Source organism: Pelodiscus sinensis, chromosome 19 (assembly GCF_052426305.1).
Source record: "Pelodiscus sinensis isolate ZL-2025 chromosome 19, ASM5242630v1, whole genome shotgun sequence".
NCBI lineage: Eukaryota > Metazoa > Chordata > Testudines > Trionychidae > Pelodiscus > Pelodiscus sinensis.
In genome coordinates, this window is record NC_143070.1 from 290,242 (window position 1) to 355,588 (window position 65,347).

Here is a 65,347-nt window from a genome sequence, read left to right on the forward strand (position 1 = left end):
ATCCTGAGAGGAGGGGAGAGTGTATGGACCGGAGAGGTGGGAAACACGGAACTGGATCCTGAGAGGAGGGGAGAGTGTATGGACCGGAGAGCCGGGGAACATGATTTCAATGAGGGGAGGGAGATAATATACAGACAAGGGAGGTATATGGTGCACTGGAAAACGAGCTGGATCTTGGGGGTGGGAGGAGACTGTATAGACTGGTGAGCTGGGAAATGTGGATCTGGATTTCAAGGGAGGGGGAGTATATATACAGACAGCTCTGGAAACACGGATCTGGGTCTAGGGCGACATACGAAGCTGGATCCCAAGGGGAATGCAAGACTGGAGCACTGGGAGCATGGAGCCGGATCCCAGGAGAGGGGGACACATGCAGGCATGGAACAGAGCAGCATAGCGGGTTGGTCCCCGGTTCTGGGACTCTCTGGCCCCGGCTCTGTCTCCTCCGGTCCGGATTTTGTCACGCTCTGCTCTGGGTTTCATGTCACTTCCTTTCTGGACTAGCTCCACCCCAGAATTTCCATCTCCCTGGTAGGCTCTGGGCCGGGCTGTCTGTCTCTGGTTCAGGTCCCTCCCGTTCAGCTCCGCCTCAGGCTTTGGGACTCCCCACTGGCTCTGCTCTGGGCTTTACTGTCCTCAGCCCCTGGAGCCATTCCCAGGCCGGTAGAACTCCGGGTTTTGTGTCTCCCTGCTGGTTCCTGCTCTGGGATTCCTTCCTGCTGCCCCGTTCCCTCCCGTCCCTCGCCCCAGCCCCAGGATTTCCTTCCTTCTGCCCCCATTCCCTCACCTCTCTTGCTCCAGAGCCAGGATTTCCTTCCTTCTGCCCCCATTCCGTCCCTTCCCTCGCCCCAGCTCCAGGATTTCCTTCCTTCTGCCCCCATTCCGTCCCTTCCCTCGCCCCAGCTCCAGGATTTCCTTCCTTCTGCCCCCATTCCCTCACCTCTCTTGCTCCAGAGCCAGGATTTCCTTCCTTCTGCCCCCATTCCCTCCCTTCCCTCGCCCCAGCTCCAGGATTTCCTTCCTGCCCCCATTCCCTCCCTTCCCTCGCCCCAGCTCCAAGATTTCCTTCCTTCTGCCCCCATTCCCTCACCTCTCTTGCTCCAGAGCCAGGATTTCCTTCCTTCTGCCCCCATTCCGTCCCTTCCCTCGCCCCAGCCCCAGGATTTCCTTCCTTCTGCCCCCATTCCCTCCCTTCCCTCGCCCCAGCTCCAAGATTTCCTTCCTTCTGCCCCCATTCCCTCACCTCTCTTGCTCCAGAGCCAGGATTTCCTTCCTTCTGCCCCCATTCCGTCCCTTCCCTCGCCCCAGCCCCAGGATTTCCTTCCTTCTGCCCCCATTCCCTCCCTTCCCTCATCCCAGCTCCAGGATTTCCTTCCTTCTGCTCCCATTCCCTCACCTCTCTTGCTCCAGAGCCAGGATTTCCTTCCTTCTGCCCCCATTCCCTCCCTTCCCTCGCCCCAGCTCCAGGATTTCCTTCCTTCTGCCCCCATTCCCTCCCTTCCCTCGTCCCAGCTCCAGGATTTCCTTCCTTCTGCCCCCATTCCCTCCCTTCCCTCGTCCCCAGCTCCAGGATTTCCTTCCTTCTGCCCCCATTCCCTCCCTTCCCTCGTCCCAGCTCCAGGATTTCCTTCCTTCTGCCCCCATTCCCTCCCTTCCCTCGCCCCAGCTCCAGGATTTCCTTCCTCCTGGCCCCATTTCCGTCTCTCTCTAGCTCCGGGTTTTCCTGCCAGCCCTCATCCCCTCCTCTCCATGGCTCCAGCTCCGGGCTTTCCTGCCTGCATGGCCCGGGGCTCTGTTCCTAGGCTGGGTTCAGCTCCGAGGCTTCCGCCCCGCCCTCCCAGCCTTGCCCCGGGTTAAGCAGCAGGGAGCCGGGTGCCCAGGTGGGTGTGCACGGGGGCAGCGGCGAGCGGGGTGCAAGGGAGGATGCGGGGGCGGGGTGCAGGGGGTATGTGGGGGGGAGGAAGTGGGGAGCAGGGGGTGAGTGGGGGGAGGAAGTGGGGAGCAGGAGGTGGGGGGAGGAAGTGGGGAGCAGAGGGTGTGTGGGGGGGAGGAAGTGGGGAGCAGGGGGTGTTTGTGGGGGGGAGGAAGTGGGGAGCAGGGGGAGAGGTGAAGTGGGAGGAAGTGGGCACCAGAGGGTGCCGGGGGGGGGGGAGGAGGTGGAGAGTGGAATAAGGGGTACAAGGAATGTGCTGGGGAGCAGGGGGTACAGGGAGGGGTAGGGGTGCAGTGTGAAATATGGGGGTGCAAGGAGGGGGAGGGGTATAGGGAGTGTGTTGGGGCGGGGGGGCAGAGTGTAATATGGGGATGCAGGGAGGGGGTGCAGAGTAATATTAGGATGCAGGGAGGGGGAGGGGTATAGGGAGTGTGGGGGTGCAGACTGTAATATGGGGGTGCAGGGAGGGGACAGTGGCTGTGGAGGGTGAAGTGGGAGGAAGTGGGGAGCAGAGGGGTGCAGGAGGGAGGGGGGACCAGGGCACCCCAGATAATTCCTAGAACTGCCCTCCCTCCCTCCCTCCCTCTCTCTCAGTCCCGGACCTCGCCTGACACCCTTCCCATGACTCCTCTGTGGGCCTGAGACGCCCCCCATGCTGCCCCGCTCCCTGCGGCACCTGCTGGAGGGGGCCCGGCTGGAGCTGGAGGGGGACCAGGGGGTCACTCTGAGCGCCTTCCGGAGCTGGTCCCCTGACCCCCCACAGCCGCAGGTGAGATGGGGCTGAGGGGAGGGGTGTGCTGGGGGTGGTCCGGGGGTGGTTAGCTGAGGCACTGTGGCAGCAGTCAGGGTGTGTGGGACAGGGGGAAGGGGGGGTGAGGTCACGCAGGTGTGGGGGGGTCACACCTGTGTGGGTTTGTGAGTGCTGGGAGGCGCATGTTGGGTTGTCACAGCCTTGGCGTGGAGAGTCCCGGGGAGCTGGGCGCTGGGGCAGCCTCTGGGAAATTCCTGCGCCACCCAGCTGATTAGCCCACAGCTGGGTTTGTGTTTCTACTGGTGGTGCACAGTCACATGTGCCTTGGTGCGCATAACAAAATTATTCCACATGTGGATGGGACACATTACCAGGAACTTGACTGTGTGTGTGTAAGATCAGACCTGTGTTGTAGGTCACACCCTTGCTGAGTGTGACACGCGGGGGTGTGTGGTGGTGTCAGACGGGGGGGCCTTGCTGGGCTGCGTGGTGGGAAGAGTGTGCTGCGGGGTCACACCTTGGCGAGCAGCGGGTTGTCCTGCAGGACCTGTCGCTGGTTGTCACGGTGTGGCTGATTCAGCGTGTGGTTGTGTTGGTTTGGCTAATAGTCGTGCAGCTCGCCAGGGTGCAGGGTGCTCTGGGGGTGTCAGTGTTGGGGGCTATTTGTGATAAGCGGGGGCGGCCAGTGGGGCACTTTCACTTCCTGTCCCACAGCCCCCTTGGTCCCCATCCCGCTCAGAGGAGGCTGCCCAGGGGACGCAATCCGCCCTGCGCTGGGGGATGGGGTGGGGCAGGTTTGGGGAAGTGCCTGGGGGGCAGGGCGGGAGTGGGAGGGGCTGGAGCAGACACAGAAGGCGGAAGCAGCAAGGGAGACTGAAAGAGAGAAACTGAGACAGACAGAGTCCGGGAGGGGGGAGTGTGGGGGGCAGGGCCAGACAGACAGAACCGGGGGGGGGGGGGGGGGGGGCAGGGCCTCACAGACAGACAGAAGGGGCGGAGCTGGGCCAGACAGACAGGGGGAAGGGGGGAAGGGGGGCAGCAGGGCCAGACAGGGAGAAGGGGGGGAAGGGGGGCAGCAGGGCCAGACAGGCAGGCTGGGGGGTGTTGGTGGGGGGGGAGGCTGTCTGTCTGTCTGTCTGCATGCCCTGGCCCTTGTGTGTGAGAGGCTCACTGGGTCACGCTGCCCCCTAACCCTGTCCCTCCTGTCTGTGCCCCCCCACACCCCCGAGCCGCCCTGCCAGGCCCCACAGGCCTGTCCCAGAGGGCTGTGGAGATTGGGGGGTCTTGGCTGGGAGCCCCTCCCCCACGCGGCGCCCCAATGAGCAGGACCCAGTGACCCCCGCGGGGGGCCATGAGGGCGTGCCTGGGGCTGGAGGCTCCGGGGGGCGAGGGGCCGTCCCGCACGCGCTGGTACTGCCTGCCTGTCAGGGTGAGTGGGGGCAGGCGTTTCCGGGGGACGATCGGCTGCGGTGGGGGGGCAGCGATACCGGGGTAACCCCCCTCTCTGCTCCAGCCCCCGGTGACCCTGACGGAGGAGGCTGAGGAGGGGGTGACTTACACGGTGACCGTGCGCCAGCCAGGGGTGAGTGGGGGGCTTGGCTTGGCTCTGGGGGGATGTCCCAGGCTGGCTCTGGTGCTCTCTCCCATAGCTCTGGGGGGAGCCAGGCTGGGACAAGGCGGGGGGCAGGCTGGCTGACTCTGTGCTGGCCCTGGGGTGGGGTGCGGCCAGGCCAGGCTGTGGAGGATTAGGGGGGTGGGCTGGATTGCTGGGGGCCAGGCTGGGTGACTGGGGGGCTGTGGGGCCGGGCCAGGCACTGAGAGGTCTGCAGGGGCCAGGTTAATGGATATTCCCTGCAGGCCCCAGGGGGGGCGCGGTGCCCGTGCTGGTGGCTCAAGACCCGGTTGCTGGGGGGGTCCAGGCTGACAGACTCCCCGCAGGCTCCTGGGGGGGACGCCCTGTGCCGGGTGCTCAAGACCGGGTGCTGGGGGGCAGGTTGCTGGGTGTTGGGGGAAGTCGCTGGGTTCTGGGGGGGTCCGGGCTGACAGACTCTCCCTGCAGGCCCCTGGGGGGGGACGCCCCGTGTCAGGGGCTCACGGCCCGGTCGCTGGGGGGGTCCGGGCTGACAGACTCTCCCTGCAGGCCCCTGGGGGGGACGCCCCGTGTCGGGCGCTCAAGGCCCGGTTGCTGGGGGGGCAGGTCGCTGGGTGGGTCCGGGCTGACAGACTCTCCCTGCAGGCCCCTGGGGGGGGCACCCCGTGTCAGGGGCTCACGGCCCGGTCGCTGGGGGGGTCCGGGCTGACAGACTCTCCCTGCAGGCCCCTGGGGGGGGACGCCCCGTGTCAGGGGCTCACAGCCCGGTCGCTGGGGGGGCAGGTCGCTGGGTGGGTCCGGGCTGACAGACTCTCCCTGTAGGCCCCTGGGGGGGGCGCCCCGTGTCGGGCGCTCAAGGCCCGGTTGCTGGGGGGGCAGGTCGCTGGGGGGGCAGGTCGCTGGGGGGGTCCGGGCTGACAGACTCTCCCTGCAGGCCCCTGGGGGGGACGCCCCGTGTCGGGGGCTCACGGCCCGGTCGCTGGGGGGGCAGGTCTCTGGGTGGGTCCGGGCTGACAGACTCTCCCTGCAGGCCCCTGGGGGGGGCACCCCGTGTCGGGCGCTCACGGCCCAGTCGCTGGGGGGGGCAGGTCGCTGGGGGGGGGCCAGGTCGCTGGGGGGGTCCGGGCTGACAGACTCTCCCTGCAGGCCCCTGGGGGGGACGCTCCGTGTTGGGCGCTCACGGCCCGGTTGCTGGGGGGGCAGGTTGCTGGGTGGGTCCGGGCTGACAGACTCTCCCTGCAGGCCCCTGGGGGGGGCACCCCATGTCGGGCGCTCAAGGCCGGGTTGCTGCCACGGCTGGTTCGGCACCTGCTGGAGGCCCGGGCTCTGGGTGATGCCACCTACGTGCCGGCCTTCCTGGCCACCTGCCGGACCTTCGCCCGCCCACCTGCCCTGCTGCAGCTGCTGCTCCACAGGTGAGGGGCTGCATGCTGGGGGCAGGTTGGGGCCCTGGGAGATGGGGGGAGGGGCATGGCAGGGCTGTGGGTGGGAGGTGCTTGGGGGGGGTTGGGGCCCTGGGTGACAGGGGGTGGGGCATGGCAGGGCTGTGGGTGGGGGGTGTATACGGGGGGGGGTTGGGGCCCTGGGCGACGGGGTGTGTGTGTCAGGGCTGTGGGTGAGGGGGTGTATATGGGGGGTCTATGAGTGAGAGGGGGAGGGGCGCGGCAGGGCTCTGGATGGTGGGTGTATACGGGGGGGCTATGAGTGACAGGGGGAGGGGCGCGGCAGGGCTCCGGGGGGTGTCCGTTGGGGGGGAGGGGCTATGAGTGACGGGGGGGGTGCGGCAGGGCTCCGGGGGTGTCCATTGGTGGGGTTGGGGGCTATGAGTGACGGGGGGGCGTGGCAGGGATCCGGGGGTGTCCGTTGGGGGGGTGGGAGGGGCTATGAGTGACGGGGGGGCGCGGCAGGGCTCCGGGGGTGTCCATTTGTGGGGTAGGGGCTATGAGTGACGGGGGGGGCGTGGCAGGGCTCCGGGGGTGTCCATTGGTGGGGTAGGGGCTATGAGTGACGGGGGGGACGCGGCAGGGCTCCGGGGGTGTCCATTGGTGGGGTAGGGGCTATGAGTGACGGGGGGGGGACGCGGCAGGGCTCCGGGGGTGTCCATTGGTGGGGTAGGGGCTATGAGTGACGGGGGGGTGCGGCAGGGCTCCGGGGGTGTCCATTGGTGGGGTAGGGGCTATGAGTGACGGGGGTGCGGCAGGGCTCCGGGGGTGTCCGTTGGGGGGGGTTGGGGCTATGTGTGACGGGGGGATGCGGCAGGGCTCCGGGGGTGTCCGTTGGTGGGGTAGGGGCTATGAGTGACGGGGGGGTGCGGCAGGGCTCCGGGGTGTGCGTTGGGGGGGTTGGGGCTATGAGTGACGGGGGTGCGGCAGGGCTCCGGGGGTGTCCGTTGGGGGGGTTGGGGCTATGAGTGACGGGGGGGTGCGGCAGGGCTCCGGGGTGTCCGTTGGGGGGGTTGGGGCTATGAGTGACGGGGGTGCGGCAGGGCTCCGGGGGTGTCCGTTGGGGGGGGTTGGGGCTATGTGTGACGGGGGGATGCGGCAGGGCTCCGGGGGTGTCCGTTGGTGGGGTAGGGGCTATGAGTGACGGGGGAGGGGTGCGGCAGGGCTCCGGGGTGTCCGTTGGGGGGGTTGGGGCTATGAGTGACGGGGGGGTGCGGCAGGGCTCCGGGGGTGTCCCTGGCTGCCCCCTGACCTGTCTCTCGCCCTCAGGCTGGAGGAGGTCGGGGCGCTGGAGCCCAACCCTGTCCCTCCAGAGACGTCTGAGCTGCAGAGGTGAGTGACCCTCCCTTCCCCCCGCTCCTCTGGCCGTGCCCCCCATTCACCCTCATTTCCCTCCAGGACCTTCTCCTCCGTGCTGTGCTCCTGGCTGGACGGGTACCCCGAGGACTTTGGGGAGGCCCTGGAGCCCGAGCTGGCCGAGCGGCTGCTCCGGAGCCTGCAGCGAGCGCTGGGAAAGGACTCCGAGGCGGAGAGACGTCTGCTTGCCCTCCGGGGGGCGCTGGGGGGGCCCGGCACTGGAGGTGAGTGGGGGGGAAGCCTGCAGACTGGGCTGGCTGGAGAAGTGGGGGCAGACGGGGAGGGTGTGTCTCCAGGGGCCCCCCCTGGGTCTAACGCTACCCCCCCCCAGGGGAGCCGGAGGAGGAGGATTTGCAGGAGGGGGAAGATGCAACCCCCATGGGGGGCTCTGACCCCCTGGACATCCTGACCTTCCAGGCTGACCACGTGGCCGCTCAGCTGACCCGGGTGGAGGCGGTGAGTGTGTGCAGGGGGCCTGTGTCGGGCTAACGGGGAGGAGGACCCAGTGCCCAAGGCGTGGGGGGGCCAGGAAACCCTTAGTAGTGAGTGGGGAGTCAGGATGGGGCTCTCTGCCCCCCCAGCACAGTTCCCGAGGGTTGGGGTGGGGGTGTTGGGGTGCAGCCCCGATGGTCTGTGCCCCCAGGCGCTGTTCCCGCGGGTGGCGGGTGGGGGGGTTGGGGTGCAGCCCCTGACGGCTCGTGTCCCCAGGCGCTGTTCCCGCGGGTGGGGGGTGGGGGGGTTGGTGTTGGGGTGCAGCCCCTGACGGCTCGTGCCCCCAGGCGCTGTTCCCGCGGGTGAGGGGTGGGGGTGTTGGGGTGCAGCCCCTGACGGCTCGTGTCCCCAGGCGCTGTTCCCGCGGGTGGGGGGTGGGGGGGTTGGGGTGCAGCCCCTGACAGCTCGTGTCCCCAGGCGCTGTTCCCGCGGGTGGGGGGTGGGGGGGTTGGGGTGCAGCCCCTGACGGCTCGTGCCCCCAGGCGCTGTTCCTGCGGGTGAGGGGTGGGGGGGTTGGGGTGCAGCCCCTGACGGCTCGTGCCCCCAGGCGCTGTTCCCGCGGGTGAGGGGTGGGGGGGTTGGGGTGCAGCCCCTGACGGCTCGTGCCCCCAGGCGCTGTTCCTGCGGGTGAGGGGTGGGGGGGTTGGGGTGCAGCCCCTGACGGCTCGTGCCCCCAGGCGCTGTTCCCGCGGGTGAGGGGTGGGGGGGTTGGTGTTGGGGTGCAGCCCCTGACGGCTCGTGCCCCCAGGCGCTGTTCCCGGGGGTGGGGGGTTGGGGTGCAGCCCCTGACGGCTCGTGCCCCCAGGCGCTGTTCCCGGGGGTGGGGGGGTGGGGTGCAGCCCCTGACGGCTCGTGCCCCCAGGCGCTGTTCCCGCGGGTGAGGGGTGGGGGGGTTGGGGTGCAGCCCCTGACGGCTCGTGCCCCCAGGCGCTGTTCCCGGGGGTGGGGGGGTTGGGGTGCAGCCCCTGACGGCTCGTGCCCCCAGGCGCTGTTCCCGCGGGTGAGGGGTGGGGGGTTTGGGGTGCAGCCCCTGACGGCTCGTGTCCCCAGGCGCTGTTCCCGCGGGTGGGGGTGGGGGGGTTGGGGTGCAGCCCCTGACGGCTCGTGCCCCCAGGCGCTGTTCCCGGGGGTGGGGGGTTGGGGTGCAGCCCCTGACGGCTCGTGCCCCCAGGCGCTGTTCCCGCGGGTGGGGGTGGGGGGGTTGGGGTGCAGCCCCTGACGGCTCGTGCCCCCAGGCGCTGTTCCCGGGGGTGGGGGGGTTGGGGTGCAGCCCCTGATGGCTCGTGCCCCCAGGCGCTGTTCCCGGGGGTGGGGGGTGGGGGATTGGGGTGCAGCCCCTGACGGCTCGTGCCCCCAGGCGCTGTTCCTGGGGCTGGGGGGTTGGGGTGCAGCCCCTGACGGCTCGTGCCCCCAGGCGCTGTTCCCGGGGTTGGGGGGTTGGGGTGCAGCCCCTGACGGCTCGTGCCCCCAGGCGCTGTTCCCGGGGCTGGGGGGTTGGGGTGCAGCCCCTGACGGCTCGTGCCCCCAGGCGCTGTTCCCGGGGCTGGGGGGTTGGGGTGCAGCCCCTGACGGCTCGTGCCCCCAGGCGCTGTTCCCGCGGGTGGGGGGGTGGGGGATTGGGGTGCAGCCCCTGACGGCTCGTGCCCCCAGGCGCTGTTCCTGCGGGTGGTGCCCTACCAGTGCCTGGGTTCGCTCTGGTCCCAGCGGGACAAGAAGGGGCGGGAAGGGGCCTGCCCCAGCGTCCGCGCCACCGTGCGCCAGTTCAACCGGCTGGCGGGGGCCGTGATCCGCTCCTGCCTGGCCCGCCCGGGCCTGCGCCCCCAGCAGCGCGCCCGCCTCCTGGAGAAATGGATCCACGTGGCCCAGGTGAGCGCGTCCGCAGCACGGGGCCCCGGCCAGCCACCTCCCGCTGCAGCCCACCCCCCGCGGCTGCCAGGGGTCGGCCCTGGGGTGCCCTGTGATCCCCACCGCTCTGCCCCCAGCCCCCTCTCCTGCCCCACAGCTGCCAGGGGTCGGCCCTGGGGTGCCCTGTGATCCCCACCGCTCTGTCCCCAGCCCCCTCTCCTGCCCCACAGCTGCCAGGGGTCGGCCCTGGGGTGCCCTGTGACCCCCACCGCTCTGCCTCCTGCCCCACAGCTGCCATGGAGCTGGCCCTGGGTGCCCTGTGACCCCCACCGCTCTGCCTCCTGCCCCACAGCTGCCATGGAGCTGGCCCTGGGGGCCCCTGTGACCCCCACCGCTTTGCCTCCTGCCCCACAGCTGCCATGGAGCCGGCCCTGGGGTGCCCTGTGATCCCCACCGCTCTGCCCCCAGCCCCCTCTCCTGCCCCACAGCTGCCAGGGGTCAGCCCTGGGGTGCCCTGTGATCCCCACCGCTCTGTCCCCAGCCCCCTCTCCTGCCCCACAGCTGCCAGGGGTCGGCCCTGGGGTGCCCTGTGATCCCCACCGCTCTGCCCCCAGCCCCCTCTCCTGCCCCACAGCTGCCAGGGGTCGGCCCTGGGGTGCCCTGTGATCCCCACCGCTCTGTCCCCAGCCCCCTCTCCTGCCCCACGGCTGCCAGGGGTCGGCCCTGGGGTGCCCTGTGATCCCCACCGCTCTGCCCCCAGCCCCCTCTCCTGCCCCACAGCTGCCAGGGGTCGGCCCTGGGGTGCCCTGTGATCCCCACCGCTCTGCCCCCAGCCCCCTCTCCTGCCCCACAGCTGCCAGGGGTCGGCCCTGGGGTGCCCTGTGATCCCCACCGCTCTGTCCCCAGCCCCCTCTCCTGCCCCACGGCTGCCAGGGGTCGGCCCTGGGGTGCCCTGTGACCCCCACCGCTCTGTCCCCAGCCCCCTCTCCTGCCCCACAGCTGCCAGGGGTCGGCCCTGGGGTGCCCTGTGATCCCCACCGCTCTGTCCCCAGCCCCCTCTCCTGCCCCACGGCTGCCAGGGGTCGGCCCTGGGGTGCCCTGTGATCCCCACCGCTCTGCCCCCAGCCCCCTCTCCTGCCCCACGGCTGCCAGGGGTCGGCCCTGGGGTGCCCTGTGATCCCCACCGCTCTGTCCCCAGCCCCCTCTCCTGCCCCACGGCTGCCAGGGGTCGGCCCTGGGGTGCCCTGTGATCCCCACCGCTCTGTCCCCAGCCCCCTCTCCTGCCCCACAGCTGCCATGGAGCCAACCCTGGGGGGCCCTGTGATCCCCACCGCTCTGCCCCCAGCCCCCTCTCCTGCCCCACAGCTGCCAGGGGTCGGCCCTGGGGTGCCCTGTGACCCCCACCGCTCTGTCCCCAGCCCCCTCTCCTGCCCCACGGCTGCCATGGAGCCAACCCTGGGGGGCCCTGTGACCCCCACCGCTTTGCCTCCTGCCCCACAGCTGCCATGGAGCTGGCCCTGGGGGCCCTGTGACCCCCACCGCTTTGCCTCCTGCCCCACAGCTGCCATGGAGCTGGCCCTGGGGGCCCCTGTGACCCCCACCGCTCTGCCTCCTGCCCCACAGCTGCCATGGAGCCGGCCCTGGGGGCCCCTGTGACCCCCACCGCTCTGCCTCCTGCCCCACAGCTGCCATGGAGCTGGCCCTGGGGGCCCCTGTGACCCCCACCGCTCTGCCTCCTGCCCCACAGCTGCCATGGAGCTGGCCCTGGGGGCCCCTGTGACCCCCACCGCTCTGCCTCCTGCCCCACAGCTGCCATGGAGCCGGCCCTGGGGGCCCCTGTGACCCCCACCGCTCTGCCTCCTGCCCCACAGCTGCCATGGAGCTGGCCCTGGGGGCCCTGTGACCCCCACCGCTCTGCCTCCTGCCCCACAGCTGCCATGGAGCTGGCCCTGGGGGCCCCTGTGACCCCCACCGCTCTGCCTCCTGCCCCACAGCTGCCATGGAGCCGGCCCTGGGGGGCCCTGTGACCCCCACCGCTCTGCCTCCTGCGCCACAGCTGCCATGGAGCTGGCCCTGGGGGCCCCTGTGACCCCCACCCCTCTGCCTCCTGCCCCACAGCTGCCATGGAGCTGGCCCTGGGGGCCCCTGTGACCCCCACCGCTCTGCCTCCTGCCCCACAGCTGCCATGGAGCTGGCCCTGGGGGCCCCTGTGACCCCCACCGCTCTGCCTCCTGCCCCACAGCTGCCATGGAGCTGGCCCTGGGGGCCCCTGTGACCCCCACCGCTTTGCCTCCTGCCCCACAGCTGCCATGAAGCTGGCCCTGGGGGCCCCTGTGACCCCCACCGCTTTGCCTCCTGCCCCACAGCTGCCATGGAGCCGGCCCTGGGGGCCCCTGTGACCCCCACCGCTTTGCCTCCTGCCCCACAGCTGCCATGGAGCCGGCCCTGGGGGCCCCTGTGACCCCCACCGCTCTGCCTCCTGCCCCACAGCTGCCATGGAGCTGGCCCTGGGGGCCCCTGTGACCCCCACCGCTTTGCCTCCTGCCCCACAGCTGCCTGGGGCGGAGCCCGTGACCCCCTGCCCCCCTCTGCCCCCAGGAATGCCGCGCCCTGAGGAATTTTTCGTCGCTCTGCGCCATCGTCTCTGCCCTGCAGTCCAGCCCGGTGCACCGGCTGCGCCGCACCTGGGACGAGATCGCCAGGTGGGGGCCGGCAGGGTCTGGGGGGGGCAGTGGGGCAGGGGGGTCTGGGGGTCACTCACCGACCTGTCCCCCACGCCAGGGACGTGCAGCAGAGCTACGAGGAGCTGAGTGCCATCTGCTCCGAGCAGGATAACTACAGCCTGTGCCGGCAGCTGCTCTTCCAGGTGAGGGGTTCCCCTCAGCCTGCCCCAGCACCCGACCTCCCCCTGCTCCCAGACCCCTCCCCATGGCCCCCTAAAGTGCCCTTCTCCCATCCTGCTCCCCCCTTCTCCCTCACCCGTGTCTCGCCAGGCCTCCCGCCCCTCCCTGACATCATCCTCCCCTGCCCCCTCCCCAGGAGGGCACCTCCCGACCCTCGGGCGCTGACCCTGCCCCCCGCCGGCAGCCGCGGAGACCTCCGGAGCAGCGCCCAGTGGTGAGGGGAGAGGATGGGGGGTGCAGGATAGGAGGGGCGGAGGTGAAACGTGGGTGCCCTTGTTCAGGGCATATGGGGGGTTGGGTGGGGAATGGCTTGAGTTGGAGGTGTGTCTAGTGGGGGTCTGGAAGGGGGCACAGTGGGGCGCTGGAGCCAGGGTTTGCAGTGTGCTATGTGGGAGGCTGGAGAGGGGGCAGAGCAGGGGGTGGACGGGGCGCAGTGGGGGTGAGGGATATGTGGGGAGTGGGGGAGAGGGCTCGCTGCTCTCTGACCCCCTGTCCCCAGGGCGTGGTTCCCTACCTGGGCACTTTCCTGCGAGACCTGGTGATGCTGGATGCGGCCATGAAGGACGAGCTGGAGGTGAGACCTTTGGGGCCAAGCTTGGGTGGCAGCCAGGGGCCAAGCATGAGGAGGGGATCATGGGGGGGCAGAGAGCACCGGGGAGCTTGGAGGGGGTGATGTGGGGCTGGGATGGAGGCAGTGGGGGGCTGTAGAGGGCCAGGCTCGTGGGGGGCGGCCATGGGGGGCAGAGAGCACCGGGGAGCTTGGAGGGGGTGATGTGGGGCTGGGTTGGAGGCAGTGGGGGGCAGTAGAGGGCCAGGCATGAGGAGGGGATCATGGGGGGCAGAGAGCACCGGGGAGCTTGGAGGGGGTGATGTGGGGCTGGGATGGAGGCAGTGGGGGGCAGTAGAGGGCCAGGCATGAGGAGGGGATCATGGGGGGCAGAGAGCACCGGGGAGCTTGGCGGGGGTGATGTGGGGCTGGGATGGAGGCAGTGGGGGGCAGTAGAGGGCCAGGCATGAGGAGGGGATCATGGGGGGCAGAGAGCACCGGGGAGCTTGGAGGGGGTGATGTGGGGCTGGGATGGAGGCAGTGGGGGGCAGTAGAGGGCCAGGCATGAGGAGGGGATCATGGGGGGCAGAGAGCACCGGGGAGCTTGGAGGGGGTGATGTGGGGCTGGGATGGAGGCAGTGGGGGGCAGTAGAGGGCCAGGCATGAGGAGGGGATCATGGGGGGCAGAGAGCACCGGGGAGCTTGGCGGGGGTGATGTGGGGCTGGGATGGAGGCAGTGGGGGGCTGTAGAGGGCCAGGCTCGTGGGGGGCGGCCATGGGGCTCACGGTATCTCTCGTTTCTCTGGCAGAACGGCTACATCAACTTCGAGAAGCGGCGCAAGGTACCGGCTGTGCTGGGGCCTTGGGCTCCCCTCTGTAGCTCCCTGCGCTCCCCCCCACGCTGGTTACAGCCCCCCCTTCCTGCTCCCTGTGCTCCCTCCCATGCCGGGTACAGCCCCCCCCACTCCCTGCACTCCCTCCTCCGTCTCCTACAGCCCCCTTGCTCCCTCCCCCATGCCGGGTACAGCCCCCCCCACTCCCTGCGCTCCCTCCCCCATGCCGGGTACAGCCCCCCCCACTCCCTGCGCTCCCTCCTCCGTCTCCTACAGCCCCCTTGCTCCCTCCCCCATGCCGGGTACAGCCCCCCCCACTCCCTGCGCTCCCTCCTCCGTCTCCTACAGCCCCCTTGCTCCCTCCCCCATGCCGGGTACAGCCCCCCCCACTCCCTGCGCTCCCTCCCCCATGCCGGGTACAGCCCCCCCCACTCCCTGCGCTCCCTCCTCCGTCTCCTACAGCCCCCTTGCTCCCTCCCCCATGCCGGGTACAGCCCCCCCCACTCCCTGCACTCCCTCCCCCATGCCGGGTACAGCCCCCCCGCTCCCTGCGCTCCCTCCTCCGTCTCCTACAGCCCCCTTGCTCCCTCCCCCATGCCGGGTACAGCCCCCCCCACTCCCTGCACTCCCTCCCCCATGCCGGGTACAGCCCCCCCCACTCCCTGCGCTCCCTCCTCCGTCTCCTACAGCCCCCTTGCTCCGTCCCCCATTCCGGGTACAGCCCCCCCCCCGCTCCCTGCGCTCCCCCGTGGCGCCCCCCCCGCTCTCTGCGCTCCCCCGTGGCGCCCCCCCCGCTCTCTGCGCTCCCCCGTGGCGCCCCCCCGCTCTCTGCGCTCCCCCGTGGCCGCCCCCCCACTCTCTGCGCTCCCCCGTGGCCGCCCCCGCTCTCTGCGCTCCCCCATGGCTCACTGTGCTCCCTCCCTCCTCCCCTGGTACAACCCCCTTCTCTGCCCCAGGAGTTCGAGGTGCTGGCCCAGCTGCGGCTCCTGCAGTCTGTGTGCCGCAATTACCGCATCCCGCCCAGCCCCGGCTTCCCACACTGGCTGCGCACCCTGGCCCCCCTCTCCGAGGCCCAGAGGTAGGGGCTGCAGGAGCTGCTGCAGGGGGCTGTGAGTTCGCTGGAGGAGGGGTCGTGTGGCATGGGGGCTGTGCCAGGGGGCTGTGAGTTCGCTGGAGGAGGGGTCGTGTGGCATGGGGGCTGTGCCAGGGGGCTGTGAGTTTGCTGGAGGAGGGGTCGTGTGGCATGGGGGCTGTGCCAGGGGGCTGTGAGTTCGCTGGAGGAGGGGTCGTGTGGCATGGGGGCTGTGCCAGGGGGCTGTGAGTTTGCTGGAGGAGGGGTCGTGTGGCATGGGGGCTGTGCCAGGGGGCTGAGAGTTCGCTGGAGGAGGGGTCGTGTGGCATGGGGGCTGTGCCAGGGGGCTGTGAGTTCGCTGGAGGAGGGGTCGTGTGGCATGGGGGCTGTGCCAGGGGGCTGTGAGTTCGCTGGAGGAGGGGTCGTGTGGCATGAGGGCTGTGCCAGGGGGCTGTGAGTTTGCTGGAGGAGGGGTCGTGTGGCATGGGGGCTGTGCCAGGGGGCTGTGAGTTTGCTGGAGGAGGGGTCGTGTGGCATGGGGGCTGTGCCAGGGGGCTGTGAGTTCGCTGGAGGAGGGGTCGTGTGGCATGGGGGCTGTGCCAGGGGGCTGAGAGTTTGCTGGAGGAGGGGTCGTGTGGCATGGGGGCTGTGCCAGGGGGCTGTGAGTTCGCTGGAGGAGGGGTTGTGTGGCATGGGGGCTGTGCAGGGAGTGTTGTGAGGGATTGAGTAGGGGCTGTGTGTGCAGTTTTGGGGGGGTGGTTGTAAAATATCTGTGTAGGGTTTTTGGGGGGTTGTGGTGGTGTATAGGAGTGTGCAGGGGGCTGTGTGTGCTGTGTTGTGGACCTTTGAAGGGGGTTGTGATGTGTGTGGATGACGGTGGAAGGTGTGGGGGTGAGTACTGGATGCTCAGGAGCTGTGGTGTGCACAGTGTAAGGTGCAGTGTGAGATGCAGGGGCATAGTGCGCATGCAGTGTGAAGTACAGTGTGGGATGGCGTGCAGTCTGAGGTGCAGGGTGCGCACAGTGTTATGTGCAGAGTGCACACAGTCAGGTGCAGGGTGTGGCGCAGGGGTACAGTGTGCATGCAGTGGGGGTGTGGGGCATGTGCAGTATGAGGTGCGGGAGTGTGGGGTGCGCAGTGTGAGGTGCAGGGATGTGAGGAGTGCACAATGCACAGTCTGAGGGTGCGCACAGTGTGACGTGCGGAGTGCACTCAGTGAGGTGCAGGGTGTGGGGCAGGGGTGCAGTGTGCATGCAGTGGGGATGTGGGGCATGTGCAGTCTGAGGTGCGGGGTTGGGGCGCACACAATGTGAGGTGCAGTGTGCGCAGTGTGAGGTGCGGCATGTGGGATGCATGCACTAAGGTGCGGGGGTGCAAGATACACAAAGTGTGAGGTGCAGGGGTGTGGGGCGCGCATAGTATGAGGTGCGGAAGTGTGGGGCACGCACAATGTGTGGTGCAGTGTGCACAGTGCGGGGTGTGCGCAGTGTGGGGTGCAGTGTGCACAGTGTAAGGCGCAGGGGTGCAGGGTGTACGTACCCTGAACCCCCACACTGCTCATACTGCGCACACTGTGAGGTGTGGGGTGCACGCAGTGTGGGGTGCAGTGTGAGGTGCGGGGATGTGGGGTATGCGTAATGTGAGGTGCAGGGTGTGCATGCAATGTGAGGTGCAGTGTGAGGTGCGGGAGTGTGGGGTGTGCAATCTGAGGTGTGGGGGTGCTGGATGCGCGCAGTGTGAGGTGTGGGGGTGCTGGATGCGCACAGTGTGAGCTGCGGGGTACGTGCAGGGCAAGGTGCGGGGATGTGGGGGATGCTCAGTGCGGGGATGCAGGGTATGCGCAGTACGAGGGACGCGCAGTGTGAGACGCGGGGATGTGGGGTGCGGGGGTGCGGGGGACGCGCACTGCGGGGGTGCAGGGGACGCGCAGTGTGAGGTGCGAGGATGCGTGCAGTGTGAGGTGCGGGGATGCGGGGGATGCACAGTGTGAGGTGCGGGGTGTGCAGGGATGCGGGGTATGTGCAGTGTGAGGTGCGGGGATGCGCAGTGTGAGGTGCGGGGATGCGGGGGATGCGTGCAGTGTGAGACGCGGGGATGTGGGGTATGCGTAATGTGAGGTGCAGGGTGTGCATGCAATGTGAGGTGCAGTGTGAGGTGCAGGGATGCGGGGTATGTGCAGTGTGAGGTGCAGGAGTGTGGGGTGTGCGCAATCTGAGGTGTGGGGGTGCTGGATGCGCACAGTGTGAGGTGTGGGGGTGCTGGATGCGCACAGTGTGAGGTGCGGGGATGCGGGGGATGCGCAGTGTGAGGTGCGGGGTACGCGCAGGGCAAGGTGCGGGGATGTGGGGGATGCGCAGTGCGGGGATGCAGGGTATGCGCAGTACGAGGGAAGCACACTGAGGTGCGGGGGACGTGCAGAGTGAGGTGCGGGGATGTGGGGGACGTGCAGAGTGAGGTGCGGGGATGCGGGGGACACGCAGTGTGAGGTGCGGGGGTGCAGGGGACGCGCAGTGTGAGGTGCAGAGTTGCTGGATGCACACAGTGTGAGGTGCGAGGATGCGGGGGATGCACAATGTGAGGTGCAGGGTGTGCAGGGATGCGGGGTATGTGCAGTGCAAGGTGCGGGGGTGCGCAGTGCGGGGATGCGAGGGATGCGCAGTGCGGGGATGCGAGGGATGCGCAGTGCGGGGATGCGGGGATGTGGGGGATGCGTGCAGTGCGAGGTGTGGGGATGCGCAGTGCGGGGATGGACAGTGTGAGATGCGGGGGATGTGCAGTGCGGGGATGCGCGGTGCGGGGATGTGTGCAGTGTGAGATGCGGGGATGCGTGCAGTGTGAGACGCGGGGATGCGGGGGATGTGCAGTGCGGGGGATGTGCAGTGCGGGGATGCGCGGTGCGGGGATGCGTGCAGTGTGAGACGTGGGGATGCGGGGGATGCGCAGTGTGAGACGTGGGGATGTGGGGGATGCGCGGATGTGGGGGATGCGCAGTGTGAGGTGCAGGGATGCGGGGGATGCGCAGTGTGAGACGCGGGGGATGCGCAGTGCGGGGATGCGGGGGATGCGCAGTGTGAGGTGCAGGGATGCGCAGTGCGGGGATGCGGGGGATGCGCAGTGTGAGGTGCAGGGATGCGCAGTGCGGGGATGTGGGGGATGCGCAGTGCGGGGATGCGTGCAGTGTGAGACGCGGGGATGTGGGGGATGCGTGCAGTGTGAGACGCGGGGATGCAGGGGATGGGCAGTGTGAGACGCGGGGGATGTGCAGTGCGAGGTGCGGGGTTGCATCACTCATCTCCCTCTCCCCACAGTCACAGTCTCTCCTGTGAGATCGAGCCCCCCAGCGAGGCCCCAGCCCCCCAGCGGCCCGTGAAGCCCACCCTGGTCATCACCCACTGCACAGAGTGAGCAGGGGAGGGGCTGTGGGGCATGGGGGGGAGAGTGAACTGGAGGGGCAGGGGGCTGATGTAGCGGCCCCCCCCTCACTGTCACCTCCCCTGCCCCTAGGCTGCTGAGTTCTGTGGGGAGCCCCTTGATCTCCTGGGACAGGCCCAGCTCCTCCTCCGAGCCCCCCACCAGCAGCTGCGACCTGCTGCTGCCCCCCTGCGGCCCCTCACAGCTGCTGTGTCGCCTGGCACAGGTGAGACACCCCCCCGCTGATTGCTGCTTCCTCCCCCTCCCCTCCCGCAATTCCTGCCCCCTCCCTACCCCCTGGGTATCCCCCCCGCCTGACACCCCCCCACCTGCAATTCCTGCCCCCTCCCCTTGGGTCCTCCACCCCCACCCTGCCTGATCCCCCCGAATCCTGTCCCCTCCCCTGCATACCCCTCCACATTGCTATTCTTCCCCCACGTTGTCTGACCCCCCAATCCTGCAACCCCTCCTGGCTCCCCTGCCCCACCCCGCTGCAGCACATGAAGTGGCCGTCTGTCTCGGCGCTGGACACGGCTCCCTCGGCTGGGGGCCTCTCCCCCCCCACTCCTGCCGGGGAGGGCTTGCCCCGGGGGCACCGGCGCTCAGCCTCCTGCGGCTCAGCCTTCCCCACCCCTCCCACGCCGGCGCCTGGGGGCCCCCCCTCCGACTGCCTCATCCTCCGCGCCCGCATGGACTTGCACAACGGGAGCCTCTACAAGAGCATCTTGGTGAGCGCCCGGACGCCTGGGTCTGTCCCAGCTCCGAGAGGGCAGTGGGGGCTAGTGGTTAGAGCCGGGGCTGGGTTCTGTTTGCGCTGGGGGAGGGCAGCGGGGCAGGACTCCTGAGCTCTAGCTGGGTGGCTCCCCCGCTGCATCGAGCGGCGGGGGGGGGGGGGGGGGGGGGCTGGGTAGGTCCCACGGCCACTGAGGGGGGCCTGCGGGATTCTGGGATGGCAGCCGAGATGGGCAGCATTCTCCTGGCTGTGGGCGGGGGCCGTGCTTGTGACATCCCCATGGGATGCTGCCTTCCGTGTGTGCGGGGTTGGGGGCGCGCTGGTGCACGGCGGGAGCTGTGTGTGGTGCAGGGGTGTGCGAGGGGGTTAGGTGGTGTATGCATGGCGCAGCTGGTGCATGGCGGGAGCTGTATGCGGTGCAGGGGTGTGCAAGGGGGTTAGGTGGTGTATGCGTGGTGCAGCTGGTGCATGGCGGGAGCTGTGCGCGGTGCAGGGGTGTGCAAGGGGGTTAGGTGGTGTATGCGTGGTGCAGCCGGTGCATGGCGGGAGCTGTGTGTGGTGCAGGGGTGTGCGAGGGGGTTAGGTGGTGTATGCATGGTGCAGCCGGTGCATGGCGGGAGCTGTGTGTGGTGCAGGGGTGTGCAAGGGGGTTAGGTGGTGTATGCGTGGTGCAGCCGGTGCACGGTGGGAGCTGTGTGCGGTGCAGGGGTGTGCGAGGGGGTTAGGTGGTGTATGCGTGGTGCAGCCGGTGCACGGTGGGAGCTGTGTGCGGTGCAGAGGTGTGCGAGGGGGTTAGGTGGTGTATGCGTGGTGCAGCCGGTGCACGGTGGGAGCTGTGTGCGGTGCAGGGGTGTGCGAGGGGGTTAGGTGGTGTATGCATGGTGCAGCCGGTGCACGGTGGGAGCTGTGTGCGGTGCAGGGGTGTGCGAGGGGGTTAGGTGGTGTATGCATGGTGCAGCCGGTGCACGGTGGGAGCTGTGTGCGGTGCAGGGGTGTGCGAGGGGGTTAGGTGGTGTATGCGTGGTGCAGCCGGTGCACGGCGGGAGCTGTGTGTGGTGCAGGGGTGTGCGAGGGGTCTCTGGTGCACGGTGCAAGCGTGTGTGCGGTGCAGCTGGCACTTGGCAGTTCTGTGCTGGTTAGTTTAGGTGGTGTATGCGTGGTGCAGCCGGTGCACGGCGGGAGCTGTGTGCAGTGCAGGGGTGTTCAAGGGGTCTCTGGTGCACGGTGCGTGTGTGCGGTGCAGCTGGCACTTGGCAGTTCTGTGCTGGTTAGCTTAGGTGGTGTATGCGTGGTGCAGCCGGTGCACGGCGGGAGCTGTGTGTGGTGCAGGGGTGTGCGAGGGGGCTCTGGCACAGGGTGGGAGCTGTGCGCTGTGGGGGCTCTGGCACAGGGTGGGAGCTGTGCGCTGTGGGGGCTCTGGCACAGGGTGGGAGCTGTGCGCTGTGGGGGCTCTGGCACAGGGTGGGAGCTGTGTGCTGTGGGGGCTCTGGCACAGGGTGGGAGCTGTGGGGGGGAGGCTCTGGCGCATGGTGGGAACTGTGCGCTGGGGGGGCCCTGTGGTGCAGCGGGTACACAGTGGCAGCTGTGCGCTGTTTGCTGCAGGTGACCAGCCAGGACAAGACCCCGGCCGTAGTTGCCAAGGTGCTGGAGAAACACGGCCAGGAGCCAAGGGCTGCCCCCCAATTCCAGCTGGTGCAGCTGCTGCCCGAGGGGAAAGGTGAGGGGGACAGAGGCCAGGGGATGAGGGGTCTCCAGTGGCGCCCTGGGGGGGGTTGGCTCCCATGAGTGGGTGAGGGGCTCCATTCACCACCTCCTTTCACCTCCCCCCCCCGCAGAGCTGACCTTCCACGCCACCGACAACGTCTTCTACGCCATGAACAGCTCCAGTCTGGACTTTGTGCTGCGCCCCAAGGGGCCCGGGGAGCCTCCCCCGCCGCCCAGCGCTGCCCCCCGCCGGCCCGAACTCAGCGCCACCTTCCCGAAGATCAAGGCGACGGGTCGCAAGCTGGCCCGGGCCCTCTTCTGAGGGCGGCCCCGCTCCAGGAAAGGGCTGTGGGATGGTCTGCAGGGCCCTGCCCACTGGCCGCAGCCTCGGGCCATGACCTGAGTGCCTGACAGCCCCTCTGCCTACGGCCGCCCAGCAGGGAGAGCTGGGGGCTGGCTGCACAGGCAGTGAGCCCCCAGCAGGACGCGGGGGGAGGCCAAGGGGTTAACCGCCGCTGGGCCCAGGGGGCTGTGGGTGCCCCTGTGGAGAGGGCAGCGTCTCAGGGACTTGTCCCCAAGGGGGGAGGAAGGACTACGGGGTCCCAGCACCAGACCCCGGGCGGGGGGAGTGTCTCAGGGCCCTAGCCCTTTGCTGAAACACTAATGCAATAAAGACACTAAGCAGCTGGTGGTGAGCCGTGCTTCGGGGGCCCAGGGGGTCAGCCCTGCCAGGGAACCCCCAGGCCCAGAGGGGCCACACCCATAGCAGGGCAGAGCACACCCAGGTGGGGGCCACGTGGGATCAGTTTGTGCATCACCTCTTTTATTCTCAACAGTGAAAAACCTTAAATACCCCCCCCCCAGTGCCATCTCAGGCCTTGGGCACCGCCTTGCCCTGGGCGCGCTGATACTCCTGCTGCAGCCGGGCCAGCACCTCCCGCTGCTCCTCCGCCTTCTTCTCGCTCTCCTGGAGCTGCAGCTCGTAGCGCTTGCTGCGGGGGAGGGAGGGAAGGGGGGAGTGAGCCGGGCCCAAAGTGCCCCCCCCCCCCAGCCTGCCAGTGTGGCCCAGAGCTTGCCCCAGGGCAGGAGCCATCCTGGGGTGGAGCTTGGCCAATGGCCCCTAGCAGGGAAGGCCTCTGTGCCTGTGCCACTCCCCCTCCCCCCGGGGGGGGGGCTGGGACCCCTCCCGGGACACCCCCACTCACATCTCCCCAGAAATGTAGTCCAGCCTCTTGCTGACAGTGGCTTTCGCCTCCTCCATGTCCTGCTTCACCAAGACGGGGCCAATCAGCTTGTAGACCGTGTTGGTGGCATCCAGCAGCCCCAGCTCCTGGGGGGGGGGGGGGGGGCAGGGAGCAGATGGAGGGACGGGAGACACCCTTGGTGAGGTGGCTTGCCACAGGGGGAAGGGGAGAGTGAGCTGGGAGTCTGTGAAAAACTGGGGGCGAGCAGTTGTTACTGGGGGCAGGAGGGGAAGGTGGGGGCAGGGGAGGGGGAGCAGGGAGAGGAAGGGGAGTATCGGGGTGAAGGGTTAGCAGGGGAATGGGGAGGCGGGGGTATCGGGTTAGCGGGGGGGGCAGGGGGTACCAGGGGGGCAGGGGGAGAAGGGGGGTTGGGGGTTCGGGGGGGTTGGGGGTACCGGGGGGTAGGGGGGTGCCGGGGGGGCAGGGGGAGAAGGGGGGGCGGGGGGGTGCCGGGGGGGTCTCACCTCCTTGACGATGTTGTTTTCTGTCAGTTGCGCCTCCAGTTTCTGCCGGGCCGACAGGCACTTGCTGAGATCTGGGGGGGGGGGGGGGAGTGAGCTGCTGGGAGTGAGCCCCCCCGCTCCTCCCCCCCCTCACCGGGGCAGGGGGCGGGGCCGAGGCAGGGACGGACCCTGGGGAGCCGCGGGCAGGTCGCGGGGGGGGGGGGCGCGGAAGGGGGAGGGGCGGGCCAGAGGGGGGGGTTACGCGGCGGAGGGGTCCCAGGGGGGGCGGGCCCGAGGGGGGGTTACGCGGCGGGGGGCGGGCGTGGGGGGGTTACGCGGCGGGGGCAGTCCGGGGGGGGGGGGGGCCAGAGGGGGGGTTACGCGGCGGGGCGGGCGCGGGCCCGGGGGGGGGGGTTACGCGGCGGGGGGGGCGGGCGTGGGGGGGTTACGCGGCGGGGGGGCCCGAGGGGGGGTTACGCGGCGGGGGGGGTCTCGGGGGGGGCGGGCCCGAGGGGGGGGGTTACGCGGCGGGGGGCAGGCGCGGGGGGGCGGGCGCGGGCCCGAGGGGGGGGTTACGCGGCGGGGGGGTCTCGGGGGGGTTACGCGGCGGGGGGGGCGGGCGCGGGGGGGGGTCCGGGGGGGGCGGGGCCGGCACCTTTCTGCAGCTGCTGATATTTCTCCAGCTCGCCCTGCAGCCGCTTCTGCACCAGCTCCGCCATCGCGCGCCCCGCCCCGGAAGTGCCGCCGGGCCGCGGGGCCCCATGGGATTTGTAGTCCCGCCCGCACTTCCGCCCCGTGCCGTAAGGGCCGCGACAGAGGCGGGACTTTGGGGCCACTTCCGCCGTTTTCCAATATGGTGGGGCGATGCCCCTACTTCCGCCCGGTGCCAAGATGGCGCCACCGGCTTCTGAAGCCACTTCCGCCCCGCTCAAAGATGGCGGGCCTGGGGGGGGCAGTGACCCCGAGCGTGGTGACGTCCAGTGGCCTCCCCAGGAATTGAAATTGGGGGAGGGGTGTCAGGGCGGAGGAGGGGCAGCATGGCGCCATAGCTCCCCACACGGGGGGGGGGGGTAGGCGCCCCCATGGGGGGGTCCCTGGTGACGTCTCGCATCAGTGAAACCTCCCCCCGGCCCTGCCCCTCAGGGCCCAGGGACGTGGGGCCGGGGGCGCGGGAGGAGCCGTTCCCGGCCCCGCGGGGGGCACACAAGGGGCCCTGGCTCTGTGCTGCGACCGGGGCTGCTCAGCGTCGTCACCAGCCTGTTAGCGACTGGCGCAGCGTGGACGCGTCTCAGCCCACGCCGGGAGCGTGGCAAGGGCTTCGGAGGGCGGGTCAGAATCCAAAGTGACCCGGAGCAATGGCCACAGGCCAAGGGGATGAAGCTGAATACAGCCGCTCCCCGAGTTACAACCGACAAAGCCCCCATGGAGCGGTTGTAAAGGCAGTCCCCGAGTTACGAACGTACCCACGCTTACGAACAGCGCGGTTGCATGTGTGGAAGCAGGCAGTCAAAGGGGAATACCGAGTGGTGGCAGGATAAGCATGTTTAGGCGGGAAACGAAAAAGTAACTGTAATATGCTCGGCTCTCAGTCCAGCACGGTAGCTGCTGTATCTTGCCCAGCAACAAGTTTGGGCATGACTGTATAAAAGAGTTCACCTGGCTGCATCCAGTAGAAATCCCCTAGGCTGTGTCTAGACTGCATCCCTTTTCTGTAAAAGGGATGCAAATTAGACATATCGCAATTGCAAATGAAGCGGGGATTTAAATCCCCCCCCCGCTTCATTTGCATAAACATGGCTGCCGCTTTTTTCCGGCTCGGAGCTTTGCCAGAAAAAAGCACCAGTCTAGACGCAGATATTTCAGAAAATAAAGCCTTTTCCGAAAGATCCCTTATCCCTCATTTTAAGGCACCTAATTTTCTTTTTAAAGAAAAAGGCTTTATTTTCTGAAAGATCCACGTCTAGACTGGCGCTTTTTTCCGGCAAAACTCCAGAAAAAAGCGGCAGCCATTTTTATGCTAATGAAGCGGGGGGGATTTAATCCCTGCTTCATTTGCAATTGCGATATGTCTAATTTGCATCCCTTTTATGGAAAAGGGATGCAGTCTAGACACAGCCCTTGTGATTTCTCCACAGCGCTGTGTAATAAAGTTCGGTTCATCAGGTCTCCAGCCTCCGTCTTGACTTTTCTTCAACACATGTAACTGAATGGGGTCCGAGTTACAAACGGATCAAGTTACGGCCAAGTGTTTGGGCCGTAACTCATTTGTTACTCGGAGAGAGGCTGTAAGGACAAATGCAAAGTGCTGCACTTAGGAAGGAACAATCCATGTCACACACACAAAATGGGAAGTGACTGGCTAGGAAGGAGTCCTGCAGAAAGGGATAGAGGGGTCAGAGTGCACCACAAGCTAAACATGAGTCAACAGTGTGACGCTGTTGCACAATAAGGAAACATGATTCTGGGTGGCAGTAACAGGCGTGTTATAAGCAAAACAGGAGAAGTCATTCTTCCACTTTCTCTGCGCTGATTAGGCCTCAGCTGGAGTGTTGTGTCCAGTTCTGGGCACCGCATTTGAAGAAAGATGTGGAGAAACTGGAGAGGGTCCAGAGAAGAGCAACAAGAATGAGGAAAGGTCCAGAGAACAGGAGCTAGGAGGGTAGGCTGAAAGAATTGGGCTTGTTTCGTCTGGAAAGGAGAAGACTGAGGGGACATGAGAGCCGTTTTCAGGTATCTAAAAGGGTGTCACAGGGAAGAGGGGGGGAAATGGGCCCATTAGCCTCTGAGGACAGCACAAGCAGCAATGGGCTTAAACTGCAGCAAGGGAGGTTTAGGTTGGACATTAGGAAAAGCGTCCTGCCTGTCAGGGTGGTGAAATGCTGGAATAAATTGCCCAGGGGGGTTGTGGAATCCCCATCCCTGGAGCTATCGCAGAGCAGGCTGGACAGACACCGGTCAGGGATTCTAGACAGTGCTGGGCCCGGCCGTGCGGGCAGGGAACTGGACTTACTCTCTCGAGGTCCCTGCCAGTCCCGTTGTGAGCACATCACCAGCGCGGGGCTAGTGACATCACACACAGTGGCAGCACGTTGCCGGCACAGTGCTAGTAACATCAGCACAGCACGCCCAGCATCAGGGCCTTGCCAGCACGGTGTTAGGGACATCACGCCCGGCACCACGGGGTCTCTGACATGGCGATGACATCATCACCTGGGGGCTAATTAGTCCTTCCTTCCTCCCCGCCCCGTCGCTGGCCCCCTGTGCTAATAGTGTTCAGAGCTGCCCTACGCTCATCGCTCTTGCACCAGCCACAGCCTAGAGCAGGGGTGTCCAAACTTTTTTCAAAGAGGGCCAGATTTGATGAAGTGAACATGCGTGAGGGCCGACCATTTTGCCTGACATTCTTTGAACCATTAAAATTAAATGCAAATTAACTATTTTATGCAAAGTTTATTGCAAACGGCATACTTTTCATTTCGTCACATGGATGACAAATCTAAACAGGTGTTAAATCACTCTGCCTTTCATATCTGAAGGCTAGATGAAAAAAAAATCCAGGAAGCTGAAATATATGTCAGGAACATTGTAAAGTACATTACATATTATCAACTTTTAAGTTCAAAAAATATGAACAGGAACATAACACCAATTATACATGTTGTGTCCAAATATATTTATAACTGATTTAGACCAACTGACATTAACTGAGATTTTACAATGTATTCATCTCAATTGAAAAAAAAACTTGCCTACACTAATGTGAAGGGTGAAACTGAGATCTGGACTGCAGCACGTAGGCTAGGTCTGGTACAAAGGCAGAGGTTTTGATGCGCAAAATGTCATGCAGGTGAGAGTCACTTAGTCTTGTCCTCACGCAGTTCTTGTTAAAGTTCATAGCAGAGAATGTCTTCTCACACATATATGTTGAGCCAAACAAGCTCAGCATTTTCTTAGCCAATGTTCGAATGTCTTGAAACCGGCTCTTATCCAGTTGGCGGTAAAAGTTCACAAGAGAGAGCTGTTGGTGACGACTGCGTAACTCGCTGTCACAATGCAGCTCAATGAGCTCGAGATGCCGCTGATCTGGAGCATCATCGGGGTCAACAGAGAATGGAGAGGAGAAAAGGCTGATCTCCTTTTCAATAGCTGCAAAATCCTGAAAGCGCCGTTTAAACTCCCCAGCCAGAGATGCGATGTCTGCTGCATACCTGCTCGTTTGCGCACTGATATTGTCCTGTGGAAAACTGTTCATTATTTCCTGCAACGCTGAAAAATGTATGGTATTGGGCTGTGTTTGTGACAACTGCCTTATGAAAAGTTGCAGCTTTGTCCCAAAGGCTTTGAGGTGTGAATAAAGCTGGTTCACCGCTGCATCTTTCCCCTGAAGACTCGTGTTCAGTACATTCAGATGCTTTAGTATGTCAACTAGAAACCCCAAATCAGCCAGCCAAATAGGATCAGATAGTTCTCGCATTGGTTGTCCCTTTGTTTCCAAGAATTCTCCGATTTCCTTTCTGAGAGAGTAGAAACGCTGCAGTGCAGACCCCCGACTGAGCCATCTTACATCGTTGTGATATAAAACATCTTCGTATTCAGCCTGGATGTCCAGTAGAAACTGTTTAAACTGGCGGTGGCACAGGGCTTTAGAGCGAATAAAATTAATAGTCTTTAGCACCGGTTTCATAACATGATCATATTTGAGATGTTTAGCACAGAGAACTTGTTGATGAATGATACAATGGAGTTTAATAGCTTTGCCTCCTTCTTCGATCACCTTGTTACAGATTAGGGTTGATAATCCACTTCGTTCACAAGCCATGGCAGGTGCCCCATCAGTAATAATCCCAGTAACTTTGTTCCAAGGCAGTTTCATGTCATCTATGGCGGAACTAACAGAAACAAATAAATCTTTTCCTCTTGTTTGGTCCGTAAGGCTCTGGAGGTCAAGTAGCTCTTCAGTCACATTAATTTCATCGTCCACCCCTCTCATAAAAATCAGCAACTGAGCTGTGTCAGATAGGTCCGTGCTTTCATCACAGGCTATTGAAAAGAAGTCAAAATCCACTCCTTTGGATGTCAACTGTCTCTTAATATCTGATGAAATCTCTTCAATTCTCCGTGCTACAGTGTTACAAGCCAGGCAAATGTTGGCAAACTCTTGCTTCTTCTCGGGACAGATATTCTCAACCATTTTCATAACGCATTCTTTGATAAAGTCACCCTCAGCAAAAGATTTGCAATTTTTAGCAATTAACGTTGCCACCTCATAGCTCGCCCTTGTGGCATTTTCATTTGACTCACGGGCTCTTATGAAAACTTGCTGTTGTGACATTAAAACAGCTTCAAGTTGCTTCAACTTTTCACTGCAGTCGTGCCCTGTAAGCTTGTCGTATGTGCTATGTCTCGACTGGTAGTGTCTCTTGACATTAAATTCCTTATAAACAGCCACAGTCTCTTGGCATATCAGACAAACACAGTGATTCTGTATTTCAGTGAAGAAATATTCCACTTTCCACCTGTCCTGGAAGCGGCGGCCCTCACTGTCAACTTTCCTTCTCTTATTTACAGTCGCCATTTTTTTTAAATTGACCAGAAGGGGAAGGGATCATGTGAGCGCAGTGCCAGAGGTTTAATACACTGCCCAAGTAATACACTGCACTAATACACTGCCCAACAAGAATTCTCTTGCCTTTGTGGCTGTTTGTGGTGAAGTGTCTAATGATGAGCTCGGGCGTGTTCGCAGCTCCACGTGCCTGAGCCCGCCAGGAAGCTGACAGTGCGCAGGGCCAGTCACAGATACTGAGATATTTCCTGATCTCAGCAGCTGCGGAGTCCGTCCCTGCACTCTCAGCCCCAAGGCAGAGGGCCCGCAGGGTCGGAGGCGGGCGGAGAGCGCAGGGGAAGCCGGCCTCACGGCGGCCCGGGGGCAGGGCGAACCCGCAGCCAAGCGGGGGAGCGGGGCTGCGGACGTGCCGTACAGGGCAGGCTTTAGGACCGCAGCGGCTGCCATGGACGGCGGCGGCGTGGCTGGAAGCTGCGCGCTGCGCGCACCAGTTCAGAGGAGCGCCGGGGAGCCAGGAGAGGGGGAGGAAGCGGGGGCTGTCCCCGCACTCTCAGCCCCAAAGCCCGCGGGGTCGGAGAGCGCAGGGCACGCCGGCCTCAGGCAGCCCGGGGGCAGGGCGAACCCGCAGCCAAGCGGGGGAGCGGGGCTGCGGACGTGCCGTACAGGGCAGGCTTTAGGACCGCAGCGGCTGCCATGGACGGCGGCGGCGTGGCTGGAAGCTGCGCGCTGCGCGCACCAGTTCAGAGGAGCGCCGGGGAGCCAGGAGAGGGGGAGGAAGCGGGGGCTGTCCCTGCACTCTCAGCCCCAAAGCCCGCGGGGTCGGAGAGCGCAGGGCATGCCGGCCTCAGGCGGCCCGGGGGCAGGGCGAACCCGCAGCCAAGCGGGGGAGCGGGGCTGCGGACGTGCCCTACAGGGCAGGGACTAGGACCACGGCGGCGGTGCGGTCCGAAGCGGCGCGCTGCGCGTGCCGGTTAAAAGGAGCACCGGTGAGCCGGGAGAAGCGGGGGCCGTATTCAATCCGACCGCGGGCCGGACTTTGGACATGCCTGGCCTAGAGCCACGTCACTCATTGTCATTAGACCCTGGGCACTGCTCCTGGGGCACCGTGCAGCACAGAACACCCCCTGGCATGGGCCGGGCTGGGGGCAGCCTCCCGGGTAGGGCTGGGCACGATGCAGCAGCAGGAACTGCCAGTGGCTGTGCTGGAGGAGGCTCCAACGGCCCGTGCCCCACAGTTGGGGGCCAGAGCAGACCAGGACTCCTGGGTTCTGTGCCCAGATTCTGCTAGAACCCGCCTGATGCCGGGGGGTCCCACGCCCCCAAGCACAGCCCCTGGCCAGGGTGGGTCCTGGACGTGGGGGCGTTTTGGTCTGTGCCGCACTGCCCAGGGGGTGGTTAAGGTCTTGTCCGGGGTACTTCCGGGAGAGCAGCTCAGACACAGCTGGCTCTGTGTCCCGACAGGTTCCTCTCCTGCAGCTGCCACACCCTCCCCGATCTGCCAGGTAAGCTGAACCTGTCACAGGGCCTTGGGGCAGGAGGCGTGGCAGGCCAAGGCTTTCCCCGCCCTTCCTCTTCTGCGGGACAAAGCTCTCTGCAGCTGCTGCCCTGTGGGTCTGGTATCCAAATGAGCCCCAGGGTCCTGAGAAGCAGGTGTTACCACCCTAGGGGGTATCCCTGGTACGGGGGTGAGGGTCTCCTGCTGTAACGGAGGGGGGCCTGGTGTGTCCCTGGAATCAGCGGCAAGTGGAAAAGCCGCTTCCGAAGTCACAGTGGAACCATGCCGGTGGGTGCCACCCTGCAAGCAGGATTGACCCAGTTCCGTGGGGTGCGTCCCTGCTGCTGGCTCTGCAAAGCTGCCGCTGAGCGTGAGTATGCATCGACGGCTTCAACCCGGGCCTCCAAGAGCCGACACGTATCCGCCGGGGGGGCAGTCACCCCGGTTTGGCTCAGTCGCAGGGGCAGGGTCGGCAGAGCGCCCCTCTGTGCGGGCAGCAGGGTTCCCTGCCCTGGGCTGTATTCGCACCGTTCCCTCTGCTACGTTGCATGGGACACTGCAGTAACCCCGTGTGTGCGCCTCAGCTTCGGGCACTGCCCTGAGAGCGAGGTGGGGACGGGCGTTCTGGGGTGACAGCCTCCCCCACTCCAATGGCCGATGCTTCTGTCAACGGGCCAGGGAGGGGCATGTGACCAGGTAGCAGGACAAGGCTGGAGGGGGCGGGCCGACTGCAGGAAGGGGCCTGCCCTGTGCGCTGGCTTGGGGGAGGAGATGGGGGGTTGGAGCCCTTGGCTTCAGGCCCCCTCTCCCCAGTTTGGGCTGGGCTGCCCACTCTGGGTCCCTGGGAACTAGTGACCCTCCTGGTCGCCCTGCCGGCTGGGAGTCGCGTCTGGCGGCAGCTGGGGGTGTCGGGCCTGGTGACGGGGGTCCCCCTAAGTGAATGGGCTACGCACCCCCGCCAAGGCTTGTTTTCGGCTGTGTAAGGGGGCAGGCGGTGTCTGCTTCCAGCCAGCGAGGCCAGTGACGAGCAGGCTCCGCCAGACAGGAAGCCTGGTTTCCCCCATGACGGGTGTTTCTGCCCTGCAGCCAGACGCGGGTTCCACGGTACGTACCTTACACAGTACTGGTACCCATGGCTCACGAGGCCGTCATGGGGGGGTCCTCGGCCCATGCAGCTGGGGGGCTTGGGGATCCAAGGGGGTGGGGGGCTGGTCTCTGGCCTCCTTTTGTGGGCTAGACCCAAGGGACGTGCACAGCTCCACTGGCCAGGCCAGAGCGCGCCACAGCAGCACGGCCCAGCTCTCCCCAGGGTCCCCTGCCCAGAATCTGGCCCTGCCGAGCCCTGCTCCACCCTGGCCACGCCGGTGCCATGATGGGCCTTAGGGGTGAGTGGGGGCAGCTCTGTCTTGCTAGAGGTGCGGGGGACTTGGGGTCTTTTGAGTCCCCTGCTCCCGCCGCCCAGGCCAGCTGCCTCCTGCGCTGTTCCCGCAGGAGCTGTCTGCCTTGGCACTCATGAATGGTGCACAGGGAAACTGAGGCACGCCCACCCGCCTTGTGGATAGTTCAGAAAAACCTCCCAGCACAAAGGGGGTGGGGGGAGGGCTGCCATGTCTTGGCTAGTCGCTGACTGGTCTGCGGGGGGGTAGCGACTCAGCAGGATGGACCGAGGAGTCTGGGGCGCAGGGAGGGAGAGACGCTGGGGAGAGGGGGATCTGTGGGCAATGGGGGGTGTCCCGGGAGGGTGAGCGCCAGGCTGGGGTGACGGGGAGCCTGGGTAACAGACTGGGCTGGAGGGGGAATGTGTACCGGGTGGGAGGGGCTGTAGAGGGGAGATTGATAGGGGACTGGAGGGGTCCGTGGTGGGGAGGGGTGGCTGTGGGGGGGACAGAGGGACAGGAGTGTACCGAAGGGAGGAGGGATGGATACGGGCTGTGCCGGGGGCAGAGGGGGGATCTGGGTACTGGGGGAAAGGGCCATGGGGGGCCTGGGTAGCGGGGAGGGCGGTGGGGGCTGGATAGTGGAGGGAGGGGCCATGGGGGGGCTGGGTAGCAGGTGGAGGGGGTCTGTGGGGGGGCTGGGTAGCAAGGAGGTCCAGGGGGTTGTGGGGGGGGCTGGATGGGGGCCTGTGGGGGGCTGGGTAGCAGGGGGCTGCATGGGGGAGGGGCGGGGGGGCTGGATAGCGGGCGGAGGAGAGATGGGGATGCCGCTGGGGGCGGGGCATGGGAGGCCGGGGGGGGGAAGGTGGGGGAGGGGCCGCGGGGAGGGGCATGGGAGGCTGGGGGGGGACCGGATGGGGGCGGGACAAGGGGCGGGGGGAGGCGCAGCGGTCGCGGAGCGGGGCGGGGTCGGGAGGTGAGATCGGCTCCCCGCATCCCCCCCCCCGCGACCTGCCGCGTCCCGCCCCCCCCCCCCGCGACGTGACTCTGCCTCGCCTCCGCCCCCCCGGGGAGAGGGGGCTGAGATGCGGGCGGGGGGGGGAGGCTGCAGAGGACAGCGGGGCTGAGATGGGGGGCGGGGGCTGCTGGGGGCTGAGATGGGGGGTTGCTGGGGGCTGAGATGGGGGCTGCTGGGGGCAGAGGGCTGAGATGGGGGGTTGCTGGGGGCTGAGATGGGGGGTGCAGGGGGCAGAGGGCTGAGATGGGGGGTTGCTGGGAGCAGAGGGCTGAGATGGGGGGTTGCTGGGGGCAGGGGGCAGAGGGCTGAGATGGGGGGGTTGCTGGGGGCTGAGATGGGGGCTGCAGGGGGCAGAGGGCTGAGATGGGGGGTTGCTGGGGGCTGAGATGGGGGCTGCAGGGGGCAGAGGGCTGAGATGGGGGGTTGCTGGGGGCTGAGATGGGGGCTGCAGGGGGCAGAGGGCTGAGATGGGGGGGCTGCTGGGGGCTGAGATGGGGGGTTGCTGGGGGCAGAGGGCTGAGATGGGGGGTTGCTGGGGGCAGAGGGCTGAGATGGGGGGTTGCTGGGGGCAGAGGGCTGAGATGGGGGGTTGCTGGGGGCTGAGATGGGGGCTGCAGGGGGCAGAGGGCTGAGATGGGGGGTTGCTGGGGGCTGAGATGAAGGGGGGTGTTCTGTGTGTGACCCCTCCCCCCATCTCTCTCTCTCTCTCTCTCACTTGTAGGCTGCCTCCACCACTAGCTGACCCCCCATGGTTCCCCGGCTCTGCCCCCCCCGGCGCCCCCTGGCCTGGCTGCTGGCGGGGCTGGGGGGGCTGGCGCTGGTGAGCCTGCTGGCCGGGGGCACGGGGGAGGAACTGCTGGCCTGGGCGCTGGGCCCCTTCCTGGGGGGCGAGGGGCCCCCCCTGCCGCTGGACCTCCCCTTGCCGGGCCCCGGCGCCTTCCTGCTGCCCAACGCGGGCGCCTGCAGGCCCCGGGCCCCCTTCCTGCTGGTGCTGGTGGCCAGCGCCCCCGGGCACGTGGCCCAGCGCCAGGCGGTGCGGGCCAGCTGGGGGGGCGCCCGCCGGGCGGGGGGCCAGGCCGTGCGGACGCTCTTCGCCCTGGGGGCGCCCGGCTCAGGGGAGGAGCAGGCCCAGCTGGAGCGGGAGGCCCAGCGGCACGGGGACCTGGTGCAGGGCCGCTTCGCCGACACCTACGCCAACCTGACCCTCAAGACCCTGCTGCTGCTGGGCTGGGCGGCCGCCCACTGCCCCGACGCCGCCTTCGTGGCCAAGGTGGACGACGACGTCTTCCTCAACCTGCCCGCCCTGGCCCGGCACCTGGCGGCCCGGCCCGGCCCCCGCCCGCTCTACCTGGGCCGGGTGCACTGGTGGGTGTCCCCCACCCGCCAGCCCAGCCACCCGCACCACGTGCCCGCCTCTGTCTACCCGGCCGGGGCCTTTCCCCTCTACTGCAGCGGCACGGCCTACGTGCTGTCCCGCGAGGCTGCCTGGCGGGTGCTGGGGGCCACCCCCCACGTGCCCCTCGTGGCCCCCGAGGACGTCTACGTGGGGCTGTGCGCACGCTGGGCCGGCCTGGCCCCCACCCACAGCGCCCGCGTGGCCGGAGCCGCCCACTACCCCCTGGACCCCTGCTGCTACGGGGAGGTGCTCTTCAGCGTGCACCAGGTGGGCCCCCGGGCCATGCGGGCGGCCTGGGCCATGACGGAGGCGGAGCCAGGCGCCTGTTCCCTGCTGCAGAGGGCACTGGGGGTGCTGAGGTGCAAGGGGCTCGCGCTGCTGGAGGACCTCTGGGGGGCTGGCAGCCAGGACGCCTGGGCTCCATCCTAGCCCTGGGAAGGGAAGCGGAGGGTAGTCTAGTGGCTCTCAACCAGGCCGGGGTGGGTGCAGGGGGCCACTCAGCTACAGATGTGGCCTCGTCTACAGCAGGCGACAGAGGCAGCCCCAGCAAGGCACCCGCCAGCTAAAAGGGCCCACGCTGGGGCGCTGCGCCCCGACCCCTCCAGGTAATGTGTGTGGGCAGGGTGGGCTGCGCTCGACGGCGCCAAGCAGCACGCAGGCCTGTTGCAGGACACTGGGCTTCGCTGCGGCACGTCGGTTGTTTTCCCGCTCCGGTTGCACGCAAGTTGATTGCAGGCGAAACTTGGGGAGGGAGACACCGGCCAAATGAGACCTTGGAAAGGGAGGCCGTAGCCTGGAAGCGGTTGAGAGCCACTGGGCTAGCGATAGTCGGGGGGGGTAGGAGCCAGGACTTCTGGGTTCTCACCCTGGCAGTGGGAGGGAAGCAGGGTGAAATGCTGTGAATGGATTCCATGCGTGGAATAAATGTTGTTTTGTGCACCAAGGCGGGGGGGCTGTGCACCACCAATAGAAGCACCTGCTGCCGGCTGGAGATGCTCTGCTAATGAGTGCATGGGACTCTCTCCTGAGTGGCCGCCCGCATGCCCAGTGCACAGACTCTGTCAGCAGCTCAGTTTTAAAATGTTTGCCCTGGCTTGTTTCATACGCAACGTCCTGGCGCTTCGGTTCTCCTGCGGGCATGTGCCGCGGCTGCCTTGGGACGCCGCCTGGGGCCGGACATGCACCAAGTCGCGCGCGTGAGTGGAGCGTGGCACCTGCGGCTTTTCTCTGTGGTGTGCCACCACGCTGAAATGCACGGACTTTGTGTGTGCTGTGCCAAACCGCAGCAAGGGCGCCGTGCACCTCCCCGCACCCCCCCCCCAGCGGGGCGGCCAGTGCTGGACGAGCCACGACGGTGACCTGTGGGAAAGACTGGATGCGATTGCTCATCGGCGTGGCTTGTCGCTTGCGGCAGATGCATCCCGCACGTTACGTGACGCTGCCCGGCTAGTGCTGTGACACGTGCAAAGGAGCAGTGTTGTGCTGAACGCCACTAGACAGAGTGTTGCAGGACAGAGCCTTTTTGGAAAGGTAAAAGGCTGTTTTCAGGAGAAAATGGTCTAGGTCTGCAGAAAGGAAACGTGCTAATCCCAGCAGGAGAAAGAGGCGGGCTTAGAGTCACGTTTGATGCACCCTTCACAAATTAGATTTCACTGGATCATTCACCCGGCTGTCCCGGGTGTAGGTTCTCTGGGGACTTGAAAAACGCAGTGCTATTGTAATGGGATTAGCAAAGGTCCGACCAACGGTCCAGCCAGCCCAGTGTCCTGTCTGCCAACAGTAGCTGGTGCCAGATGTCCGGCAGGAAGTGAACACAGCCGGGAATCCTTCAGTGATTCACTCCGGCGCCCAGTCCCTGACAGAGGCGAGGGACACCATTCCTCCCCATCCTGGCTAGTAGCCATTGATGGACGTAACTGATCTAGTTCTTTTTTGAACACTGTTGAAGTCCTGGTCTTTGCAACATCCTCTGGCAAGGAGTTCCACAGGTGTAGTACGATGAAGGCCTAAAACATAAGCCCACGCAGCACAGGCCTGGTGTGAGGAGCTGAGGCCTAGCTAACAATGGACAAAACATGGCGAACATAAAGCAAAGCTAAGCTGTGAACAAGAGGCAGGCCCCTGCTCACAGAACTTGGCACACACAGGGCTGAGCGAGCAAAACGCTAACTGGCCAGCTGCAGAACAAGAATTGGTACTGGTCATAAGTGGATAGCACAATATCACTAGCCCATGAAAAAAGACCGTGGTACCTACTCGTCACAGAAACAGACCCAGGTCCAGGAAAGGGTCTAGGATGACAGCATGATGGCTAGAGATGATCTCATCAAACCAGGAGGTACAGGGGATGGGCGGCAGCTAAGTAGCATCAGAGGGTGGCAGCCTGACAAGGACAGCAGTGAGGTGTGATTTGTTTGTACCTGTATATAAGGCGGTGTCGTGGGGCACAGCCTTTGTGTGACGGGGGGAGGACATTTCCCACTGATTGAGTCATTCCATTGTGGCAAGTACACGTGTGCAGTGGTTCAGAAGCGTCTACTGAGAACTCTGACTGCACTTCACTCTACAATAAACCTGGCCTGGCACCTTGGATCCTTATCTGGCTTGTGGTCTTTGGGGGCCCTCTCAGGGCCAGCTGTGGTCATTGGGCCCACATCACTGCGCACACACGCACGCGGAGCAGCGACCTGTGAGGACACCACGGCAGTGACTACGCCTAACCACTGTTGTACTTAACTTCATTAGCTGACCCCAAGTTCTTGTTGTTGGGCCCAGAAAAACAAGCCTTGGTCATTATGCTAAAGGAAAATGAACAAGGGCTGACGTGTCCGGGGGACGCCCCGTTGTCCCTGGTACTCAGAGATTGGAAGGGTCTCTCTGGAACAGCCAGTCCAGCTAAGTCCAGGATGAGAGATTTATGCCGAATTCAGTGGCCTTCCCTTACCGCTCATTTGTGCCCGGATAAGGATTGGCCGGATTGCGGAACCTTTTCCTAGAAAGAATGAGTGTCCTTAGGGACATACTGGTTAGCCTTGGACCCGGTATCTAGTTGTATGGTGCAATTATAACCCAAAAGAGAGAAGTGGTCTTGCAGGTCATTGATTTGGAGGCACCTCTCAAGCTCCCTCCGCTGTATGCCCGAGACCCAGCTGGAGGAAGACTGGTATCGCCCCATGGGGCTACCACGGAGACAAAGTCCCAGGTTACAAAATGAGGATGGGCAAAAGGGGGAGACCTCCTCTGGGGCTGTTTCGGGAAAGGCGGAGGGGGCTGGAAAGTCCTCCCTGTATCCGCTTCGGGCTTATCCTATTCCCCAGAACAATGGGCAAGCTACATTTGCATATACTCATGCCCCATTTTCGACCGCTGATTTACTAAATTGGCAGCGCTCGCTGCCACGTCTCCGGGATACCCCGGCGGCGGGAGCGGGAACTTTCCGTACTATTGTCTCTGCCCACCTACCAACTTGGGCGGATGTGAATCAGTTACTGGACACTCCGCACTGAAGACGAGAGGCAGAAGGTTAAGGAAAAGGCGAGAGCATATTACCAAGATCAGACATGGGGAACCTTGCCCAGTGCTGAACCTAACTGGATCCTAATAATGATGGGGAAGGGGAAATCGGAGTCGTTATCGACAAGCTATTTTGCATGGAATAAAAGCGGTGGGGGACGTAACCCCTAACTGGGGCAAAGTGACAGCTCGTATTCAGTTCCCCAATGAACATCCTTCTGATATTTGCACTCGATTAACGCATGCGATCCGGAAACATGGTAGCTTAGACCCTGATGCAGAGCACGGAAGGGAGATGATAAAAATGGTTTTTATGGCAGAGCGTGCAGAGGATATTGCAAGAAGGTTTAGGGAATGGTATGCCAGGAAAAGCCTACCTGAAATAGTTAGCGTTGCGACGCGGGTTTACAACGGGAGAGGAGAGAAGGGAGAGAGAGCAGGAAAGCAAATCAAAAGGATACGAGGGATCAAGCATCGTTGTTGGCAGTGGCTGTGGCAGGAGGCAGAGGAGGGGCCCCGGGTGGAGTCGCAGTAAGTATTGGAAGGGGTAAAATAGCTACGAGGGTGAGGATGTGGAGGTAGTGTGACCCTGCCCCAGGGGGCAGCAGGGTGGTATTGGGGGGCATGATGTGGGGACACAGGGGGGACAGATGGGATGTGGGGGTAACCTGGGGGCAGTAGGGTGCACTGAGTGATGAAAAACTTCCTTTTGTTTTAAACCTGCTGCCTATTAAGGTCTCTGAAGGCAGGATTTCCCTTTGGTGACGTTCCTCCAACAAATCCCGGTCAGCTATGTGTCTGACAATTATATTTACTATAGTTTCAACTAATTTGCCCAGTACCGATGGTAGACTCACCAGTCTGTAAGTGCCAGGATCACTTCGAGCGCCCTTTTTAAATATTGCTGTCACAGTAGCTGGCTTAAGGACAGGTTACACACCACAGGTAAGAGTGCTGCAATTGCACATCTGAGTGCTGTCAGAACTCGGGTGAATGTCATCAGGGCCCGGTGACGTGTACTGTTCAGTTTGTTCCAAAACCTCCTCTAATGACACCTCAATCTGGGATAAGTCCCCAGATTTGTCACCTAAAAAGAATGGCTCAAGTCTGGGACTCTCCCCAGTATCCTCAGCTGTAAAGGCCGAAGCAAAGAATTAATTTAGCATCGCCACTTACCAGCTTTGAGTGCTCCTTTAGCATCTCAGTCGTCCAAAGGCCCCACTGGTTGTGTAGCTTCTGCTGGACTTAAAAAAAGTTTTGCTATTACTGTTTGGCTGTGTCTACATTGGCCCCTTTTCTGGAAAAGGGATGCTAAGAAGACACTTCGGAATTGCAAATGCCGGGGGGATTTAAATATCCCCCGCGGCATTGCATGAACATGGCTGCTGCTTTTTGCCAGAGAAAAGCACCAGTCTAGACGGGCTCTTTCGGAAAATAAAGCCTTTTCCGGAAGATCCCTTATTCCTACTTAAAATCAGGAATAAGGGAGCTTCCGGAAAAGGCTTTATTTTCCGAAAGATCCCGTCTAGACTGGTGCTTTTCTCTGGCAAAACCCCGAGCCGGAAAAAAGCGGCAGCCATGTTCATGCAAATACCGCGGGGGATATTTAAATCCCCCGCAGCATTTGCAATTCCAAAGTATCTCATTAGCATCTCTTTTCTGGAAACGGGTGCCAATGTAGACGTAGCCTTTGAGTTTTTAGCTAACTCCTTTTTGGCTTTCCTTATTACAGGTTTGCACGTCATGTGACAGCATTTATGTGCCTTTCTATTTTTCTCACTAGGCTTTAACTCCCACTTTTTAAATGTCTTTTTCCCACACATTGCTTCATGGTGGTTAAGCTATGGTGGCATCTTTTTGGGTCTCTCTTCCTGTGTGTTTTCATTCGGGATGTACATTTATGTTGGGCCTCTATTATGGTGTCTTTGAAACATTTCCATGCAGCTTGCAGGGATGTTACATGTCTCATTGTACCGTTTGATTTCTGTTTAACTAACTTCCCCATTTTTGTGTAGTTCCCCTTTGTGAAATTAAATGGCAGTGTTGGGCTGCTGAGGTGTTTTTCTCACCACAGGGAAGCTAAATGTTATTACATTATGGTCACTACGTCCAAATGGTCCAGTTATATTTACCTCTTGGACCAGATACTGCGCTCAATTTTGGACTAAATCAAGAATAGCCTCTCCCCCTGTGGGTTCCAGAACCAGCTGCTCCAAGAAGCAGTCATTTAAGGTGCCAAGAAATGTTAGCTCTGCAGCCTGGCCTGAGGTGCCGTGTACCCAGTGGCTACATCTACATTGGCAATATTTAGTGCAAAAGCAAGTGCTTTTGCACAAATTCTTGCCGCCTGTCTACACTGGCCGCGAGTATTTGCACAAGAACACTGACATTCTACTGCATGAAATCAGGGCTTCTTGCACAAATACTCCGATGCTCCCGCTCAGGGATAAGTCCTCGTGCGCAAGTATTCTTGCGCCAGAGGCCAGTGTAGACAGGCACCATCAGTTACCCTGTGGGCAAAATGGCCATCGGAGCTTTCTTGCACAAGAGAGTGTCTACACTGGCACGGGTGCTTTTGCGCAAAGGCACATGCCAGTATAGACGCTTTCTTACTAAAACACGCAAAAACTCTTGCGTTGATAGTATTTGCGCTAAGCCTTGCCAGTCTAGACGTAGCCAGTCAGTATGGGGATAGTTGAATTCCCGCATAATAAACAATTATTGAGTTGTTTATGCGGATAGCCTCGCTAATCTCCCTTAGCATTTCATGGTCACTATCACTGTCCTGATCAGGTGGTCGGTAATAGATCCCGACTGCTCTGATCTTATCATCGGAGCGTGGAAGTGAAATTCTACGGAACATTTTGGCTCATTTAAGAATTTTACTTCATTTGATTCTACATTTTCTTTCATGTATAGTGCCCCTCCCCCACCAGCACGACCTGTCCTGTCCTTCCGATAGATTTTGTATCCTGGTGTGACTGTGTCCCATGGATTAGAACACGAGAGCGGCCAGACGGGGTCAGACCAACAGTGCAACCAGCCCAGGGCCCTGTTTGCCCACAGCGCCCAGTGCCCCAAGAGTGAAGAGAACAGGGATCCACCTCCTGTGGCCCATTCCCAGCCTTTGACACACAGAGGCCAGGGCCACCAGGCCTGCTTAGCCTGGCTAATAAGTACTGAGGGACCTGTTCTCCATAAAGCCCCGCTCTTCAAAACCTCCTCTGGCAAGGGGTTCCACAGGTTGGCTATGCCTACACTGCACTGGTATTGTGCAAGAAATAGCCTCCTTTGCATAAGTGTGGAATATCGCCGCGCCTCATTTGCATAATTAACGAGCAGCTGCTTTTTGCGCAAGAGGCTTTTGCACAAAAAGGAGCCGTCTACGTGGCTCCTTGTGCAAAACCCCCCTCTTGTGCAAGAGGCATTTTTCCAGGAAAAAAAATGGAAAAATGGCTCTTGCACAAGAGGAGGTTTTTGCACAAAAGCCTCTTGCGCAAAAAAGCATCTGCTCATTAATTATGCAAATGAGGCTGGGCAATATTCCACGCTTAGCCTCATTTGCGTATTTTTGTGCAAAACCAGCAGAGCGTAGACACAGCCGTTGTGCGCAGCATGAAGAAAAACACCCTTTGGTTTGTTTTAAACCCGCTGCTATCCATTTCATTGGGTGGCCCCTCGTTCATTTGGTGACTCTCTCAAACATACAGTTGGGTGCCTCAGTTTCCCCCATGTAGTGCAGGGTTAATGAGGGGCAGTTGCTGGAGGCAGGACTGGGACGACAGGGGAGGCAGAGGCTCCAGGCTGAGGCCGCTAGAGCTGACTGTAACTTTCCATCCTGTGCTAAGGCCGAACTATGTCATCTTTCAGCCCTCTAAGAAACCTCTCTGCTTTGGCTGGCTGGCGATGAAGGGAGCTGGGGTGCAGTTCTCCCTTTGGGGGTGCAAGGCGTGGGCAGGTGGCCGGTTTGGGTGGAGTCATGGAGGGACTTAGTGTGAAACCGAGGTGGGTGCTGAAGGCTCCCAGTGTCAATCCCGAGGCAGTGAAGCCAAGAGACCTGCCCGAGGTAGAGAGACACTGAGGGGGCTGCCACAGGGAAGGAGGCCTCCCAGGCACTGCCTGAGCCGTGCAAGGGCACCAGGGCCGTGCAAGGGCACCAGGGCCGTGCAAGGGCCATATCTCAGAGCACAATGGCCTGTAGGACACGGATAGGAAGCAAAAGGGCAGGGAGTCGGCCTTCCTGCACGAGGGTTCTTGGCTGGCCAAGCCCAGCACGGCCCATCCCTGCTCCACCGTCCTCTCCGTGCGAAATGGGTGCGGTTCCACCTTGCACGGAGGCTCACCGCAGGCTGGTCGCGTGCAGGGCAGTAGGGGCTGCCGCTCGCCCCCCGAGGCGTGTGCACGTCGCAGTGCCCGGGTTTCCGCTGGCGGGTCAGGAGAGGCTGCGCGTTACTCAAGCCACAAGGCCCGGGGGGTTCACCACTGACCCCCCAACGCCCAGGGAAAGGGCAGGGCAGCCAGGCGGGTTCTCCGCTCTCACCAGGGGGCGCTCTGCAGGCCTGTTCCACTGCAGAGGGGTAAAGTGTGGGGGTGGGGAGGGGGGGGCTGAGCATGGGCCCCAGTGAGGGCACTCCCTGTAGCTGAGCCCCTCGGGCCTGGGGGGAGGCTGGCCCTGGAGCTCCCACTCCCAGCCTGCGGCTCCCCTCGCTCAGCTCCCTGCCCCCTTCACAGACAGAACCACCCCCCTGTGCCCCGGCCTGTGCTCAGTCCTCAGCCCCCCACCTGGAGTCTCCCCTCCCCCTAAACTCCCCCCGGCACGGAGAGACCTGAGCCCCAGCCACCCCCCCCAAACCACAGCCAGGTACGGCCAAGCTGGCAGCAACTTTAATAGAAAAATAGCAGGGTGCCAGCGCAGGGCGAGTGGGGGTCGCCCCACCCCCACCGCCCCTTCCCTTGGAGGGGCTGGGTGAAGCCCGTGGGCCCTGTGGCCCCCACGGGGGGCAGTGTCCTCCGGCCCCGGAGCTGTGAGCTATTTCCTGAACCGATCCAGCGCCGACTTCCGGGCCCGGGGGGCCGCCGGGGGCTCCCGCTTCGCCTGCTGCTCCAGGCTCTTCCGGACCTTGGCCTGCGGGAAGGGGGGAGCCGCGTGAGCCGGGAGCGCCCAGTGAACGGGCCAACGGGGGCAACCCTGGGATGCCCCAATTCCCGGCGTCACGGGGACACGCCAGGGGAGTTGGGGCAGGAAGTCCCTGTTTGAGACAGGAAGTGGGGAGCTGGCTTGGGGGGGGGGGGCAGGGAGCAAAGCCTCCTGGGTAAAGGCTGGCCCCGGGGTCAGTGGCGGAGGGGACAGACGTACCCGCTGCTCCTCGTTCGCCACCTTCTTCTTGCGCCGCAGGAGGCTGCCGGCAGAGCTGCGCCCCTTCAGCTTCCGGCGGGGCTGGAAGGCCGGCTTGGCCTGGGGGTCGAAGCCCTGGGGGCAGGAAGAGTCCTCCTCTATCCCACAATGCACCACGGTGCCGCCCCACCACCGCGGGACCTGCCTGGCGCCCTCTGCCCCCCACATCCCACAATTCCCCACTGTGCCACCCCCTCCTCCACGTCCCCCAAGGCACCACGGTGCCACCCCACCACCGCGGGACCTGCCTGGCGCCCTCTGCCCCCCACATCCCACAATTCCCCACTGTGCCACCCCCTCCTCCACGTCCCCCAAGGCACCACGGTGCCGCCCCACCACCGCGGGACCTGCCTGGCACCCTCTGCCCCCCACATCCCACAATTCCCCACTGTGCCACCCCCTCCTCCACGTCCCACAATGCACCACGGAGCCGCCCCACCACCGCGGGACCTGCCTGGCGCCCTCTGCCCCCCACATCCCACAATTCCCCACTGTGCCACCCCCTCCTCCACGTCCCCCAAGGCACCACGGTGCCACCCCACCACCGCGGGACCTGCCTGGCGCCCTCTGCCCCCCACATCCCACAATTCCCCACTGTGCCACCCCCTCCTCCACGTCCCACAATGCACCACGGTGCCGCCCCACCACCGCGGGACCTGCCTGGCACCCTCTGTACTGCCCCCCACATCCCACAATTCCCCACTGTGCCACCCCTCCTCCACGTCCCACAATGCACCACGGTGCCGCCCCACCACCGCGGGACCTGCCTGGCGCCCTCTGCCCCCCACATCCCACAATTCCCCACTGTGCCACCCCCTCCTCCACGTCCCACAATGCACCACGGTGCCGCCCCACCACCGCGGGACCTGCCTGGCGCCCTCTGCCCCCCACATCCCACAATTCCCCACTGTGCCACCCCCTCCTCCAGGTCCCACAATGCACCACGGTGCCGCCCCACCACCGCGGGACCTGCCTGGCGCCCTCTGCCCCCCACATCCCACAATTCCCCACTGTGCCACCCCCTTCTCCACGTCCCACAATGCACCATGGTGCCACCCCACCACCGCGGGACCTGCCTGGCACCCTCTGCCCCCCACATCCCACAATTCCCCACTGTGCCACCCCCTCCTCCACGTCCCCCAAGGCACCACGGTGCCACCCCACCACCGCGGGACCTGCCTGGCACCCTCTGCCCCCCACATCCCACAATTCCCCACTGTGCCACCCCCTCCTCCACGTCCCCCAAGGCACCACGGTGCCACCCCACCACCGCGGGACCTGCCTGGCACCCTCTGCCCCCCACATCCCACAATTCCCCACTGTGCCACCCCCCTCCTCCACGTCCCACAAGGCACCACGGTGCCGCCCCACCACCGCGGGACCTGCCTGGCGCCCTCTGCCCCCCACATCCCACAATTCCCCACTGTGCCACCCCCCTCCTCCACGTCCCACAAGGCACCACGGTGCCGCCCTACCACCGCGGGACCTGCCTGGCGCCCTCTGCCCCCCACATCCCACAATTCCCCACTGTGCCACCCCTCCTCCACGTCCCACAATGCACCACGGTGCCGCCCTACCACCGCGGGACCTGCCTGGCGCCCTCTGTCCCCCACATCCCACAATTCCCCACTGTGCCACCCCCCTCCTCCACGTCCCCCCCCAAGGCATCACGGTGCCACCCCACCACCGCGGGACCTGCCTGGCACCCTCTGCCCCCCACATCCCACAATTCCCCACTGTGCCACCCCCTCCTCCACGTCCCCCAAGGCACCACGGTGCCGCCCCACCACCGCGGGACCTGCCTGGCACCCTCTGCCCCCCACATCCCACAATTCCCCACTGTGCCACCCCCTCCTCCACGTCCCCCCCACAATGCACCACGGTGCCGCCCCACCACCGCGGGACCTGCCTGGCGCCCTCTGCCCCCCACATCCCACAATTCCCCACTGTGCCACCCCTCCTCCAGGTCCCACAATGCACCACGGAGCCGCCCTCACGCCCCTCCCCTCCCCGCGCCCTGAGCACAGCACAGCCAAGGGCCCCCCCTGGGACCGCAGCGCTGCCCGGCCTGCACCGTGCCCCCCCCCCAGTCCTGACCCCCCCCCTCCCCATGCCCCGCAGTGCTGCCCGGCCTGCTCCGTGCCCCCCCGATAGCCCTGACCCCCCCCATGCCCCGCAGCACTGCCCGGCCTGCACCGTGCCGCCCCCACGTCCCATGATGCACCACAGTGCTGCCCCCCCCCCGATAGCCCTGAACCCCCCTACACCCTGCAGCACTGCCTGGCCTGCACCGTGCCGCCCCACGTCCCACAATGCACCATGGTGCTGCCCCCCCGATAGCCCTGACCCCCCCCACACCCTGCAGCACTGCCCGGCCTGCACCGTGCCGCCCCCCACGTCCCACAATGCACCATGGTGCTGCCCCCCCGATAGCCCTGCCCCCCCCCACACCCTGCAGCACTGCCCAGCCTGCACCGTGCCGCCCCACGTCCCACAATGCACCACGGTGGTGCCCCCCCCCGGTGCCGCTCACCAGCCGGTCCACTCGCTCCCGGTGCTTCTGCTCCATGGTGATGGCGTCCACCTGGCCCAGCTGCCCCGGGTCCAGCGTGATCAGCTCCGCAGGGATCTGCCAGGCCAAGTCGTTAGGGGGGGCCAGGGCCAGCCCTTCCCCCGACGCCTCCCCTCTCATGGGTATCCCCCTTCCGGGTGGTGCCCCAGCAAAGAGACCCCCCCCGCTACCCAAGGGTGCCCGCGAACCCCCCCCCCCAAGGAATCCCCCTTTAGCATCAGCCCCCTTGACCCGGGACCTGCCCCGAGATCCAGGCGGGGCTGCACGGGAGGGGGGAGGGGGGGGAGAGAGAGGGAGAGTCACCTTTTCCAGCAGAGCCTTGACTTCCCACTCCTGCCGCTGCTTCCGGCTCCGGAACGGGTTGTTCTCCAGGGCGTCGAAGTTCGCCTGCCCAGCACCTGCCATGCCGGGGGGGGGGGGTGTTAGTGGGGGCGGGGGAGGGCCTGGCCCAGGTCCCACCTCCCCTCTGACACGCCCACCGCAGGCCCCCCCCAACAGAGCCACAGAACCGGGCCAGACCCCACGGACTGTAATGGGGGTACAAGGCAGGCACCTCAGCCACCCGTCCCTGGGGGGGTCTGCACCTGGAACCAGCAGGCAGGTGGTACCGGGGAGGGGGCTATGGGGGGACACCAGGGGGGTACGTACCTGGCACCAGCAGGCAGGTGGTACCGGGAAGAGGGGCTACGGGGGGACACCGGGGAGGGGGCTATGGGGGGACACCGGGGAGGGGGCTACGGGGGGGTACATACCTGGCACCAGCAGGCAGGTGGTACCGGGGAGGAGGGTTACGGGGGGGGACACCGGGGAGGGGGTTACGGGGGGGGGGGGACACCAGGGGGGTACGTACCTGGCACCAGCAGGCAGGTGGTACCGGGAAGAGGGGCTACGGGGGGGACACCGGGGAGGGGGTTACGGGGGGACACCGGGGAGGGGGCTACGGGGGGACACCGGGGAGGGGGCTACGGGGGGACACCAGGGGGGTACGTACCTGGCACCAGCAGGCAGGTGGTACCGGGGAGGGGGCTACGGGGAGACACCGGGGGGGTACGTACCTGGCACCAGCAGGCAGGTGGTACCGGGAAGAGGGGCTACGGGGGGACACCGGGGAGGGGGTTACGGGGGGACACCGGGGAGGGGGCTACGGGGGGACACCGGGGGGGTACGTACCTGGCACCAGCAGGCAGGTGGTACCGGGGAGGGGGCTACGGGGAGACACCGGGGGGGTACGTACCTGGCACCAGCAGGCAGGTGGTACCGGGAAGAGGGGCTACGGGGGGACACCGGGGAGGGGGTTACGGGGGGACACCGGGGAGGGGGCTACGGGGGGACACCGGGGAGGGGGCTACGGGGGGACACCAGGGGGGTACGTACCTGGCACCAGCAGGCAGGTGGTACCGGGGAGGGGGCTACGGGGAGACACCGGGGGGGTACGTACCTGGCACCAGCAGGCAGGTGGTACCGGGAAGAGGGGCTACGGGGGGACACCGGGGAGGGGGTTACGGGGGGACACCGGGGAGGGGGCTACGGGGGGACACCGGGGGGGTACGTACCTGGCACCAGCAGGCAGGTGGTACCGGGGAGGGGGCTACGGGGAGACACCGGGGGGGTACGTACCTGGCACCAGCAGGCAGGTGGTACCGGGAAGAGGGGCTACGGGGGGACACCGGGGAGGGGGTTACGAGGGGACACCGGGGGGGTACGTACCTGGCACCAGCAGGCAGGTGGTACCGGGGAGGGGGCTACGGGGGGACACCGGGGAGGGGGCTACGGGGGGACACCGGGGGGGTACGTACCTGGCACCAGCAGGCAGGTGGTACCGGGAAGAGGGGCTACGGGGGGACACCGGGGAGGGGGTTACGGGGGGACACCGGGGAGGGGGCTACGGGGGGACACCGGGGGGGTACGTACCTGGCACCAGCAGGCAGGTGGTACCGGGGAGGGGGCTACGGGGGGACACCGGGGAGGGGGCTACGGGGGGACACCGGGGGGGTACGTACCTGGCACCAGCAGGCAGGTGGTACCGGGAAGAGGGGCTACGGGGGGACACCGGGGAGGGGGTTACGGGGGGACACCGGGGAGGGGGCTACGGGGGGACACCGGGGAGGGGGCTACGGGGGGACACTGGGGGGGTACGTACCTGGCACCAGCAGGCAGGTGGTACCGGGAAGAGGGGCTACGGGGGGACACCGGGGAGGGGGCTACGGGGGGACACCGGGGAGGGGGCTACGGGGGGACACTGGGGGGGTACGTACCTGGCACCAGCAGGCAGGTGGTACCGGGAAGAGGGGCTACGGGGGGACACCGGGGAGGGGGCTACGGGGGGACACTGGGGGGGTACGTACCTGGCACCAGCAGGCAGGTGGTACCGGGAAGAGGGGCTACGGGGGGACACCGGGGAGGGGGTTACGGGGGGACACCGGGGAGGGGGCTACGGGGGGACACCAGGGGGGTACGTACCTGGCACCAGCAGGCAGGTGGTACCGGGAAGAGGGGCTACGGGGGGACACCGGGGAGGGGGCTACGGGGGGACACTGGGGGGGTACGTACCTGGCACCAGCAGGCAGGTGGTACCGGGAAGAGGGGCTACGGGGGGACACCGGGGAGGGGGCTACGGGGGGACACTGGGGGGGTACGTACCTGGCACCAGCAGGCAGGTGGTACCGGGAAGAGGGGCTACGGGGGGACACCGGGGAGGGGGTTACGGGGGGACACCGGGGAGGGGGCTACGGGGGGACACCAGGGGGGTACGTACCTGGCACCAGCAGGCTGGTGAAGCCGGTGCCGTGCCCGGTGCCCAGCACGTCCTCGAAGGGGCAGAAGCGCAGGCCGTGGGCCGGCCGGGGCAGCGTGTGCGACAGGTAGGGCTTGTCAGGCGGCTGCAGGGCCACGTCCCGGTACACCTGGGGGCAGGCATGGGTCAGGGCCTGGCTCCTAGGGGCTGTCAGAGCCCCCACTATGGGCGGCACCCGGCCGAGGGGCAGAGAAGGGCCAGGCCCCCCCGGGTGGAGCCAAATGACGGGGGGAGGAAGGGAGGCAGGTCTGAGCAATGCCCAGCGGGGGGCGGGAGAGGGGGGAATGCGGGGGGGGGGGCCGGGCTGAACCAACGGCGGGTGAGGGAGGGGAGCAGCCGGGGCGCCCCCAGCAGCCCCCGCTGGCTGCAGGCCAGGTGCCGGGAGGGGCGGGGGGCCGGGTGTCTGTGTAGGGGGGGCCGGTACCTGCACCACGTCCCCGCAGGCCGCCCCCAGCAGCCCCCGCTGGCTGAAGGCCAGGTGCCCGGCGCCCAGGGGCAGCACCAGCGAGTGTAGGGGCCGATACGCCCGGAGGTCGTAGATACGCAGCTTCCGGTCCAGCCCTGACGTCGCCATGTACCTGGGGGGACCCGCAGCGTGACCCCCCCAGCGTAAACACCCCAACCCCCCCCCGTCGTCGCCACGTACCTGGGGGGACCCGCAGCGTGACCCCCCCAGCGTAAACACCCCAACCCCCCCGTCGTCGCCATGTACCTGGGGGGACCCGCAGCGTGACCCCCCCAGCGTAAACACCCCAACCCCCCCGTCGTCGCCATGTACCTGGGGGGACCCGCAGCGTGACCCCCCCAGCGTAAACACCCCAACCCCCCCGTCGTCACCATGTACCTGGGGGACCCGCAGCGTAAACACCCCAACCCCCCCCGTCGTCACCATGTACCTGGGGGGACCCGCAGTGTGACCCCCCCAGCGTAAACACCCCAACCCCCCCGTCGTCACCATGTACCTGGGGGGACCCGCAGCGTGACCCCCCCAGCGTAAACACCCCAACCCCCCCTCCTCGTCACCATGGACCTGGGGGGACCCGCAGTGTGACCCCCCCAGCGTAAATACCCCAACCCCCCCCCCCCGTCGTCACCATGTACCTGGGGGGACCCGCAGTGTGACCCCCCAGCGTAAATACCCCAACCCCCCCTCCTCGTCACCATGTACCTGGGGGGACCCGCAGCGTGACCCCCCCAGCATAAATACCCCAAACCCCCCGTCGTCACCATGTACCTGGGGGGACCCGCAGTGTGACCCCCCAGCGTAAATACCCCAACCCCCCCGTCGTCACCATGTACCTGGGGGGACCCGCAGTGTGACCCCCCCAGCATAAATACCCCAAGCTCCCCCCCCCGTCTGTCCACAGCCCTGCCCCACGTAGCTATGGGGAGGTTAGGGGAGACCCCTCCCTCACGTCCCCCGGGTGACTCACGTTCCTGAGCTGTCCACAGCCAGGGCCCGGACCGCGCCGCGGTGGCAGAGCATCCGCACCAGCGGCTCCTTGACGTTGGGGCTCCACAGGGTCACGGTGCCTGGGGGGGCAGGGGAAGGGCTGGACTCACCGCTGGGGGCGGGGCAAATGGGCTAGCGCAGCAGGGAGCCCGACTCTCCAGGCCGAGGGAGGGGGTGGGGATGGGGGACCCTGGGCCAGAGCTGGGTCAGGCCGGGTGTGCCTGGCTGGGCTGTGCCCTGGGGCGGGAACCAGGGGGCACTGAGGGGGTCGGGATGGGCTTGAGCAGCAGCGCAGTGGGGCTGAGGAACCCAGGAGGTTGGGGTCAGGGCTGGGCCAGCAGCGGGTACAGAGGGGTGGGCTGGTGAAACAGGGATGGGGGTAGCAGTAGGCAGGGCATACCGGGGCGGGGGCAGGGCGGAGGATACAGAGGAGGGGGGCAGGGCAGACCGGGGGAGGGATACGGGGGGGGGGCGCAGAGGTGACGACACCGGGGGGGGGGAGGGGGCGCAGAGGTGACGACACCGGGGGGGGGGGGGGGAGGGGGCGCGGAGGTGACGACACCGGGGGGGGCTCTCACCGTTGCTGTGGCCCAGGTGGACGATGGCGGTGGCCGGGTTCTGCCCCATCACGCCCAGGCGCCCGCCCCGGGTGCAGGTGGTCGCCACCTCCTTCCCCACCGAGATGTCCAGGTACTGCAGGAAGCCCGTCTCGCTCTGCACGCGGGACGCAGGGTCAGTGGGGCACCAGCCCCCCCTCACAGCACCGGCAGGAGGACCCCAGCCTCCGGGCCCCCCCTTCCCCGGGGTGGGCAGCAGAAAACCTGCCATGGGAGCCCCCCCCCCCCCCCCGCAGCCAGCCAAGCCCCGCCCCCACGCCCCTCCCCCGCTCACGGCGGTGGCCAGCAGGAAGTGGTAGGGCAGGAACTCCATGCGCAAGACGCCGTTGAAGCGCTTCAGGCAGTTCAGCTCCACGCCCTGGTTGTCGTAGACGTAGAGCCAGCGCCGCTGCGCCACCGCGAACATGGTCTCCGTGTGCAGCCACCTGGGGCGGGAGGGGGGAGAGGGCTTGGCCCACGTGCAACACGCCCCCTCGTGCAACACGCCCCCGGGCTCACTTGCCTGATGCACGGGCGACATGGCCCCGGTGCAATGCACGTGAGGGGCACGCCCAGCAGATGCACCCATACCGCTGCAGGGCAGCGTGGATGCCCCGCCAGGAGTGCAGCCCCCCTCCTCCCAGCAAGCCCCCGTGTCGCACGCCCCCCGGTCACCACCCGCCCCTGTTGCACACTCACGTGACGTCGGTGACGGTCTCCATGACATTGATCTCACACAACAGCGCCTTGGTTTGCCAGTCCAGGGCTGCCACGTGGCCCCGCCGGCCCCCCAGCAGCAGGTGCCTGTGGGGGGGAGGAAGGGGGGAGGGGAGCAGCTGGGGATGCCCCGCTCCGTGTATCCAGGGTCCTGCCCCGCCCCGCAGGGACCCCCAGACCAGCTGGAGAGTCAGGGGTCCCGGACTCCGACCCACATTCCCACCCCTACCCAGGAGACCCCAGCCGGGCCATGTGTCTTCCCTCCCCCCAGCCGCACCATGCAAGGACCTGCCACCTAGGTAGAGCCAGCTCCCCCCACCTGCCCCACGAGTCCCCCTCCCGCCCCTTCCTGCCCCCCACTCACCGGCCGGGTCGGGTGTAATCCACCCTGTAGGGGCCAAACTGGCTCAGCGTCAGCTCAAAGTGCTACGAGGGGGGGAGAGACCCGGTCAGAGACGGCGCAGGGACCCCCATCCTGGGTGATCCCCCCATCCTGCCCGAGTGACCCCCCCCGGGCCGGCCGGGTGGGGGGCCTGACCTTGGCGGCGCTGGCGATGTCGACGGCGCTGGCGATGTCGCTCTGGGCGACGGTGCAGGTGTCCTCGCCGGGGTCCCCCTCCAGGAACCTGCCGGGGGAAGGGGGAGGGATGAGAGACTGGCGGGGGAGGGGAGCCAGCTACGATGGGGACGGGGCCCCGGTAGGGAGCCGGCTCCCTTGGGGGGTGGGGGGAACGGCACTCACCCTGGCTCCTCCGGCAGCAGCAGCTCCATGCGCGCAGCCTGCTCCGCCGCCAGCTCCACTTTCTGCTCCAGCGCGGCCAGACGCTCCCGGAGCCGCCGGCTGGACGCCTCTGCCTGGGCCGGGGGAGGGACGGGGGGGGGGGGGGGGTCGGTTTACATCCCCCCAATCCTGGATTTACACCCGCTTCCCCTCGGCGCGTTTCCTCAAACCACGGTGCAAAGCCGAGCCCTGGCCCTGCCCGTTTACGTCTGCCGGTGCAAGGAGCACGCGGCTCTGGCCATCTGGCCTTAACCCGGCCCTTCGGCTTCCTGACATCCCTGGCGCCTCCGTGTCCGCGGCTCAGCAGCTGGGCACAGCCTGGGCAGGGTCGCTGCTGCTCTGTGCTTGTGTGGGGGTGGCCTGGGCGGGGTCGCTGCTGCTCTGTGCTTGTGTGGGGGTGGCCTGGGCAGGGTCGCTGCTGCTCTGTGCTTGTGTGGGGGTGGCCTGGGCGGGGTCGCTGCTGCTCTGTGCTTGTGTGGGGGTGGCCTGGGCGGGGTCGCTGCTGCTCTGTGCTTGTGTGGGGGTGGCCTGGGCGGGGTCGCTGCTGCTCTGTGCTTGTGTGGGGGTGGCCTGGGCGGGGTCGCTGCTGCTCTGTGCTTGTGTGGGGGTGGCCTGGGCGGGGTCGCTGCTGCTCTGTGCTTGTGTGGGGGTGGCCTGGGCGGGGTCGCTGCTGCTCTGTGCTTGTGTGGGGGTGGCCTGGGCGGGGTCGCTGCTGCTCTGTGCTTGTGTGGGGGTGGCCTGGGCGGGGTCGCTGCTGCTCTGTGCTTGTGTGGGGGTGGCCTGGGCAGGGTCGCTGCTGCTCTGTGCTTGTGTGGGGGTGGCCTGGGCGGGGTCGCTGCTGCTCTGTGCTTGTGTGGGGGTGGCCTGGGCGGGGTCGCTGCTGCTCTGTGCTTGTGTGGGGGTGGCCTGGGCAGGCCCAGCAGAGCCAGTGCAGACGAGAGCCATTTGCTCCTTTTCACCAGACTGGGAAGCGGAGGGTCCCCGTTTCCACCATTAACCGATACGTCTGGGCGCAGCGGCTGACCCTAATGGTCACACGCCCCGATGGGAGCAGGGATACGTGGGGAGCCAGCTTAAAGCCCAGCGGGGAGCCAGCTCCATGCGTGCAAACGTGCAACCGTTAAAAACAAACGGCGGGGAGACGCTGCCAGATGAACCTTTGCGCCCTTCCCGAGTGACGACAGGCCCAGCAGCGTGGGCTGGATGCGCCCGGAACCACTGTTTTAACACGACAAACGTGGGATTTCACGGAGGACTAAAAAAAGTCCCATTTTTAATTTAAAGAAATCGTTGATTTGTATCCCCCTAAAGGGACCAGGTGGGGTAAGAGCGGCACGCGGCCCCGGCCCCTGCCTCCGGGGCTCTGTGAGAAAAGGGGAGACCAGCCCTGAGGTCACCCCTTCCCACGGACCCGGTTACCCCCCAGTTCCACCTCAACTCACCGGCCGCGATTTCTGGCCCCGCTGGAATTTCTTCACCTTGTGTGGGGGGAGGGGGGCGGCGCCAGGGAACGGGTCCCTCTTCTGCGGGGAGAGACAGACAGTCAGACACAGACAGACAGACAGACAGACAGACAGTCAGACAGAGACAGACAGACAGTCAGACACAGACAGTCAGACAGACAGACAGACAGACAGTCAGACAGACAGACACAGACAGTCAGACAGACAGACAGAGAGCTGCTACGGGCTCCTTCCCGACCCCCAACTTCCCCTCCCGGGCCAGCCCCCTGGCATGCCCAGCCTTACCCCAGAGATCCGGCCCTTGGCCCCCAACAGCCGTGGCCCCTTCCGGGTCTGCAGGCCCCCCTTTGCCCCAGCTCGCGGCCTGCTCTTCTCATTGCGACGCTTCTTGGCCTTAGGGGGGGCGGCAGCCGCGGGTGCGACCGGCTCGGAGGCCCCTTCCCAATAGCGCTGCAGCCGCTTCTCCCTCTTCTTCTGGGGGGCCTGGGCGGGAGCAAGGGGGCAAGTCAGTTATCCCCAGCTCGGTAGGGGCGCAGGCTGGTGAGGGGATAGTTATGGGGGGTCACTTACCCCACCTGAGGGGAAAGGGAGGGGTCCGCACGGGCATGGTATTTACCCCTCTCTCCCTGCAGAGTGAGAACTGTTATGGTGCCCCCACAAAAGGGTGTTGACCCCCCAGCAGCTTGTGGGGAGGGACCTTCCTCATGGTACCACACAGTTGGGAGGGGGGGCTGCCTGCCAGCCCCCACAGAGCAATAATCGCCCTAGGCCAGCCAGGGACTAGCTGCCCCATACATACCCCGCGGGAACAGAGCTGCCCCTGCTGTAGCCCCGGTCAGGGGGCAGCCCTGACCCCCAGATCACCCCTCAGAAAACCCCACAGGCCCCCAGGAGCCAGAGACTCCACCCCCCACCGCACAGACATGGGGGCAATAAACTCCCCGTCAACGGATGGGCCCTGGATGCACCCAACTTCGTTGTAGTGATTAACCCCCCACGTACGCGGGGGATCTGCCCCCTCCCTGCCCATGACACGGGGAACGCCACAGACACGGGGGACATGTCCCAACCCAGCCCCCCACGGGAATCCCTGCCCCACAGACACGGGGGACATGTCCCAACCCAGCCCCCCACGGGAATCCCTGCCCCACAGACACGGGGGACATGTCCCAACCCAGTACCCCCCCCCCCGGGAATCCCTGCCCCACAGACACGGGGGACATGTCCCAACCCAGTACCCCCCCCCCGGGAATCCCTGCCCCACAGACACGGGGGACATGTCCCAACCCAGTACCCCCCCCCCGGGAATCCCTGGCCCACAGACACGGGGGACATGTCCCAGCCCAGCACCCCCCCCGGGAATCCCTGCCCCACAGACACGGGGGACATGTCCCAACCCAGCCCCCCACGGGAATCCCTGGCCCACAGACACGGGGGACATGTCCCAACCCAGCCCCCCACGGGAATCCCTGCCCCACAGACACGGGGGACATGTCCCAAACCAGCCCCCCACGGGAATCCCTGCCCCACAGACACGGGGGACATGTCCCAACCCAGCCCCCCACAGGAATCCCTGCCCCACAGACACGGGGGACATGTCCCAACCCAGCACCCCCCCCCCCGGGAATCCCTGCCCCACAGACACGGGGGACATGTCCCAACCCAGCACCCCCCCCCGGGAATCCCTGCCCCACAGACACGGGGGACATGTCCCAACCCGGCCCCCCACGGGAATCCCTGGCCCACAGACACGGGGGACATGTCCCAACCCAGCACCCCCCCCCGTGAATCCCTGCCCCACAGACACGGGGGACATGTACCAACCCAGCACCCCCCCCCCGTGAATCCCTACCCCACAGACACGGGGGACATGTCCCAACCCAGCCCCCCACGGGAATCCCTGCCCCACAGACACGGGGGACATGTCCCAACCCAGCACCCCCCCCGGGAATCCCTGCCCCACAGACACGGGGGACATGTCCCAACCCAGCCCCCCACGGGAATCCCTGCCCCACAGACACGGGGGACATGTACCAACCCAGCACCCCCCGGGAATCCCTGCCCCACAGACACGGGGGACATGTCCCAGCCCAGCACCCCCCCCGGGAATCCCTGCCCCACAGACACGGGGGACATGTCCCAGCCCAGCACCCCCCGGGAATCCCTGCCCCACAGACACGGGGGACATGTCCCAACCCAGCCCCCCACGGGAATCCCTGCCCCACAGACACGGGGGACATGTCCCAACCCAGCCCCCCACGGGAATCCCCGCCCCACAGACACGGGGGACATGTCCCAACCCAGCCCCCCCCGGGAATCCCTGCCCCACAGACACGGGGGGGGGATCTGCCCAGATCCTGCCCCCAGTGGGCGGGGCTCACTACGCCGGGACTCACCTTCGCGCCCCCCCCGGGCGGCCCCCCCGGCGCCCCGCTCCCGGCCGCCGCCTCCATCCGCAGCGCCTGCAATGGATCCACGTGCGGCCTCCCCGCCAGCTGGGAGCCAACTCCTTCCGGGCCCAGCCGCGACACCCAATCAGGGAGCGAGGCGGCTGAGCCCGCGGCCAATCAGCGAAGCGGCCTCCCGCCCGCTTTTGAAGCCGTGCAGCGGACATCATGGATGAGGGCAAGCGTGTAGCCGCGGAGGGGCGGGGCCCTGACGGAAGGGAGAAGCCAAGCGGCGGCCATCTTGGGTGAGGGCCTTGGCCTGGACCATCCACAGTCATGGGCAGGGGAGGGCCTGTTCTCTAGTGAAGTCACCAGCGCCCACGTGGCAGGAGGGACTCACCAGGGGGTTTCACTGCTTCCAGAGACACAAGGGACCATTGTGACCGACTAGCCCCGTGGCCCTCAGACTGGTGCGGGGAGCCTTTTGCACAGCGAGCCTGTGAGCTCCCCACCCCACTTATAGGCACTTTCTATTGTGCACCATTTGCACCATTACACGTGGCCTTTCACATGGTGTTAGGCCACAGAAAATTGGCTCTAGGGCGGTTATGCTAGGACAGACGAGAAGACTCCAGCAAAGGGTTCTGGGTCGTCCCTGAACAAAATTTGAGACAGGAGTTGAGCAAGGGCGTACTTCAAATGCCGGCCTAAGCTACAAAAAAACGAGATAAGCGAACAGCTGCATTTTTGTACTTGCTGAGCTGAACAGCTTGCTTAAGGAACTGATAAGAAAACTCCCTGTCTCCTCCTTGGCTGGTACTCGCCTTCTGTCTCAATAAGAAAGTTGCTGATGTATCAAGGCCACCTTGTCCAGTTGGCAAGGTGTGCACCCATGCTCGAAGTTTCCAACTAACAAAGAGGGGCGGGTTGCTTAAGCGAATAGTCTATGACGCGACAGAACTGTCTATGTAAACCTACTTGTTATAGAAATCGGGGGCTGGTTCTCGGAGAGACGGGCCGCTCTCTATTGTCGTGTGCACTCTTCAATAAAGAGCGATGCGATTAGACCTTGCTGGTGTTGCCTGTCTCTTTGCGGTCAGACAACGAAGTGAAGCCGTCTGGGTTCGAGTCCCCAACACATGGCAAACATCTGAGACTGACCCCTCCCCTTGTAAACACACTTTATTGTGCATCTTTCACACCATTACATAGGGGCCTGGTGACCTTTTGCACAGTGAGCCTCAGAGCTCAACCCCCCCCATACACACTTTATTGTGCATTGTTCACACCATTATACATGGTGCTGGTGGCCTTCTGCATGGCCAGTCTGACCTGAACCTTCCCTTGTAAACGCACTTTAATGTGCCAGTTCAGCTGATGTGGGTTTTGCCCACAAAAGCTGACGGTACATTTTGGTTAGTCTCCAAGGTAGCACAAAGCTACCCGTTTGTAGACAGACTAACACGGCTACCCGAGACGTTATTGTGCACCATTCACACCCTTACACATTGGGTAGAGGCCTTGCGCATGTCTGAGCCTGACCCTCCTTTCACTAGCTTCAGGGAGTAGCCAAGTTAGTCTGTACAGGAAAAAAAGAACCAATGATCTGATAGCACTTTATAGACTAACAAAACATGTAGACAGTACCGTGAGCTTTCGTGGGCACAGCCCACTTCCTCAGATGACTGGAGTTCCCGTCACTGTTCACACCATTTTAAGTGCCAAAGTCAGAGCAGGGCTTGGAGTGGGAGTTCTCAGCCCCCACTGCAGCCCCTGCCCCTGGCCTGAAGGGGCCCTGAGCTAGTCTGACCCTAAGACAGCTCAGGGCAGAGACAAGCCCAGCTGTAACCCCTAGTGCTGAATTTGTCCTCTTCCCCCCCCCCCAAGTATTCCCATGGTTCACTATTCAAAACTGACCCCTTGGGTGCAGCTAGACTGGCAAGATTTTGCACAAAAGCAGTCGCTTTTGCTCAAAAACTTGCCAGCTGTCTACATTAGCCGCTTGAATTTGCACGAGGATTGACTTTGTAATGTTCAAAATCAGTGCTTCTTGTGCAAATACTTTCATGCTCCTGCTCAGGAAAAAGCCCTCTTGTGCAAGAATACTTGGGCAAGAGGGCCAGTGTAGACAGGGAAGAATTGTTTTGCGCAAAAAAGCCCCGATGGCTAAAATGGTGATCGGGGCTTTCTTGCGCAAAATCGCGTCTAAACTGGCCACGGATGCTTTTGCGCAAATGCATCCTTGCCAATCTAGACGCTCTTTTGCGGAAATACTTTTAATGGAAAAACTTTTCCATTCAAAGTATTTCTGTAAAATCATGCCAGTCTAGACATAGCCCTCGGGTCCTGTGCGAGGTGCTAGGACTTCAGGCAGAGGTCTGCCAGATCGGGGCGGCTCAACTGTAAAGCCCCGGGATGGCAGGACACTACCTACAGCCAACACGTCACCTCTGTTCCTGTTTGGGCAGGGTCTCAAGAAATTAAAACACGGCTGTGGCCAGCTTACCCTCCAGCAACCCACATTACCCGCCCCCTCCCAATTTGGGTGCAGGCCCCCTGCTAGCACCGAGGCAGGGCAGAGCGTAGGCCAGAGTTTAATCATGTTTTATGTAATGAGCTTAAAGAATTGTATGAGAATGGACGTCAACCAACTGTAACTCTGCCAGGTAGGCCCTTAATATTCATCGGGCAAACTGCTTGTGCCTGGATCTGGTGTCAAGACAGATCAGCAGGATCCCTGTGACTCAACATGAGCACGCTGTTGCTCTTAGGCGTAATTAGAATAGAGATTGCGCGATATAGGAAAATGTAACCAATGAATTAAAAGTGTATACTAGGAGCTTTGTATTAGGAGTTAGGCTGATACAACTCCTAGGGGATGTGCTAGTAAGAGTTTGGAATTTAATCATTTAGAGAGAACTTGCAGGCCCAACAGTTCCAGAATCCAGACCATGGAAGGGGGGCAGGGCTGTAAGACTCAGAGGCATCAAGGTAGCATAAATTGGGACCAATACAAAGCAGACCGATGGGAGGACATGAAAAACAAACAAACAAAAAATCCAAAGTCTGCTAGCACCTTAAAGACCAACAAAACACGTAGATGGCTGACAAGTGGACAGCCTTGGAACATTACGAAGTGCTGTTACAAACAAGACAGCCTTGAAATAGCACTGGGAGGGAGACCCCAACATACTGATGTCAGTGAAGAACTCCCAGATAAACAGATATTAAGCAGAACAGATGGTGATTAAGCACTGATGAAGCAAAATGCATAGACCTGCATGGACGGAAAGTCCTATCAAAGATGGAGCGTTTTGAACAAATCTCCGGGTGTCATGAAAATCGGAGCAGCCACCCAGACTGAGAAAAGGCCCCGATCCTCCCCCGCGCACGTAACCTGCCTGGCCAGTGAGTTAATGCGAACAAGACTGGTAACCCTAAGCAATGACAAGGTGTGGGGGCTTGTGTTTGAGGCAGAGACGGTTTCCTACTGTATTCTCAGTAAATGCAGCGTATTGCCTTCTCCCGAGAAAGATCCCCTGTGCTTCTTATAAGCATAAGAGGGGGGCTGTTTGCACAAGAATGTGGGGGGTTGTCAGAGCCCCCTCAGGCACGCTTCCAGACCTAGCACTGGGGCAGGCGCCCCTGCATGGCGGCATAGAACCCAAGCCAGCGTGATCTTTTCCCACCTCTGCGTCTCCCCACAGCCCTTCCACTCAGACCCTGACACGCCCCCCCCCATCTCTCCCTGCTGGAGTCACTGACTCCTAGCCCCCCCCACAGAGCGAAGCAGCAGCTGTGAGAATAGCACTTTATTGCAGACAGGGGGGCAAATTCTACTTCTTCTTGGAGACTCCGACGGTTCTGCCCCGGCGCCCAGTCGTCTTGGTGTGCTGACCTCGCACACGCAGCCTGAAAAGAGAGGGGGTGAGATGGGACCAGACCCCAGCCTGTCCTGCCCCCCAACCACCACTCCCAGTTCCAGCCATGACTCCCCAGGCTATGGATCCGCCCCCCAGCTCCGCATCATCCCATAACCCACCCCCACAGCCCACTTGCAAAGTCTGTGCCCAGTTCCCCTCCCCTTATCCAACTCAGCAGCCTGCTCTACCGCCACCCTCTCCGTACCCCCAGAAGTGGCGCAGGCCCCGATGTGCCCGGATTTTCTTTAGCCGCTCCAGGTCCTCGCGCAGTTTGTTGTCCAGCCCGTTGGCCAGAACCTGAGGGTGAGAGACGTGGGGGAGGGCAGGTGAGGAACAGCCAGACTGATCAGAGCCCAACTCCCCGCCTATGCCAGGGAGCAGCCCCGGCCGGCCAGAGCCAGGGGCCTGCAGGAGCAGCTTTGGGATAATCAACCCCTGAAGCATGATCACTGGAGAGCAGAGATGGGAGATCCCCGGCCGGTGTCAGCAGGAGCTAGTTCAGCCTGGATCATCAGCCCTGGATCGCCACTGAACTGACCCACAGCCGGGGCAGAGGGTGCCGCAAGCCAATCACGGGGACGTCTCCTCGCTCATGGACTGGGATACGCAGTGACTTGCGAGACTCCTAGCGCACCCAATGGGCTGGTGCCCCCAGCACACCCCAAGCTGCCTACGGAACCCCAGAGCAGCCCCTGCGGCTGGAACAAGCCCAGCCCCCCGCTCTCACCTGGCTGTATTTCCCGTCTTTGACGTCCTTCTGCCTGTTGAGGAACCAGTCGGGGATCTTGTACTGACGGGGGTTCTGCATGATGGTGATGACACGCTCCACCTGTGGGGGGCAGAGATGGGGTCACCCCGGAGCTACCCCACGGCTCTTCACCCCACCCAGCCTCCCTATCCCATTCCCTCCCAGACAGAGCTCAACCCCAGCCCCTCCATACCACTTTCACCCCGAAATGCCAGCTTCCCTTAGAGCCCCACTCACCTCGTCCTCCGTCAGCTCCCCAGCCCTCTTGGTCAGGTCAATGTCGGCTTTCCTCAGCACCACATGGGCGTAGCGCCGGCCCACGCCCTGGAAACGGGGGAGCGAAATGTCAGCATGGGCCACGGGCAGGGGCCCAGCATCCCCCCCAAAGCAGCTCCGTCTCAGACGCCGAACAGAGCGGAAGCCCCACCAGGATGGGAGAAGCTGCCACAAGGGGGGACAGCACAGACCTGGTTTAACCCCCCCGAACCCCCAGCCTCGCCTGCACCCCACGCAAGGAGATGGCTTTGTTCCCCACGCAGTGTGGGGATCACCCATGTCTACGGCTGCTTTTGGCCCTGGCCCCCTTGTCCGTCTCAGCCATGCAGCACCCTGCCTGCTCCGCCATGACGGGTCAGCCCTGGACCCCCAAGCACCCTGACAGGGGCTCACAGCAGAACCCCACCTCCCCGAGAAGAGCACCCCACGGGCAGGCTGAGGCACTCGGACACGTTCCCAGGGCAGCCGGCCGTGCTCCCCAGCGGCGGTACCCTGGCCCCCCTCACCTTGATAGCGGTGATGGCGAAGGCGATTTTCCGTCGCCCATCGATGTTTGTGTTGAGCACTCGCAGGATGTGCTGGAATTTCTCAGGGATCACAAGAGACTGGGGGGGGAATAGAGGGGTCAGCACTGGAGAGCTGGGCTCGCTCTAATACCCCTCCCCAATACGCCCCATCAACACCCCCGGCCGACCTTCCCAGTGGGGGCAGGCTGCCCACAAACCCCAGACCTCCCGGTGCTACCGACAGCACCCCCCAATATGTCCTGCTGCCTGGCCCCAGGCCCGCCTCCCCAGCAACCTCCCCACTCACCCGAACCCAGGCCCACCCAGCCTAGCCCCATGCCTCCCTGCCCCATACTTCCACCTGCATGGCCCAATCCCAGACCTAATGCCCCCTCACAGCCTCACCTGCCCTAACCAAGGCCTACACAGCCCCCATACTGCCCCCTGCCTAGCCCAGCCCCAGACCTACCCCTCCATATCCCCACGAGCATAGCCCGGCCCCAGGCCTACCCCTCCATATCCCCACGAGCATAGCCCGGCCCCAGGCCTACCCCTCCATATCCCCACGAGCATAGCCCGGCCCCAGGCCTACCCCTCCATATCCCCACGAGCATAGCCCGGCCCCATACCTACCCGACACCCCTACGCACATGGCCCAGCCCCAGACCTACCCCTGATACCCCCACGTGCATGGGGACGGACAAGGGGGCCAGGCCCCAGACCTACCCCCCCCATATCCCCACGAGCATAGCCCGGTCCCAGACCTACCCCCCCCATATCCCCACGAGCATAGCCCGGTCCCAGACCTACCCCCACGTACATGACCCAGCCCCAGACCTAGCCCCCCCATATCCCAACATGCATGGCCCAGCCCCATAACCACCCCTGACACCCCCACGTGCATGGCCCAGCCCCAGACCTACCCCTGACACCCCCACGTACATGGCCCAGCCCCAGACCTACCCCTGACACCCCCACGTGCATGGCCCAGCCCCAGACCTACCCCTGACACCCCCACGTACATGGCCCAGCCCCAGACCTACCCCTGACACCCCCACGTACATGGCCCAGCCCCAGACCTAGCCCCCCCATATCCCAACATGCATGGCCCGGCCCCAGACCTACCCCTGAAACCCCCACGTGCATGGCCCGGCCCCATACCTACCCGACACCCCTACGCGCATAGCCCGGCCCCATACCTACCCGACACCCCTACGCACATGGCCCAGCCCCAGACCTACCCCTGATACCCCCACGTGCATGGCCCGGCCCCAGACCTACCCCTGACACCCCCACGTGCATGGCCCGGCCCCAGACCTACCCCTGACACCCCCACGTGCATGGCCCGGCCCCATACCTACCCGACACCCCTACGCACATGGCCCAGCCCCAGACCTACCCCTGATACCCCCACGTGCATGGCCCGGCCCCAGACCTACCCCCGACACCCCCACGTGCATGGCCCGGCCCCAGACCTACCCCTGACACCCCCACGTGCATGGCCCGGCCCCAGACCTACCCCTGACACCCCCATGTGCATGGCCCGGCCCCAGACCTACCCCTGACACCCCCACGTGCATGGCCCGGCCCCAGACCTACCCCTGACACCCCCACGTGCATGGCCCGGCCCCAGACCTACCCCTGACACCCCCACGTGCATGGCCCGGCCCCAGACCTACCCCACTCCTCTCTAAGCGGCTCCGGCAGCAGCCAGCCCCCCTGGAGCCCCATAGCCCCTCCAGCAAGCAGAACGGACAAACCTCAGCCCCCCCACCCCCCAGACGAGCCAGCAGGCACCAGGCTCTGCCCCGCTGGGCCCATCCACTGCCCCCGGCCCGGCCCCCCGGGAGTCCCCAATTCGGGCCTCCCCGCCCTTCCCGGGGCGCGCTCGCGGGGCGGATGGACCCCGACTGGCGCCCCCGCCCCGGCCCCCCCGCGGGAAATGGGGGGCGCCCCACAGAGCCCCGGCCCCACCCTCACGGACGAGCCCCCCCCGGCCTGCCGGGGCCCCTCCCCGGGGCGGATGAACCGAGATTCCCCCAGCCCCCCCGCACTCACCATGGCGGAGACTTCACGCTCCAGTCTCGCCCCAGCCGGAAGAGGGAGCGGAAGTGACGTGCAGCCTCTTATACAAGCTCCCGCCCACTAGAGGCAGATAAGCTTCCGGTCAGGGCAAGACAGCTTCCGGCAGAAAACCAGACTTCCGTGTCCTCCCCGTAGTCCTTCCGGTCAGCCTCACACGGAGTGCCAGTAAATTAGCCCCTTCCACGCTGTGCAACAATCAGTCCCGTCCGGGTATGAAACCTGACCCATGACACATGGTTCCTAGGGCGTTATGTCCCTCCGTTCCCCTGGGGCTGACTCCCTTTAACTCCAGGGGGGATTTTCATAAGTAATCACCCGCTTCCGTGCCCTGGGGGGGCTTTATTACCCCCATTTCCGGTACGACCCCGCCCCATCCGGTGCATCATGGGAGTTGTAGTTTTTCAAGGCGCGCGGCCGGAAGTGAGCCCTTGGAGACCCGGAAGCGGCGGTAGCGAAGGAAGCGTGAGGAGGGGGGGACGATGACGGCGCTGGGGCCCGACGAGGAGTTGGGGCTGCGGGCCGCCGAGATGGAAGACGAGGAGGGCTTGGTGAGGTGCCCCCCCCGCCCGACTTCCGGTCCCCCGACACCCACTTCCGGTCCATGCAAAATTGGCCCGGGGGGGAACCGCCCCCCCGGGCTCCAAACTGCTCCCCCCGCCTGCGGGCGCTTTTCTGTGAACTTTGACCCCCGACCCCGTGACCTCCAGACCTAGGTGCGCCCTGACCCCAGCATGACCCCTCCATCCCCACTCTGCTCTCCCCTCCCTGTTGTGTGACCCCTGACCTAGTAACCTCTGACCCCCCTGGTGCCCTGACCTTTGACCCCACCCCTTGCACTGGCCCCCCTCCCTGTGCTCCCCCAGCCCTGACGCGGGGACTGGCAGACTCACCCGGGGGGGGCTGCCGGCTCCCCCCCCGGTGGCCCCTGGTGAGTGCGACTGTCCCGCGCCCCCTCCCAGGCGCAGCCCACCCGGCGGTGAGCTGGGAGCCGAGGCAGCGCCAAGCCTGGCTCCTGCCGCTCCCCTGCAAGGGGCGGAGCTGCTGGCCTGGCCGGGCCCCCAACTCCCTAGAGACGGTGTGATGTACCGTGTGACCCCTAGCCCACACCCCGTAACTCGGAGCCCTGTATCGCAGCCTCTGGCCTGCGCTGTGCCTGCCCATGCCCCCGCAGTCCCCCCGGCCCCCTACGTAACAGCCTGACCTGCTCTCCCTAGGGGTGTGGCGAGGAGCAGTCGCTGCAGCTGAACTTGGGGGACCTGGACCTCACCTCTGATGAGTTCATCCTGGATGAAGTGGACAGTAAGTGCTGGGGCAGGGAGCGTACGCAGCCAATGGGGGGCAGGCAAGTGATCTGTGGAAGTGCGGGGGGGAGGCATGAGGTGGGGATCTGAGAGGGAACAGGGGAGGTTGGAAGAGCACTGAGAGGTGGGGGGGAAGCCGTGAGGTGGGGGACACCAGGAGTAGTTTGGGCCTATGAGGGGATTGGAGGAGGGTGGGGGAATGCAGGGAGGTGGGGCACTATGGGGAGGCAGGTTTTGGGGAGCACTGTTGTGGGTACTGACCCAGTCTGCCCTCCCGCAGTTCACATCCAAGCCAACCTGGAGGACTCCCTGGTTCAGGAGGCGCTGAAGACTGTAAGTCCCCCCTCCACCCCCGGGCCAGGGCCCAGCTGCCCTGCCCCAGCTGGTGACTGACCCCTCTCTCCCCAGGGCGTGGACCTGCGGCAGTACTCCAAGCAGGTGGAGCTCGAGCTGCGACACATCGAACATGCCTCCATCAAGGACTGTATCCTGCCCCCCCGCTCTCCGGGCACCGGGCAGGGAGGACCCAATGTCGGGGAAGGTCCTTGCACCAGGCAGAAAACAGGGCCTGGTTTACGTGCAGGAATGATGGAGGGCAGGGGTGTGACCTCCCGCATCGCAGTCCCCATGTGCACGCAGCCCTCGTGTGCACATAGCCATACTTCATAACACCCTGGCGCGGGCCGGGGCGAGTCCCAGGGTCAAACCTCTCCCAGAGATTCCACATCCGCACTTCCAGCTGTACCGCTGTATTGGCTGGGGTGTCTCTCTCCGTGTCAGTGCAGAGGGGTGTCCAAGGGCAGCCCCCTCCCCAGAGCCTTCCTGCTGCCTGCACCCCCATTTCCTTAGCCGCCCGTGTGTCCTGCAGACATCAAGGAAAGCAAGAACATCACTTCCCTGCACAACCAGATCACAGCCTGTGACGCCATCCTGGAGGTGAGCCCCCCGCCCCCGGGTTCCCCCTTTCCTCTTGGGAAGCCCCGCCCCCAGGTCTCGGCCTGTGACGCCATCCTGGAGGTGAGCCCCCCTGCTCCTAGGTATCCCCCCATCCCCAGGTCTGTGATGCCATCCTGGAGGTGAGCCCCCCTGCTCCTAGGTATCCCCCCATCCCCAGGTCTGTGATGCCATCCTGGAGGTGAGCCCCCCTGCTCCTAGGTATCCCCCCATCCCCAGGTCTGTGATGCCATTCCAGAGGTGAGCCCCCCGCCCCAGGGTCCCCCAACAACATCCTGATGCCCCCCCGACTCGCCCCAGCCCCCCCGATCACCGTCTGCAGCCTTGGCCCCTGTGCCCCCTTGCTGGGAGGAGGGGGCTGCGAGTCTGACGGCTCCGCTCCCGCCCCCAGCGCATGGAACAGATGCTGAGCTCCTTCCAGTGCGACCTGAGCAGCATCAGCTGCGAGATCCAGACGCTGCAGGAGCAGTCAGTGGCCATGAACCTGCGGCTCAAGAACCGCCAGGCTGTGCGCAGCCAGCTCAGCCAGCTGGTGGACGAGCTGGTGGTGCCGGCCACCATGCTCAGGTGGGGGCAGGGGCTGGGAGCCGGCTGCTGTGGTCAGGTGGGGCAGGAGCTGGGGTTGGTCGTGCTCAGGTGGGGGCAGGGCTGGGGGCTGGCTGCTTGGTCAGGTGGGAGGAGGGCTCCTTGAAGGGACAGGCTGGGGCCAGCTGCAGCTATTGGGGAAATGGGAGT

General features: G+C 65.0%; 6 protein-coding genes and 1 pseudogene across 20 annotated transcripts in view; 4 read left to right on the plus strand and 3 right to left on the minus strand.

Moving 5' to 3' along the window:
• The first annotated feature begins 1,739 nt into the window (after positions 1 to 1,739).
• Positions 1,740 to 21,300, plus strand: RGL2 (ral guanine nucleotide dissociation stimulator like 2). Of its 6 annotated transcripts, XM_089771541.1 has the most exons (19): positions 1,743 to 1,880; positions 2,528 to 2,702; positions 4,198 to 4,266; positions 5,518 to 5,690; positions 6,987 to 7,049; positions 7,116 to 7,297; positions 7,405 to 7,529; positions 9,216 to 9,431; positions 12,009 to 12,112; positions 12,192 to 12,276; positions 12,450 to 12,527; positions 12,813 to 12,887; positions 13,670 to 13,702; positions 14,650 to 14,771; positions 18,074 to 18,166; positions 18,270 to 18,402; positions 18,674 to 18,904; positions 20,512 to 20,626; positions 20,745 to 21,300. In XM_089771541.1, exons 2-19 carry the CDS (start codon positions 2,586 to 2,588, stop codon positions 20,933 to 20,935), a joined length of 2,205 nt encoding a protein of 734 aa, XP_089627667.1. In that variant the 5' UTR covers positions 1,743 to 1,880; positions 2,528 to 2,585; the 3' UTR covers positions 20,936 to 21,300. The 6 variants fall into 6 exon arrangements, with proteins under 6 accessions (XP_089627670.1, XP_089627671.1, XP_089627669.1 ...); XM_089771544.1 differs by lacking the exon at positions 7,405 to 7,529 and having other exon boundaries at positions 1,740 to 1,880; positions 12,202 to 12,276; XM_089771543.1 differs by lacking the exon at positions 12,450 to 12,527 and having other exon boundaries at positions 1,742 to 1,880.
• Positions 21,301 to 21,415: 115 nt separating this feature from the next.
• PFDN6 (prefoldin subunit 6) lies at positions 21,416 to 23,087 on the minus strand. The gene is made up of 4 exons (XM_075917448.2): positions 22,956 to 23,087; positions 22,322 to 22,392; positions 21,819 to 21,943; positions 21,416 to 21,605 (listed from the first exon to the last, which is right to left on the minus strand). Exons 1-4 carry the CDS (start codon positions 23,017 to 23,019, stop codon positions 21,485 to 21,487), a joined length of 381 nt encoding a protein of 126 aa, XP_075773563.2. The 5' UTR covers positions 23,020 to 23,087; the 3' UTR covers positions 21,416 to 21,484.
• A 5,452-nt stretch (positions 23,088 to 28,539) lies between these two features.
• On the plus strand, positions 28,540 to 35,738 carry B3GALT4 (beta-1,3-galactosyltransferase 4). 9 transcript variants are annotated; one of them, XM_075917444.2, is made up of 4 exons: positions 28,540 to 28,849; positions 29,325 to 29,365; positions 30,343 to 30,462; positions 32,474 to 35,738. In XM_075917444.2, the coding sequence occupies exon 4, from the start codon at positions 32,501 to 32,503 to the stop codon at positions 33,575 to 33,577; it is 1,077 nt and encodes a 358-aa protein (XP_075773559.2). In that variant the 5' UTR covers positions 28,540 to 28,849; positions 29,325 to 29,365; positions 30,343 to 30,462; positions 32,474 to 32,500; the 3' UTR covers positions 33,578 to 35,738. The 9 variants fall into 9 exon arrangements, with proteins under 9 accessions (XP_075773559.2, XP_075773560.2, XP_075773556.2 ...); XM_075917445.2 differs by having other exon boundaries at positions 30,367 to 30,462; XM_075917441.2 differs by having other exon boundaries at positions 28,540 to 29,728.
• A 154-nt stretch (positions 35,739 to 35,892) lies between these two features.
• Positions 35,893 to 38,072, plus strand: LOC149521998 (uncharacterized; annotated as a pseudogene).
• A 3,457-nt stretch (positions 38,073 to 41,529) lies between these two features.
• WDR46 (WD repeat domain 46) lies at positions 41,530 to 54,984 on the minus strand. Its single transcript, XM_075917451.2, has 16 exons — positions 54,829 to 54,984; positions 52,718 to 52,915; positions 52,412 to 52,492; positions 50,931 to 51,043; positions 50,727 to 50,814; positions 50,553 to 50,614; positions 50,171 to 50,275; positions 49,767 to 49,917; positions 49,454 to 49,589; positions 48,856 to 48,955; positions 47,847 to 48,000; positions 47,384 to 47,531; positions 44,932 to 45,026; positions 44,590 to 44,685; positions 42,018 to 42,131; positions 41,530 to 41,786 (listed from the first exon to the last, which is right to left on the minus strand). Exons 1-16 carry the CDS (start codon positions 54,883 to 54,885, stop codon positions 41,691 to 41,693), a joined length of 1,794 nt encoding a protein of 597 aa, XP_075773566.2. The 5' UTR covers positions 54,886 to 54,984; the 3' UTR covers positions 41,530 to 41,690.
• A 3,632-nt stretch (positions 54,985 to 58,616) lies between these two features.
• RPS18 (ribosomal protein S18) lies at positions 58,617 to 62,476 on the minus strand. The gene is made up of 6 exons (XM_006130627.5): positions 62,331 to 62,476; positions 60,273 to 60,371; positions 59,728 to 59,814; positions 59,470 to 59,571; positions 58,948 to 59,039; positions 58,617 to 58,731 (listed from the first exon to the last, which is right to left on the minus strand). The coding sequence occupies exons 1-6, from the start codon at positions 62,331 to 62,333 to the stop codon at positions 58,656 to 58,658; spliced, it is 459 nt and encodes a 152-aa protein (XP_006130689.1). The 5' UTR covers positions 62,334 to 62,476; the 3' UTR covers positions 58,617 to 58,655.
• A 273-nt stretch (positions 62,477 to 62,749) lies between these two features.
• Positions 62,750 to 65,347, plus strand: part of VPS52 (VPS52 subunit of GARP complex) — a 43,230-nt gene continuing 40,632 nt past the window's right edge. Inside the window, exons 1-6 of one of the 2 annotated variants that reach the window (XM_089771550.1) lie at positions 62,750 to 62,905; positions 63,572 to 63,656; positions 63,939 to 63,991; positions 64,067 to 64,142; positions 64,527 to 64,675; positions 65,004 to 65,179. In XM_089771550.1, the coding sequence (XP_089627676.1) occupies positions 62,837 to 62,905; positions 63,572 to 63,656; positions 63,939 to 63,991; positions 64,067 to 64,142; positions 64,527 to 64,675; positions 65,004 to 65,179 (608 nt within the window). In that variant the 5' untranslated portion in view covers positions 62,750 to 62,836. The remainder of the gene's footprint in view (positions 62,906 to 63,571; positions 63,657 to 63,938; positions 63,992 to 64,066; positions 64,143 to 64,526; positions 64,676 to 65,003; positions 65,180 to 65,347) is intronic. The other variant, XM_075917449.2, reaches the window with a different exon arrangement.

Bases quoted from the DNA above. Each gene is read 5' to 3' on its own strand.
- RGL2 (XM_089771541.1), top strand. From the start codon at position 2,586: ATGCTGCCCCGCTCCCTGCGGCACCTGCTGGAGGGGGCCCGGCTGGAG. The intron at 7,298-7,404 runs GTGAGTGGGGGG...ACCCCCCCCCAG, and splicing joins GGGGGGGCCCGGCACTGGAG to GGGAGCCGGAGGAGGAGGAT. The intron at 12,528-12,812 runs GTGAGGGGAGAG...CCCTGTCCCCAG, and splicing joins CTCCGGAGCAGCGCCCAGTG to GGCGTGGTTCCCTACCTGGG.
- PFDN6 (XM_075917448.2), bottom strand. From the start codon at position 23,019: ATGGCGGAGCTGGTGCAGAAGCGGCTGCAGGGCGAGCTGGAGAAATAT. The intron at 22,393-22,955 runs GTGCCGGCCCCG...CCCCCCCCCCAG, and splicing joins ATATCAGCAGCTGCAGAAAG to ATCTCAGCAAGTGCCTGTCG. The intron at 21,944-22,321 runs GTGAGACCCCCC...CCCCCCCCCCAG, and splicing joins AAAACAACATCGTCAAGGAG to GAGCTGGGGCTGCTGGATGC.
- B3GALT4 (XM_075917441.2), top strand. From the start codon at position 32,501: ATGGTTCCCCGGCTCTGCCCCCCCCGGCGCCCCCTGGCCTGGCTGCTG.
- WDR46 (XM_075917451.2), bottom strand. From the start codon at position 54,885: ATGGAGGCGGCGGCCGGGAGCGGGGCGCCGGGGGGGCCGCCCGGGGGG. The intron at 52,916-54,828 runs GTGAGTCCCGGC...GCTCCCGCCCAG, and splicing joins CGCCCGGGGGGGGCGCGAAG to GCCCCCCAGAAGAAGAGGGA. The intron at 42,132-44,589 runs GTGAGCGGCACC...TCCTGCCCCCAG, and splicing joins GGGAGCGAGTGGACCGGCTG to GGCTTCGACCCCCAGGCCAA.
- RPS18 (XM_006130627.5), bottom strand. The intron at 59,572-59,727 runs GTGAGTGGGGCT...TGCCCCCCACAG, and splicing joins GGGAGCTGACGGAGGACGAG to GTGGAGCGTGTCATCACCAT. The intron at 58,732-58,947 runs GTACGGAGAGGG...CTCTCTTTTCAG, and splicing joins GGCCTGCGCCACTTCTGGGG to GCTGCGTGTGCGAGGTCAGC.